This window comes from Theropithecus gelada, unplaced genomic scaffold, assembly GCF_003255815.1.
Source record: "Theropithecus gelada isolate Dixy unplaced genomic scaffold, Tgel_1.0 HiC_scaffold_15876, whole genome shotgun sequence".
Taxonomy (NCBI): domain Eukaryota; kingdom Metazoa; phylum Chordata; class Mammalia; order Primates; family Cercopithecidae; genus Theropithecus; species Theropithecus gelada.
The window spans coordinates 153,850-225,938 of NW_020257632.1; the positions used below are offsets into that span (position 1 = coordinate 153,850).

At 38.9% G+C, this 72,089-nt stretch overlaps 1 protein-coding gene across 1 annotated transcript; it reads right to left on the reverse strand.

Moving 5' to 3' along the window:
* Nucleotides 1-1,346: 1,346 nt before the first annotated feature.
* Nucleotides 1,347-55,773, reverse strand: LOC112617087 (polypeptide N-acetylgalactosaminyltransferase 5-like). Its single transcript, XM_025373812.1, has 10 exons — nucleotides 53,791-55,773; nucleotides 29,217-29,383; nucleotides 27,518-27,637; nucleotides 17,903-18,038; nucleotides 17,185-17,304; nucleotides 13,798-13,915; nucleotides 12,454-12,777; nucleotides 7,600-7,680; nucleotides 4,698-4,859; nucleotides 1,347-2,231 (listed from the first exon to the last, which is right to left on the reverse strand). Exons 1-10 carry the CDS (start codon nucleotides 55,242-55,244, stop codon nucleotides 2,091-2,093), a joined length of 2,823 nt encoding a protein of 940 aa, XP_025229597.1. The 5' UTR covers nucleotides 55,245-55,773; the 3' UTR covers nucleotides 1,347-2,090.
* Nucleotides 55,774-72,089: the final 16,316 nt, after the last annotated feature.

The window sequence follows — 72,089 nt, forward strand, 5'->3', positions numbered from 1 at the left end:
CACAAATACATTCTGAGAAATGTGTCATTAGGCAATTTCATCATTGTGTGAACATCAGAGTGTACTTACACAAACCTAGATGGTGTAGGTAGCCAACTACACACCTAGGCTATATGGAATCCCTGTTGCTTCTAGGCTACAAACTTGTACATGTTACTGTATTGAATACTGTAGGCTATCGTAACACCATGGTGAGTATTTGTGTATCTAAACATATCTAAACATAGAAAAAGTAAAGATACCATACTATTAATATAATCTTTTGGGACCAATGTCAAATATGTTGTTCATTGTTGACTAAAACATCATTATGTGTCATATAACTATCTCATTTTCTAGTTATTCTCTTACTCATCTATAATTTTCAATTATTTGAAGAAAACATCTTAAATATGTTACAAATGTGCAGAAATAGTTCTTTTTCCCATTCTTATAGTTTTGCTTTTACGTTAACTCACTAGAAGTTAAAATTAAATGTTAAACTAGAAGTCAGAACGAAATATATCTAGTTTCACCTTCATCTCAACTGAACCAAGGTTTAACTTTAAAAAAAAATAAAAAACATATTAACAAGAATATAGTATGGTTGTCCTCCAGGGACCCAATCCCAGCAAAGAAATTTGTGTACCTCTTTCTAAGGAATTCTGTGAAGCAGATTTGTTCAGGCCAGCCAGTGACCTGAGGCAGCAGAATGAGCCCTGTCTCTGGAAACCTGAATTCTAATCTTGATTCTTTGACTGACTTGCCTGAGTTTTAAGATTTTTAGGTAATTTGTCCTCTCAGCATCAGTTTTCTTAATGAAATAAATGCAAAGGCTATCCTGATTTCTAAGGCCTCTTCTGGTATGCCAATGTATTGGTATACTTAAGATTAGAGGCTTTATTTGGATGAAATCAGTATTTAACTTTTCCCAAATTTTCAGTGTTTTCACTGGGTTCACACTGAGGGCTTTACTCTTTTTTCCTTCATAGAGATACCAGATCCCCTTCCTTCTTTGGTTAAGTCCAGGGGAATTTTTTCTTAACTCTCTTCCTAAGACTTGTTTACTTCACTCCTTTCCCGTTTCATGGTGTTTCCTTCACTTTACTTTCCCTCTGAAATATTTTAGAGCCCATTTTTAGCATATTTCATTCCTGTGACTGCTACTATATCTAAAGTCGCATTTTATTATTTTTATATAAAAGAAACTTTCAGCAGCTCTATTTCTGCTTTACTCATTTCAACTCCTCTTACCTGGCCCTGCACTAGAGTGCATTCAATGCTTAAATGCATTTTTGGTTACTACAGTGTGTTATAATCCAGCCTTTTTTCATTGCCTTTAAAAAAATCCACATGAATCTAGGAAGTTATTGGTATCACAAATCTTTAAAATTGTAGTTTTAAAAGCACAAAATGAGCTGAAACAGTGTTCATACCTAGAATTAAATAAGCATTTGAAGCCCTCTTCTTCCTCACTTAAATTTTTTTCCACTGATTCAGATTGGGAAAAACCATTATGTAATTTAGATCAAAATGCTGCCATCAAGCAGGGTTACCGGCAGTAGATCAATCCCATTTCAAACTGTTAGGTAAATATGCATGTAGTCTGGAGGGATTTCACAAACATGATAGCTGTGGGCATCCGAGGTCTTCTAGCCATAAGAACTCAAGAAATTTTTGTTTGATGAAAAAATCTCCAAATAAAGGACTAAGTTAAGTTCTCGTTGATCATTCCTACTTGTGGGCCAGAAGAGCTGATTATTATCAAACACAGTCATTGGGAATACCCTCATGCTTTCTCAAGTCCTTCTGTCTTCATTTCCGGTTACTTGTTAGCTTCATAGGGAAATTTGCAGGACGAGTTCTAGCACAGGGTGGAAAGCAGGCAATTCAAAAGGCTACCCAGTTCTGAAGAAGGACTTCAGTCCAATGTTGGACTGTTTTCCTGAGTTATCTTTTGGTATTCCAAATATTGTGATTTATAAAAAATCTTCCATTCAAATTCTATTAAAATTGAAAATTTAAACTACCGCTGAGAAATATAGTTAACAAGTTCAGTGTTATTTTCACAGTATTTAATGCATTTACTATATAAAAACATCAGTTCCATTTCAGGCTTCATAATATTTTTCAAATTTCCACTTTTGATATGGCTTCACTGGGTCACAGACAGCTACTTTCAGGATCTTTTGAGAAAAATTTCCTTCCAAGCATAATAATTGCTGATTGTTTTCAAAAACAATGTGATTCACCTGGAGAGAAAGAGGATCTGGGAATGAGGTTGAATTTGATAACTGCAATATAAAGAAATGAAAACCAATTAAAAAAAAACCTGACAGGCAGTTATATTTTTGATTTTTAAGAACTCTTCTGAACTAAATTATTAACATAAACACAGACTTTGAAAAGTATTAAATTTGTCTCTGTCTCAGACTAAGTAATCATCCTCCTCCAAGCTATAAGACTTTTAAGTCCTCAGGAGGCAAAATAAAAATTTTTTGATGATGTGGCTGAGAACTATATACTCTTTAAAGAGAAAACATTACAGATGACATTTATTGGATTTGATAGATGATAACTACTTCATTGACGGTAAAGAAAAAATACATACCGCAACAAAAAGTTAATTAATTTTTAAAGTAGGTGTCTTTGTGAATTTGGATTACAAAATTCTGGAAGTGATGTATTTTATTTATGAGCTCTTTACCATAATCTCTGACAATTCATAACAACTGATGTCCAAATATTAAATAAAGTTCTATTATTGCTTAATATTTAGTGAATATCCTAGAAATGGTAGATAAATTACATAGAACTTACTCACGGCTTATATATTTTTTTATCTATAAATTCTCTCAATTACTTATGACTATGACAAAGACGATCTTAATTACACATGTTGTTTTTAAACCTTAATAAGTTATCAAAAAGGGGTGACTTTCATAATAATTTATTTTAAAGATCGTTCCTACAAAAGTATCATCACCCTTGCAGGATTTTGGAAATATGATGCTTGAATATTGTCAAGGATTTGTAAAGAAGTCTCATTTTATACTTCTCTTGTTGTTTAAGACTTACATGTACTGGGGGACCTAGGAGGTATAGCATGAAAACTACTGAAAAACTGAAAAAAGAAGAAAGCTGATCACCAAGCTACTAATCTCCAGGACATTTGGTAACATCAAAAAGGAAACCCAAGACAGAAGGCAGCTGTGTCAAATGTCACAAAGTCATAGGTACAAACAAGGTAGGGAAAAGGTTTTCTAATTTTTGCTATCTTAACTAAATTACCTCCTTTACCAAATCAGCTTACTGCTTAAAAGAAATTGCTATGCTTGAACTCTTTCCCAAGATTCAATTCTGGAGATGAAGAATGTGTTTTAGTTCTCGTTCTTATTCATATTCACTCTCTCTCTTACTCACTTTCTCTCTTTCTCTCCTTATCCCACTCCCCCTTTCTCCTTCCCTCCCTCCTGACTTTGGCACAGGGAGAAGGTAAGATGTAAGTTATTCACTACACTGCATATATATGGATTTCCTAACACTATGCAAAAATAAAATTAGCAGCATATATGCTAATAATTCTTAATATTTCTGAATAACTCAATAATAACCATTATTACTAAAGAGAAAAAAACTGTCCAGAAAGAATTGAAATACAACAGAGAGGATCTAATGGGAGAAAGGCTGGAGAACACATTACTTAGGCCCCAGTTTTGGCCCTGAGCAGGAAGAAAAATGTTGAGAAGAGAATAGTCATTGGCTGTGTTGTTAAAAGGAACGGAGGTACCTCGAGGAAGAAAAGGTGCTTACTTTAGGGATTGCCCTGGGCAAACTGAGAGTCTCCAAATACCCAGATATTTACTGTAGACAGTAGATTTGGTGGCTACCTGCTAGAGAGATGGTAGAAAATTTAAGAAGGCAGTTCTGAGACTATTCTCGCCAACCTTAAGCTCCTACACCAAGGCTTATGACTCCATATTCTGTTAAAATGTAATTGGGAAAAATGGAGAGGACTTTTGAGAATGAATACAGTAGACCAGGAATGTTCTGGTAAATAGAATAACTGGACCTTCAGAAAAGTATCCCTGATCCAGTAACATCTTCCAATTTCTGTGGTATAAATACTCCCAATATGGCCAGTTTCAAGCTACCAATGTGGTAGGATTGAATGCAAAGTTAGCAAGTGTACACACAAGCGGCTCCAGCAAGCTGGTGAAAGCTGGGTCCAGCAGACCGTTAGAAGCCCCGGTCTCTGGGTACCGTAGGGGATGAAAAAGTCTCCTTCTATGGAAAGGGGGCAGAATGAGGAACCAGATTCATTCTAAAGTGCAGGACTTGTAGGAGACATGCGGCTTCCTGTGCTGCCCATATCCTCTCCTTATAAGCATTTCTGATAACGAGTGGGAACCAGTTCTAGCCTTTAAGCCTAACTTTTGGTGTTGTCGATTGACTGAAGCAAATGATAGCAATGTAACTACAAGAACTTGGTGACTTCTATTTAAAATAACCCATTTGAAATAAATTTTGAAAAAGAAAAAAAGGACTTGCCAACTTTCAAAAGATACCCATGTATCTCTGTGAGTGAGCTTTTACATAATCCCATTGTCACAAACACACAAAACTTCTGACTGAGGAAGCTGATAATGAAAATTTTATGTCCTATTTGATCAAAAGTCATATTTGTGGTAAAGAAGAGGTACCGATCTTTTGCTTACCAGTTCTGGATGAAAGACTGATGTTGATTTATGCAGCCATTTTAGCTCTTTGTTTCTGTTATCACAAGGGTGCAGGCTTACGCCTCCTTTATCAGGGGTGGGGGCTATACACCATTCTCCACATTTAATAAGTCTTAACCAGGTGTAATTAAATTGTTGAAGCTGTGGGGAAAATGAATAAAGGGTCACTTTAGGCAGCAGACACAGGCAGGGGCTTTGTCAAACATTTTTGTTAGCAATAGTTAAGAATATAGGAACTATGATCTGACATTTTAGATTCAAGTCCTGGTATTATCATTTGTAATTCTGATAGTATGGGCATATTATTTACCCTGTCTAATCTTATTTTTCTAATTTTTAAGTTGGACAGCGATTGTATCTATCTCAGAGGGTTGGGGTAATGACTATCAAGTGTTTAGCACCCAATAAGCCTTCAATAAATGTTAGTTACAATAATAAAATTATTTAGTGAAATTAGTTCTGTCTGCATATGGATGTCATTTCAGTGTTCTGAATCCCAAACAAGCCTGGTGCTTAAAGAATTGGAATGTTCAGTCTACCACATGATTAAGGTTCTAAACCACGGGTGGCTATAGGGAGATAACAGTCACAGCCCTAAATTTCTTGGGTGGATTTTTTATGCTTCCTTGTATAAAACTATCATAAAGGCTTTGTCCAATTGTGGAAAAGGTGGAAGTCTTTCTTTGCTACTAGCACAAGGAATCATCAGGTTGCTACCAGGTTGGCATCCCCCAGTTCATAGAAACTGCTCTTGGAGAAGTTGCCGGTGTCTAAAATAAGCACCAATTCTGGTAATGAAACTACGTTTTTAATCCTTAAATATTTTTCTTCAGTTGTTTACAACCTAGTATTAACTGCCTGGTCAATTTACTCTAATGCTCTGGGTCTGTGGGAAATTTATTGTTTTGTACTAACATAAACATATTTGAAAAAATAGGCTTCTGGTAAAATCTATCTAAACCTTTACCTCATGAATCATTTGTATTGTAACTGAAGTTCAACTTTGATTATCAGGTCAGATCAAAGTGATTGTGTTGGAACTTGACATTGGAATGGTGGTCCTTGGACCAACATCCACATCACCTGGGAGCTAGTTAGAAGCGCTGAGTCTCAACCACATCACGGACCTACTGATTCAGAATCTGCAGTGTAGCAAACTCCCTAGGTGATTTGTGTGAACATTAACATGTAGGAAGCATGGAAGTATGGCATAATATAAGGAAGTTATGTGCTACTGAGAGAAGCTAGATGTTACCTTGGAAAAATATGTCTCAACTGCTTGATAGGTTAATAACCGAGGAGATATTTTAGGTAGAAGGTAAAGGGATAGAGCTGGATGATTCAATCTAAGGGTCTTATTTTTGTTGAGTCTTTTTGGATGAATGTTGTAGTCATTGGCTTGGTATTAAGCCTCATTAATTCTGCCGAAAATGAGTTAACTTCCTCCACATTTCTTTACTTTTTATTACCCAAGCAAACTATGAGAGGCAAAAGCTAAAAATGAGCAACGAGACTAAAAGATGTTGGGGCTTTGTGGAAGGTGAAGGCAGAATAATTTATACTTTTGCCTCCCAGCATCCAATTGAGAAAGACTCAATGGTCATCAAGAATAGAACTTGGGTTTTCAGATAAAATACTGGTTACTCCGGCACAAAAAGTCCCTGCAATGATCATTCCCCCCCTCCCCCCGCCAAAAAAATGCATTATTTAATACTTTTCCTTTTATATAATGTGAAATAACTGTGGTTTTGTTTTTACAATTTATGACTTTATTTCCTCTTTGTTAGTAACTGAAAGTTATTTCTTTTAATGGGTTTTAACACTTTTTCACTTCCCTTTGACTCCTTTCTTTCCTAATTAAAAAAGAGTGGCCTTGGCTTCAGGTTTACAATTCATAGCTAAATATAGCAACAGAGATACCTTTTCTTCTAGTAGCAGCTTTGAGTTAAGAGGTAGAGATGGGATGCACCAAAAAATATAAACAGTATCTTGAAGTCAAAGCAAAGATGTAAGACTTGACAAGCCTAGATTACCATTGCAAAATAATCTCTGTACCAAAGAACAATCTGCAATTTTGGGAACTGATTTCTACTCGTGAATCTATTTTCCTCTGAGTCCTACTTGCCACTCAAACCAATAACTGTTTCCACAAACACAGAACTGTTAGGGAATGTATGTTAGTGAGGGAAGTGTAATCACTCAGAGCTCACCTCCAGCACTGTGAAAGGAGTCTCTATTCCCTGCTTCCTGTCCCTACTCCCTCTACTAACCATTTCACTCTGAGTTTGTGGAGTTTTCCTATAGACGTTTCTACCATGGATCATGGATTTGGTTATTTCCATTATTCCCTTAAAATGCGGGAGAATGAGGGGAAAGGGGAATGGAATCAGAGAAGAAGACTGCTTCCTTAGAATGATTATTTAGAAATATGTTCTCTCTTTAGTATCTTTATCTATGTTACGCATTTTTTACATTTTTATCTTTATTATTATTACAGCAAACATTTACAGAGCACTAAGCATTAGGTATTGTTCTGCAGGCTTCATAGGTATTACCTAACTCCAGCCTCACACCAGTTCTAGAAGTAGGCATGATTATTACTACCATTTACCCAAAGGTTAATGAATCTGCAGAAGTTAATACGCTTTGGCAAGTGATGGTGGCAGGATTGTATTCTTTCTGGATCCAGTGAGTTGACTGCAGGACCCACACCTTTATTCCCTCAGTCACTGTCTTTGTGTTTAGTGGTGGATTCTCTAATTACAAAGAAATTTAGAAAATTATTTTTCTATTGGGGAAAGATGAATTTCTCAATTGAGCAATGAATGTGTCATACCCTGCACCTGTCAGCTACCATGAGATAGAAAACAGTTTAGCATACCTCTTTGCTCCCATCGCAATCTTCCAGAATGACTGTAGTGTTTTCAATGGAAATGCATTTACCCAAAGCCACATTAATAAGCTAAGAAGCAAAATATGAAACAGGAATTAAAAAACAATTTAAAGTAGAACAAGACATTCAGACACATTTAGAAAATACAGAATATAAAACTATAATAAGGTTAAAAGATAGTTAATAGCTTAACATTACTTAGCACTATCCAGTTTTATTGGTTGCTGTCTCTAGCAGAGACATAATGTAATCTTGTAATAGTACAGCTTCAATCTGTTAATTTTGGCCTGTGATCAGCCATAGAGCCAACACACAGAAACTTTTAATTAACCCTTGCCTGGAATGCTAAATAACAAATGAGCAAAGGTGGCAAGAAAAGTAGTTATTTTCTGGTCTTAAGTTTATCTAATGCAGATACTGAAAGTCAATGCACATATAAGAGTTATGAGCTATGTTCCCTGACTGACCCCTTCAAGCCTTTTGACTGCTTAAGCACTGAATCATAGATAAATTGAGTCCTTCAAAGAACAGCAGATTCCAGCTGATTCCCTGTCAGAATCTCCTTAATGACTCAAGCGAGCTACAATTCATTATAGGAAAGTCACGAAAGCTAATCTAGAGCCAAGCATAAAGGCACTTTCTGGCAGGCCCCCAGGTTTTTAATGGATTTACAGGGTCAAATATGGAGGTAGCTTTCTTTAAGTCACCATTTATTGCAGAAAAATGTTGATTTCCTTTCCTCCTTTGACATCCTGGGCAGGGCTAACAAGATGATGGGTTAACAGTGCAACTTAGGGTTTTCAGATTTCTAGAACAGCTGTGCAGAGCCGAATCTATATGACATGTCCCGGGAAAGCCTCCTGAGCTGGGAGGAGCTGAAGTCTTTGTTGCCAGGGGCACTATTTGTGCCTTTCCGGTTCTACGATGCCTAACAAAGAGCTCTAACTCAGGGTGCTGCACTGATGGCGGCTGGATGCTTACAGAGTTGCCAGACTTCATAAAAGGGGGCTCAGTACATTGGTCCTCACTTTTACATGCTTAGCTTAGTGGACAAGAAAGTAAAGGACATCTTCAGGGATCAGAATACGCAGAAAAAATTAAAGGCTACAGGGAACCATGCAAAGGTTGGCAAGAAAGACTCGCTCCTTCATATGGATGGAAGAAAAACAGAGGCGTGGGTAAGCCAAAAAGCTGGAATTCAGGTCTTCCACGTAACAGCGGAAAAACAGACCTTCAGTTGAATGCTGCACTAGGAAAAACAATTTGCCCGTTAGCACAGGGAGAAAACAAGGAAGCTGGATTCTCCCTGAGAATCTGAAACTTTACACCAGACTTCATTTGGGTTTGAGATGAATATTTACACCACCTGCTTTGGACAGGAACCATCACAGACTTTCAAGGCATAGAAACAAATGCTAAAAATAGTACCAGGTTGATAATGACTTCTGAGGTGCCTGGCACGGACAGAAACAAAGCAACTATGGAAGGATGGCATCTCTATCAAAAATCCTCAGAGAAAGCTCTATTCGCAATTTAAAATGACAAATATGGGAGGAGACAGCTCGCTGTTAGTAAATGTGGGCATCACAAGGCACAGAAGGATTTAGTGCCCCCCAGTCCCAGCCCTGAACTTCAGAGAGGAAGGTGAATAGAAAGACATGACGGTAGAATAATCTCGGGGCTTAAAAGAAGGAAAGCATGCTGCAGTTGCTCTCTGTACTTCAGCACAGATAAATATTATATAAGCTCCTATATTTGTGGATCATGCAGAAATATTCTATCTTCAAACAAATTTGGAAAATGCAGGTTTCCACAGAGCTGAACAGGTGGTTCTACTCCAGAACTTCTCAAAATCTTCAGGGTGTGTATGTTCAGCTTGCTGCTCAGAATGTTGTACGAATGTTTCTCAAATGTACTTGACCATGGAACTCTGAGACAGCACAAGTAACACTGGTCAGGACAGTGTTTGAGAACCCCCTGGTTAACTGATATTTGTGTTTATTTTGTATAATCCCTCCAAGAACCGAAAAGCATTGGAAGGAAAGATAAAATTTTCTGTCCCTTACATGCCCCTCTCTCACTTGACCTGAGGATGTTTTTTTTTCCCTTCTTCTTAGGAATTACCAAGGAAACTATTTAATTGCGGTTTTTGCCACTGAAGGAACTTTTACACCAACCTAATACTTTTCTTCATATAGACATCGTCTCTGAAGTGCTTTGGAATTGTTATTCTTCATTTCATTATTAACCGTTTTTAGAATTTTTCCTTTTTATTTAAAAATAATTGATCCATGTTTTTACTGTAAACCATTTTAATCTTTAAAAAAATCAGGCAGTGTATAAATGTCAAATTATCCATGTTGTATTATTTCACTTTCCAATTTAGGAAGTAGATATTCCCCACAATTTATGACAGAATTGTTAAACATTAGGCTATTTGCCAGCAGTTTAATCCAGTGTAAAAATACATTATTGGTGAGATTCTTTTATTAGCTTCGAATACTGTCGTTTCAATAAGAAAATATTTCTTCTTATTACAAAAAACACGAACTTTCACTGGATTTAAATTCCTACACATGGAGGTTGAAAAAAGGGAAACAGAGCTATAGACTGTTTGCCAGCAGTTTAATCCAGTGTAAAAATACATTATTGGTGAGATTATTAGCTTCAAATATTGTTGGTTCAATAAGAAAATATTTGTTCTTATTACAAAACACAAAACTTTCACTGGATTTAAGTATCTACGTGTGAAGGTTGAAAGAAGGGAAACGGAGCAAGATACAAAAAGAAGTTGTGGAGTTTATTTTCTTGGAAATTTCCAAGATTATCTATCTAAAATAATGATCTACTTAATTTGCTCCAAATTACCTGGAGAAAGGTCCTAATTTTTTAAAAACGGTAATAACGCTCCCTGCTGGTTGCTTCAGAAGGGACCAAACTACATCTTCACTGAAATTTGTTCAAGGAAACAACAAAGGAAAATAGAAGGAATTTGTTAAAATCAGTTTTTAAACTACTTGCTGCATTTTGATATGTTATAGCGGAGACATCAGCAGAAGGCTGTTTCATTAGGAGAACTCTTCAGAAATTTCGTAGGAACTCACACAAGTTAGCCTACCAGTGGAGCCAAAACGTAGTTTTCTAGTGCCCTCTGGTGGTTAAAGTTCAGTATTACTCTTACTGAGATTGTGCTGTTGGAATGGGAAAAACTACAATAGTGGGAATTCCTTCTTTCTTTCTTTCTTTTTTTTTTTTTTTTTCTGCTCAGGGGTTGAAATTAAAAATTGTAAATTTATTTTACAGTTATATTTGACATGTTGTCATTTGAACAGTGTGTATATAAATCCAAACTGTCTGATAAATTACCAGGTTGAGCCACCTAAATTAGCTGCCATTCTATTTGGACCTATAAAAATGGCAATTTTATAATACAGTGCATTACCTAAAAACAGGTCGCATATGCTTATTTATCAGTTGAATTTTGTAAAAAACAGAATCACTTTTTAAGACTAGTTTCTTGTCTTTCATAGCTTTCCTGGATTTCCCTAATACTTTCAAGGGGAGTATTATAATAAGTTTTTGCTATCAGGAGAATTTCCAGATAGAAAGCATGGTATAACCCACTCTCTAGAAGAACTGAAAAAAATTGGCCTAAAAGGGCAGGATAACTAATGGTCACATTTTAAAATAATTTCTTGGATGAAGAAAAAGGAAGCTGAAATAAAACAAAAACACTGGGGATAGTTATAAGTCAAATCAAATTGGAAATAAAAGATTAGAAACAAGCATGAAAGGCAAAGAACCCCAGCTGAAGGCTTGGCTAATCATATTTAAACCCACGTGTCTTACCATCCTCTTCAAATGCAGCTTCACTCCTAGAATGGGTTTGAAATGGCTTTTCCCCAGCTTTTCCTCTTCCTTGATGTTTTCTTAGTCTTGTACTCTGGCCACCTTATCTGGCTTAGCTTCTTCCCTTCGGATACTCTCTCTCATGTCCTGGAATGTTATCTGCTATTCTCTGATATTTCCTGTAATTTTAAGTCCCTCTTTGAAATCTTTACAAATCCTAATTAAATCTTATCACCCCCTTGCTTAACTCTGCTCAGTAACTTCCCACTACTTTCAGAAGAAAGAAGGAAGCAAGGAAGGAAAGATGGAAGGAAAGAAAGAAAGAAAATCCTTACTTTGGTTACAAGGACCTGTGTGATCTGGCTCCTTCCTTCCTCTTCACCTTCATCTGGCGCCGTTCTTCCCTCCTTCACACCCTGACAACAACATTTGCCTTCTTTCCAGTGCTTAGATGGAGAACACTCACCTGCCTGAGGGCTTTACATGACCTTCACCCTCTGCCTAGCACTCTTCTTTAGAGCTTGGCTGACTGACAGTGTTTTAGGCCTGAGTTACAAAGTCTCCTTCTCAGAGAGGATTTCTCTACCACTCTGAGAATTCATCAACTGTGGCCTGCTCCCTAAATGAGAGCTATTATATTTTGTATTTACACTTGACTTGCTTATTTGTTTATAATCTTTCTTCCCTACCCAAATTAAGCTCCACAAGGAAGGGATCAAGTCTGCTTCATTCATCGCCCTGTAATCCAAGTCTGAAATACTCCCAGATCTATGGATATTCAATAGATATCTGTCGAGTTAATCAATGAACATGACCACTTGGTAGCCCTCCTTAAGTTTACCTATATTTAATTCTCAGCTATGCTTTGTCCCATCTATGCTCATACTTGATGTTAATTTATGATGTAATTATTCATTCTTTCCACACATTTTTGAAAGAGATTTTGTGTTTTGTTTTTATGGAGTAAGATTTTAAATTGTCACTTGAACTTACCACACCACTGGCTCTCACAATGGGAGCCTTTAAGTCAGGAAAGACGTTCTCCAAGTACCATTTGAAACTTTTGCACTTCAGTTTCTTTCGCAGCTCCCTTTGCTGGGTGAGGTTGCCAACATCTAGCCCTTGGTCGATGAGGTGGTCTCCATGGCCATAGAACAGCTCCTTATACTCATCCAACCAGACCTCAGCAACCCGCACCAAGTTCCGCTCTACTGTCTTCATCCGGTCTTTGGGGAAAGAATACGGATTGTCATTTCTGAATATATGGCCCACTCGGGAGCAGGGAATGATCTCAATTTCACCACCACACATCCACACCTGGAAGAATTTGATGAGAAGCATCAATTATCAAATGATTATCCACAAATCATGGGCACTTAACAATGACAAGAAACCACCTGGCTGGCGACCTTGTTTCCCCCTACCTGAAGTAATACTCAACTTCAAAAACACTTTTGCAATAGAAAATCAAACTCAACAGGCTTATTTAATTTTGTGTATTGCTGTGGATCATTTTAGGATTAGTGAAATGTAGTTTTTTCATTTCCTAACCTGCAATATAAGTTTTTTATTTATTTGTAAATAAATCTTCACAGAATCCCATTTTGTAAAATATGAGTTCTTGTTTTGGTTGAATCAGGGAAAGAAGTGTAGATGTCCATTTGTTCACGTTCCCCTACTCTCATTTTGGGAACAACCAAAAGGCTTGTGGTACACAACTCAAAACCATTTTTCTTGATCAGCAGCTCCAAAATTATACCCTTTTACCTACATACAGAACACCCACCCAATAGGAAAGCAATTACTTTTTGGACACTCTCTACTACTGCTGTTGCCAAGGCTTTCTCAGAAGTTAACTGGTGATTGTATAATAGATGGTATAAAGTATCCAAAGGAGCTGTACTATGAGCACACCTGACCTGTCGGTGACCTGCTTTAGAGGTATTTTTATGTCCTTCTGTCATTTGTGTTCTCCAAGATGATCCAATACAGATTGAGTCTATTCCTTCCAACATACTAGACAGATGTCCCAGAAGAGTTATTCTGTATCACATATGACTCCCACAGCATTTACTCTGAGTGGCAGAAAGTCATTTCCCCCATATTTACAAGCAGAAATGGTGTTGTGAAAGACTAGGGAATGCTAATAAATTTCACGACAGCAATGGATTCCTCCAAATTCATCTGAGATATGAAAAAATTAATCCAGAGACCCTAAAATTTCTGTGAAATTTCCTCTTAGTGGCAGTCACATATCTGATTATAGTAGTAAAATCAAACCATTTAAATTGATTAACTCATTATTGTAAAGAAGATTTGGGAAACACCTGGTAATACCTTGAATGAGAGCTCCATATTTTCTCCACCCCAAACATCAAGGCCAGGGTCGTATGTTCCAAGTTCGAAAAAGTAACTTTTGTCAATAGAAAATAATCCACCAGCCATGACAGGGCACCTACAAAAAGAAAAGTTTGTTTTTTAAACTTACATTTCATGAAAGTTCGACTTTTAGAGTTGGTCCTCTGTACATTTGTACTGGAGGTAGAAGGTTTTTCAGAATAGCTATCCGATGCAGGGAAGCCCTAGGACAGAGTCACAAATAGGGCTTAAGTGATGCCATCCCTGGATCATGGTGGCAGAGCTTGATTAGGTTCAGCAAAGATGCATCCTGGAACTAGTATTATTTGCCCTTTATACTGTGACACAAACTGTCCAGGAATGTTATTTTTAACACTTATTCAGGGCAAAGGGAGTATCAGGCACTATTGTAAGTATTATATACATACCAGCCCAGACTTCACAAAAAATCTTGTGAGTGTGTATGATTATTAAGAATCTGCAACACTGGGCCAGGCGCGGTGGCTCAAGCCTGTAATCCCAGCACTTTGGGAAGCTGAGACGGGCGGATCACGAGGTCAGGAGATCCAGACCATCCTGGCTAACCCGGGGAAACCCCGTCTCTACTAAAAAATACAAAAAAACTAGCCGGGCGAGGTGGCGGGCGCCTGTAGTCCCAGCTACTCGGGAGGCTGAGGCAGGAGAATGGCGTAAACCCGGGAGGCGGAGCTTGCAGTGAGCTGAGATCCGGCCACTGCACTCCAGCCTGGGAGACAGAGCGAGACTCCGTCTCAAAAAAAAAAAAAAAAAAAAATCTGCAACACTGGATGTGAGGGCGATCTGGCTGCGACATCTGTCACCCCATGGATTGCCAGGGTTGATTCGGCTGATCCGGCTGGCTAGGCGGGTGTCCCCTTCCTCCCTCACTTCTCCATGTGCGTCCCTCCCGGAAGCTGCGCTCTCTGTGGAAGAGGACGACCATCCCGGACACAGGAGGGCCGGTCTTCCCTCAAGGGTATAGGAGCAGCTGCGCTCCCTGCTAGAACCTCCAGGCAAGCTCTCAGGAATCGGCAACACAGAGAAGGTAAGAAACTTTCCCAAGGACAGTTGACACCTTGGGTTTGCTCTGGGCAGTCTGAGGGGACGCTGTGCCACTCACTCCACTCACTCGCCTCTCGCGGTTACCGGAAGGAAGGCCGTGAGTGTGAGTTATCCAGGTTCTAGGTAGTTTGAACAAAGAATTGAACAAAACACACTAACAAAGGAACGAAACACATGAACGAAGCAGCACAAGCAGGGATTTATTAAAGCGAGAAAGCGCTCCACAGGGTGGGAGTGGGCCGGAGCAAACGGGTTACAAAGTTTTCTGAGTTGCGAGTACTCCTTTCGAGGTCCCCATCGGCTGCCCCTGATCTGGATGAAGGATTTGGTTGGCTAATGAAAGGCTGAGGTGAATTGGCGCCCTATGCAGATGAACGGAAGGTCCCTGCTTGGCCAGTCCAAGGCACCCTCCCTTTCCGTCTGAGAGGTGGTGGAAGGGGAGGGCTGTAGGGAGAGTAGCCTTTGATCCTTTTTTACTCGGATGTGGGGAAATGGAATTTTCCTTCTGGTTTAGCTTTAGGAAGTGGGTGTTATTCGGCCTTCGATCCCCTGCCCCTAGACCCAGGTGTTTTCCTTTTGATCCAGCTTTGGGAAGTCAGCAGGAATTGGTCTTAGATTCCCTGCCCCCCAGACCTTGGTGTTTTTCCTTGATTCGACTTCAGGAAGTCGGCATGAATTGGCCTCAAGGTTCTTGCCTCCAGACCCTATTCTCCTGCCTCACAAGCACACACAAACTTTACCGACAGCATGTTATATGGCAAGCACCTTTCAAAGCACTTTATGTATTATCTGATTCAGTTCTTAAAACAATCTATGAGTCTTCATGTAAAAATGAGGAAATAGAGGCTGAAGATGATAAGTAGTCTTTTCAAGCTCATACCACTTCTCAGTAGCAGAGTGGAGATTCAAACTGTCTCCAGAGCCTCCACTAATAATATTGATTATGGAGAATAGAAACTATATTTTAGTCAGCAGTTAGCGAAGACTGGAATCACTTCCTATGGTGGTCACCACTCAGCCAGCTGAAGTAGTTTCTGTGGAGAGTCTGCTTTGTGCTTAGTGTATACAGTGATCTCAAGGGGGACGTAATTCCTGTCCCATACCTCTCTCCCCTCTGCCACCATTTATGTTCGTGTTCTTTCTGCACTCCAATTTTCCTACTAGTCTATCCAGAATGCATTCTCTTCCTAACATTATGTTGAATGTAGTCTGAATTCAACCACTGTATTGGCCCTCAACATGAGAGTTTGGAAAAAGCAGAGGTTCTTTAGGTGTAGGTGCAGAATAAGAGTGTTAAATCCAGGTAGTTCTGGGTTTGAGTCTCAAATTCTTCTTTCATTAACTGTGGATCTCTGGGAAAATTACTTAATGCTTTTAAGTCTCAATTTCCTCACCTCTTTAAGGTGAATACTTCCACCTGCCTCCTAGAGTTAGGAAGAGAGTTAGGTGCCTGGCACAGAGTGCTTAATAAATGGTAGAACCTTCACTTCTTTGCTTGGTGGAACAATTCTGAAGGCATCGCACCTGGCAAGGAAGGTGGTATGATTGATTGAGGGGTAAGTTTGGGGAAAACATGCTTCAATGCAGTCTGGGCTTGGCTTTCTCTTGGGGCTGGCTTGCTTGTGTCTGCTTAAGTGGTCACTACAACAGGGAAAATTTAAGCTCCCTGCTGCTCTTTCTGTGGCTGGCTGAATGCTTGTCCTGCAGGCCTAGATTCTGAAGAAGTAATGGGAAGCCTCCACTTCAGCTTCAGGTCTAAGCTGTGTTCTTTAATGCAGTTTCTTGGGAATAAAAGCCCAAACTTGAATTCATATCCAGCTTCTGAATCGATTTTTAAATTTATTCATAGAATTTGGCACTTCTCTCATGGAGGGGGTAGGATTAGGCTGTAAAAGAAAATCCTAACCATTGCTATCATTAGAATGATATTTCTATTACTATTATTTACTTTTAATTTGCACTTATGTTTACTTCAATATTACGTGTGTTTATATAGTATGTAGGCAGCACATTTTGCTAGTTTGTGTTTCTTAGGTTGCAAATCCTAGGGGACAGGATAGCATTAGTGAATTTTTGTGTGTTCAGCCCTGAGTAAGGTACAAATGACCAGTGAAGAATTAGTTTTGGGAACAAATTTCTCAGGAATATTGTGTTTGCTTTGGTAATCTATTGGCTAGAACTGTGATTCTTAATGTTCTATAGAATAATAAGCTGTTTTGTAGAATTTTTTATGCTTTCACAAAAAGATATATGACTGCTTTCTAGTCTTAAATTTCACACACTTACTTTATTGCATCAGTTTCTTTAATTCTGTTTTTTGCAATGACATCTGGAGGAATTGTTCTCCAACCAAAGTTCATGGGCCACACAAAGATGCCTCTTTGAAAGTTGTCCACTGTCATGTAACTAATCCAGGAAGAAAAAACCAAAGTGTTATCTGGGATTATATAAATCTTTATGTACTTTATCAATTTGGTTTCACAAAGTAGTCAAATGAATGAAACAAGTGCTTATGATGATTTTAGAGCACCACCTTTTAATAATAGTTCAAGAACATTTACAAGTACGATTTGCTTTAGTAACTAATTGGCTTGATTATTTGTGCTTAACTTATACTTTTATTTTAATACTGTTCTGGCCAGTTTTGAAGAAAAAAAAAGTACAAGGGCAACTTAGAAGCACATACGTGTTTCCCACAGAAATAAGAACTAAACTTGAGGTAAATAAATATTTGTGGGTTCAGCTAAATATAAAGGGGAAAAAACAGATAATTACTATTAGGATTTATTGGTATTTAGAGTTAAGAATTTGTAGTGACCAGATAGATTATTGCATCAGCAGACTCTGATCCCAAGATATCGACCATGCTTTTCCATTTATTTAAGTAAGCCGTATATGTTTTGGATTTTCAAAAAATGCACATATTGGGTATATACTCAGCACTTTCTGCTGCTTGTGTTTACATATGTGCTTAGAAGTATCTTGTGGAATGTGTCAATATTACCTCATATCCTTATCATTGATGACTTCGATTACTGGACAGGCCACTTTCTTTCTACTTAAATACACTCTTTCCAGAAGAGGTTCCAACCAACCAACGTTACATTCCACGTGAGAATCTAAAAATGTCAACACATCACCTAGAGAGCCAAAAACACAAAAATCTTTGAAAATACAGTATACTGAATGTGTGTACTTCATGTTCAAAAGTATTGATGATTGCTCCAGAAATGTAGCTGTAAATGCAGTAATCTTTTTTTTTTTTCTTCTGAATTCGTGGTCAGCATAATTTCATTTCATACTGAAATGAGAGGAACTTTGCTCCTAGGAGTCCTGTGGTACAAACATAATTTAGGTTTGGAAAAAATTGGTAAGCCATTTAGAATGGGTAAAAGAATCTGAAAAGAATACTTGGTATTAAAGGTAGTTGCTGAAGTCCCCTCTAAGAGAGTGTGCCCATTAACGCTGGGGGTGCAGGATTTGGGACTTTGTTTTTAAGAAGCAGAGAGACTGAGATGACAAGTTTGTCCTTAGGAATGATGAAGAGGAAAAATTACTTCACACAATAGGGATGAAAGAAATTAAAGTGGAGGAACCGGCAAGGCTAGGAGGTACTGGAAAAGAGTTATAGGAGACGGGAGTAGGGAATGGGAGGTTGCTGATTAATGAGTATGGAGTTTTATTTTTGCAAGGTAAAAAGAGTCATGTAGACTGCACATCAATGTGAACGTATGTAACACTATGGGCCTGTACACTTAAAAATGGTTAAGATGGTCCATTTTTATATTCTATGTATTTTACACAATTTTTAAAAAGACTTAAGAGGAAGAAAAAGAAAATAAAAGGAAAAGAAACTTGGAGACCAGAAGTAGTATTAAGAACTCTTTTTTTCCCTGTTAGTTGTGTGAAGTAACACTCTTTCCCTCCCCAGTGAAACCTCAGTAGCATCTACATTGCTCCAGAGGATCTTATACAAGTGAAGTATGTGTATGTGTGTGTGTGGTGTGATGTGTGTGTGAGAGAGTGTAACAACCTAGGAAATAAGCTCCTGGTCCAGATCCTATGTGTGATCTTTCAGGCCCAACCACAGGTAAAACAAAGGCTCTACCTAGTGGGGCGCTCATGGGGGAAACCTGCTTTCTCACTCAGACTTGGTGCCCAGCCAGTGTGTTGAAGTCTCTAAAGGGAGTTGTGGTCCAGGACTCAGACCCTCCACTCGGCTGCAGGACTTGCTCTTCTGCCTGTCTGCATTCCTAACCCAGGTGCCTCCATTCAGGCCAAAGCCTCTGCCAGGACCACTTTATTGGAGAGGGAATGGGTCTCGAAGACACTTTGCTCAACTCGGACTCACTCTTCAGTGCTTTCCCACTCCTAGCCTTTCCCTTTCTTACTCTGGATCCCAGGGCCACATAACAGAAGAACCCTTTTGTGCTGCGTTCCTTGGGCAGGCAGTGAGCTGCCCCTCTTGTCTGCTCTGCTCTGCTCTGATCCACTACTCAGCAACATTCCAGGGGGAAAAATGGAACACAGGAGGAGCCAATGCCTTCTCCTCTTCAGTCTCCTGCTGATACTGTTGCAGTAAGGGATTAAGGCTTGACTACTGCTTTCATTTTGGTTTATCATTTTAATTGACTGTGTTGATACCTGGATGCTCAGCTCAGCTCTTGACACACCTGTAAGAGCAACCATCATCTAAGTGCTTGTTCTATGCCAGCCTCTGTTCTAAACATTCTTCATGGATGTTTTGTGTCGTCCTTACAACAACCCTGCAGTATAGAACTAATTTTTATTCCCACTTAAGAGACAAGGAAACTAAAGAACAAAGACCTTAGGTAACTTTTCTACGGTTGCACAGTTAACAAACAGCAATGTGATATTAGAAAACAAGTAGCTCATTCCATAGATTACGTTCCTTAAAAATTGCTAGAAGGAGGCAGAGCTTTGGGTATGGGAAGGCTTAGAAAACAAAATGAGGACAGTTATCTAGATGATAGATCATTATCACCGAAATCTGCAAACTACCTCTCAATTAATGGAATTTAGCATCATATTAATTACTTGGTTAACAATGGCATTTTTGCATCAGGGTAAGGTATTGGTGTGGAGTGTTCTTGAAGAGTCTGTTTAGTGAAACCATCTGTGAGAGGCAACTCCCCCACCATGTAGTCTTCTGTTCTTGGAGACAGCAGTTTCATTTCCTGACCAGGCTGGAAGGGTCCTATTTTCAGGGCATTAATGCTTGTTTGACAATGACAGGGTATTGTCCCCTGCATGGTCTGAATGTATGTGTCAATCCAAAATTCATATTTTGAAACCTAACCCTAAGGTGATAGTATTAGGAGGTGGGGCCTTTGTGATAAGATCATGAGGGTGGAGCCTTCTTAAGTAGGATTAGTACCCATATGAAAGAGGCTGGAGAGTGTTTGTGAGCCCCTTTTGCCCTTCCACCAGGTAAGGTCACAGCAACAAGGTGCCACCTTTGAAGCAGACAATGAGCTGTCACTAGACACCGAATCTGCTACTGCCTTGATCTTGGACTTCCCAGCCTCCAAAACTGTGATCAATAAATATATGCTATTTATAAATTATCTAGTGTAAGGCATTTTGTTATAGCAGCCCAAAAGGACTAAGCCATCTCCTAAGGGTGTCCTTTGGGGATGGCACCTTTGGGACAACCCTCTCCCCGGTCATGGGAAGACTCACAGGGTCATGTAGGTATATGAAGCATGGCCTGCTAAAGTCCACTTGGCTAGTGGTATACAATGTGGTAAAAAAAAAGATTCCTGGCCGAGCGTGGTGGCTCATGCCTGTAATCTTAGCACTTTGGGAGGCCGAGGTGGTAGGATCATGAGGCTGAGAGATCAAGGCCATCCTGGCCAACATGGTGAAACCCCATCTCTACTAAAAATACAAAAATTAGCTGGGCCTGTGTGTGTGCCTGTAGCCCTAGCTATTCAGGAGGCTGGGGCAGGAAAAGCACTTGAACCCGGGAGGTGGAGGTTGCAGTGAGCAGAGATCGAGGCACTGCACTCCAGCCTGGTGACACAGCGAGACTCCGTCTCAAAAACAAAAAACAAAAAACACAAAAACAAAAACAAAAAATAAGATTTCTACTTGTGGTCCATTCAGACCTAGAGTTTAAAGAGCAGTGTTTACTATACCACCTGTCCCTATCCCCATAGCAACCTTACGAAGTCAAAGGGGCCTGGATTATCTTTCTCAGTCCCTAGTGGCAGCAGGATGGGTTCCCAAACCTACATTCACTTCCCACCTGGCCCAGATCCCTATGAAAATTCTCATTCATTTGCTGCCAGGACCTAAGGGAAGCAGCATCTGCTCAAAACATAGTCTGGAATTTTATATTGTTTTATTTTGGGGAAGAGGAGAATCCTCCCATGCATGCATGCTATTGCTCTACTTTCAGACATTTTGTTTTAAAATAAGATCTTAGGACTATGTTAGGTGAGAAAACAGGGAGCTTTCTGTGTAGCTGACTCTTGGTGGGATTTCTGATTGGTGTGATTATTGTCTATGGACATTGTACACACTGCTCCTGATTTGGAGAGGCTGAGAAGCACAGCGAAATAAGCATAGCATTAAAGTTACATACAATAGCCTTCAATCCGAGCTCTGCTTTTCCTAGCCAGTTTAGATAAGTTACTTAACCTTTTTGAGCTTTGCCTTGTAAAGATATTTCTAAGATCTACCTCATACCTAAATTCTTTAAAAATGGCTAGTATAATTTACTGTCAGAATAATCAACCCAATCACTTAAAATTTTTAAATTGACACATAATAATTTATATATATTTATAGGGTACATAGTGATATTTGATACATAAAATGTGTAGTGATCAAATCAGGGTAATTAGCATGTCAATCACCTCAAACATTTATCATTTATGTGTATTGGGAACATTCAAAATCCTCTCTGATAGCTGCTTGAAAACATATAATAAACTATTGTTAACTATAGTGACCCTATAGTGCTATAGAGCACTAGATTTGGAAAGGGTAGGGGAGAGGGGATATAGGGAGAGGTTGGTTAAAGAATATAAAATTTTAGTCCAATCTTGATTGCTACCTGGTAGGATTTTCTGTTTCTAAGGATAGGTCACAATAATACTGGATTGTTTACAGATGGGTTTCATTTGTAACTTAAAAATTTGGAGGGTGGGGGGCAACATAAAACTGTTCAATGTGCCAAACAATTTTGGGTCCTTGTTGAGCATGGACCCCCACTTATATCCAGTGTACCAACCTGGAATATTGCTGCAGAACCAGTTAATGCTGGATGGTTATGTCAAGGGTTCCTCGAGGGATGTTGGCTTGGCATGCCATTTAATTTTACATAATGCCTCCTAAGTAACGCTAAGGAAATAATTTTTACCTGCAGCAGATACAAGTTATAAAAGTTTGCAGAAAGATGTCTACTGTTGCTTTTTAGGAGACCTTGGAGTTTGCTAGGAGTTAGATGTCACCTGTCCAGTTACTTAAAGTTAGCCAAGTGATTATTTAGAATGCTCATAGAAATGTCAGGCATTTTGCTAAACGCCATGTCATGAAGGAAATGAAAACCTAATATTTACTCTGACTCTCTACTGCCTGACTGTAACTCCTCTTGGCAGGGCAGTAAATCATTTGGTCTGTTCCATACTAGGAAGGAATGTGGGTGATCTACTTGTTCCCTGATATTTCATTTACTGCATCTTTTAAATTCTGTTGGCTTCATAGAGTGAGCAATTCTTAGAGATCCATTGCCCCTGGCCTACCTGTCAAATTTTGAAATCCTACTTGGGACTCTCAACCTCCTCATTCACAGCAAGCAACTGATTGGACCTAATCTTTTTGCCTGAAATAGATTCAGATGAAGAACTAACATGCCCTGGAAACGGAATGCATAGTAGACATCGCTAACGGTAAGGCAGATCAGTGCTTGGCCCCTTATTATTTTGCAGATGATTGCAGACTTTCAGAGAGCCTGCTGCAGACCTTCAGAGAGCCTCATAATACCATGGGACCAAAATAGGCCATCTGACTTCTATTTTTGCATGTCTTTGGATCTCTGGATCTCACCCTTGCCTGTTAATTCCCTTTTGAGTCCTAAAGGGCAAATCTGTAGGGAACAGTTGCGCCAAGGCCTGTCAGGTTCTGGACTCAGATTCTTATCTTTAAACTCTTTGTTTGGTGAGGCATCCTAGAGAAAATTTTTGTCTGCTGTCTTTGCTGACCTCTAATTTACAGGAACTCTTCAGGAGGCCCTTAGTCTCTTACTTATCTCTACTCTTGAGAGCTGTGGCACACCTAGGAGAGTTTGAGAGGACCCACCCCGCCTGCCATCTCTGCTCAATGCCAGTCTCTGAATTACATTCTCTGCTAAAACTGATCCTGCATTGCCTTGAATTCCCCACAGGGGACAGGTGTACTTCCTGGCATTGGATGTATCCCTGGGCAAGGATACATCGAGACACACCTTTCTTCTTTCCAAACTCTCAAGTACCTAAGCTCCACTAATGCTGCTCAAAGTGTAGGTCACAGACCCTGCTGTCTACAGGGAGATAGCAATAGAAATTGAGAACAAATATTTTAAAACTTTATAGCAATTTGCCAAATTTATAAATTTATATATATATATATATATATATATATATATTTTTTTTTTTTGAGACACTGTTTTGCTCTTGTTGCCCAAGCTAGAGTGCAGTGGTGTGATATCACCTCACTGCAACCTCCGCCTCCCGGGTTCAAGAGATTCTCTGCCTTAGCCTCCTGAGTAGCTGGGATTACAGGCACCCACCACCACTCCTGGCTAATTTTTTGTATTTTTAGTAGAGACAGGGTTTTGCCATGTTGGGTAGGCTGGTCTCGAACTCCTGACTTCAGGTGATCTGCCTGCCTCAGCCTCCCAAAGTGCTGGGATTACTGGCGTGAGCCACTGCACCCAGCCATATATAATTTATATATAATAAAAATGGGTTTGTGTTTTATATATCTACTTTCCTTTTTGAGTACTTAATATTTGTTATAATTTACAAAGGGGTAGGTCAATAAAAAAATGGAAATTAGGGGAAAAAAGTCCTTTTTAGATAGTTTGGGAAGCATCACTCTACTAGGCAGTGGCAAGCAATTAAGATACACCTAGCTGGGGTCTTTCAAACTGAGAGCTGTAGATCCTCTTAGTGAATCAATCACTAAATCAATTTATTGAGATTGGCCAGGATCTAAAAAATAAATAACATAGAAAAGAAGATATTAGAATCTATTCCACATGTTATTTGATAAACTGTCTACTGTAGTTATATGTGTGATTACACATGTAGTGAATTGTGATGAAAAATTTATTTCTACACAAGTCATCATCAAAATGGTTTGAAAGTTACTGAGCTAATATTCTCAAGGGTGTTAATGAATCTGAATTTACATTCAGATTTGCTAAATTCAAAGAAATTACTTTATGAATGTAACTGCAAACACTTGAGCAAGCAGTTGCAACTGCTTTAATCAAGCTCATAACACCCCTTCTAAGACACGCCACCCATGTCGTCTAATAGTTTGGACTGTGTCGGAGGCCATTACTAGCATACTCTGTGCTCCATGCAGGCAGAGAGAATATTTTTAAATAAGTAATCCATATTTGGTTCTGTATTCTACTTTCTGCACATGAATATCTAATTTTCATCTCAAATTTATATGGACAAAATCAAAACTCAACTGCAATTCCAAACCTGCTCCTCCAATTTTGAGCCTACCACCCACCAAGCTGTTCAGATACCAGTCCTAGGGTTTGTTTCTGATTGCTCTCATTCTCTTCACATCCTATCTGATGGCAAGTCCTATACGTTCCATGTGCACAATCTATGATGAAGCTGACCATTTCTCCCATTTACCCTGGCACCTCCCTGGTACTTGGACAACTAAAATAGCCTCCTAACTGGCCTCCCTACTTCGTTTTTCATCTTCCTAATATCCATTATCTACACAGTGGCCAAAATGAACTTTCAAAATGTACATCAGACAGTTTTGTTCCCATTTAACATTCTTCACTGGCTTCACCTTATACTGAGAATAATGCCTACAATCTTTAAGTGATGCACAAAACTTTAGAAAAACTTGCTTTTTTCTTTCCCCCCAAATGAATCTTTTATGACTCTCCCCATGGTCAGCACCCATGAGTCAAAATGAACTTATTTCTTTACCTTGAATATGCCAAGCTCATTTCTTCATTAGGACATTTGTACTTCTTGTTCCATTTGCTTGGGAATAGTCTTCACCCAGACCTCAGCTCAAAAGTTACCTACTAAAACTAGTTCTTGAGTATCCTATTTGTACATCATTTATAGATAATTATTTTCCAAAGGAAATTAAGCATGGAATGCCATTAGATTTTTCTGAATGCAGTCTCTCATCGAGAATCTTAACTGTCACTGCAATGCCAATTTTGGTGTGATGTATTTGTTGTTCACTTAAAATTTCCTCTACAAAGAGAAGACATTTGTTAGCAAACCAATGAAATGAGAAGAGCTTCAAATATGGGGTCCAGTTACGAGAAAATTAAACTCACGTAAGCAGATAATTTCCCATCAGAACATGCTTGAATTTAAGCTGGTGAAGAACTGTAAAAGCAGGGCGTACAGGACCGGAGTAGTGACTAAGTGTCTAGAGGCCTCAAGGTGTAGTAGATAAGAGGATGGCCTCTGGAGTCAGGGCATTCAGGTGCCAGCTTTGGATTTACCACTGACTAGATGGGTGAGCTTGCATAAGGCACAGCCTCACTGCACCTCTATATTCTCATATGTAGAATGAGGATGTGATTGAACCCATCTCATAGAGTTATTGTGAGGATTCAATCAGTTAATATATGAAGTATTCAGAATGGCACCTAGCATATAAGTCAGCTAGTATCACAGGGCACAGATCCTTCCTTAGAAACTTATGAGCGTGAACCCAAATGTTTGATGTTGTTTGTAGAATACTCATAAAATAGACTCATTTCTCATTCACTCACCAACACCTGCACACTAAAAAAAGGAGGGGAAAAGAAGGCATATGGCCTTTGGGGAAGGCAGAAAAAACCTAGGAAGAACAGACATGGGTCAGAGAAGAGAGGGGTGAGGATTGTAGAATTAAAACTTTATGAAATCTTGAAATACTGATTGGTCAGGTCAAAAAGGCACAGGCTTGAAGAAGCTCCTAGTGACCAAATTTGGGACAATTTGAACACCAACAAGAATAATGGTGATATAATATACATTTAACTTCTAAGCCATAAATCCATATTGGTGAGGGGATGAGAGGGAGGGGAGAGGGAGGTTGAGGGGGAAGGGAGGAAGAGTTAGAAAACAGGAGAGGGAGAGATAGAGATTTTTTTCCTTACACATGAGTGCCAGCTAAATAAAAAAGAATGAATTATAGAAAAGCAACTTATCAGTCCTCAATGTAATAATTGATTTAAGCAAGGATCATCAATGGATACTAAAAACCATTGGGTAAAACATTGTAAGAAAAACAGAATATTCTCATGGGTTAATGTATCATTCCACAAATTACTTCTTACTTCCAAAGTAAAGATCTAGCTGTCAACATCTTAACTAACTTCTCAAAGTTAGTATCAACAATACTGGTGATATTATGTTATATTATATGCCTCTTGATGAGATGTTTACCGTTTCTATCACCTATGTAGTAGCATTCTATATAATATTTTCACTCCAAAAACATTTATCCTGCAGGTAACAAGAGGAACTCGAAAATTTCAGAACATGGTCAGTTGTACCAAACAAATGGCATGAACTTAAAATACACACACACAAACACACACACACACACACACACACACACAAATGTTTAAGCAAAGTGTGAGGAGTTGAGTATTCTAGACTAAGAAGACCAAACTATCAAATGCAGGGTATGAAACTTAATTAGTTTCTGAATTTAAAAAAAACGTTTTGCGGCCTGTAATCCCAGCATTTTGGGAGGCTGAGGCAGGCAGATCACGATGTCAGGAGATCAAGACCATCCTGGCTAATGTGGTGAAACCCCATCTCCATTAAAAATACAAAAAATTAGCCAGGCATGGTGGCGGGTGCCTGTAGTCCCAGCTACTCGGGATGCTGAGGCAGGAGAATGGCCTGAACCTGGGAGGCGGAGCTTGCAGTGAGCGGAGATGGCGCCACTGCACTCCAGCCTGCACTCCAGCCTGGGCGTCAGAGCAAGACTCCGTCAAAAAAACAAAAAAACAAAAAAAAATCCAAAACCAAAAAAATTTTGGGAACAATGACAAAACTTGAAAATAGCATATAGTAGGTATTATATTTAGTTATGAAAGCTGTGCTTATTTAAGAGAATGCTCCTGTTCTTCAGAGACGCCTACTGAGGTCCTTAGGGGTGCAGTATGATGATGTCTGTAACTTCTTTTTCAAAGGTTCAGGAAAAAAGTATCTACAATAGGTGTCTATGTGTGTTTATGATAGAGCACATATTATAAAAACTTTAAAACGGATGGAACTAAGTGATGCATATATAGGCATCATTGTGCTAGTCTTTCACATTTTCTGTATGTTTGAGAAACATTTTAAATTAAAACAAAATGTAACACACAAAAAAATGAGTAGCTTCTTACCTGTTGCATTCTGTGCTCCTGCCAGCCTGGCCCTTATTAAGCCATGTCTCTCTTTGAGATGAAGAATCCGAACTTTTGGAAACTGGGACATGTATTTATCCAAATTATCTTTTAGGTAGTCTACATCAGAGTAAAGATAAACCAGGAACACTTGAATTAGCTAAGTCTAGATAGTATCAGAAGTGCCTTCCCGAAGTCAAATGCCAAAAACTATGACATTACCATCATCACTGAATTTTATTCCTTGGGTCATAATTTTATTTTCTGATGTCATTTTCTTGGAAGGATTCTGTCTCATTTCAATATTCAAAGCTGTCTGATTTTTCAAACCCCAAATCTTTGTTTTCAGTGTTGCAAGGTGATACAGTGGAGGGCACACCTTTCTGAGTATTTGTCAAGGTAGGGGAATATTTGCCTTAAAATAAATGTAGCTCAGGCTTCTGCACAATTCTGCTTCTACTCTCAACCCCACCTCTTGCAAAAGCCCTTTCCATGACCCAAGGAAGAGGCTAAACAATGTGTGCAAATAAGACCCTTTCATTTCCTACTCTGACATCCCCTTCCATTACACCTTTTCTCTCTTATTAGATGGCTATGGAGGGATCCAGCTAAAGGAACAGTTTTCTGGGGGCTTTATGAGCCATGTTTATGTGACTTATAGTCACTTCTGTGTGTAATTAAGCTATTGACAGCTATCCTAGGTCGGAATGGCTTCCAGAAAACTTTCTAAGAAAGTTTTTCTTAGGACCCTGAAAACTGAATAAGCTTCAGGTCCCACAGAATCTGGACCTACCCCTCATGGAGGGACTCTTATCTACTTTCTAATTGGGTGCTATTTTTGTTTATGCTTTCAAGGCCACGTTTTATGTTTTCAGCCAGTTTTTCTCTGTCATCCCACAGTTTCTTGAGCTCAATGTGATTATGGTAGAAACTGTGAAGCTAAAGAAACTTCCCATGTTGCTGTGGTCACAGCTCAAGGCTAAGACTTAGCTTAAGGCTAAGTATATTAGCATTGCCAAGTCTTTGCTATTTTCTAAACTTTTCTGAAAAATGGGTTCCATTTTGGGAATTTGTAATGTGGCTGTCAGACCACCTACATACACAAGTTATTTGACAACCTAAAGAGTGAGATTCTTCACTGTAATAAACAAAAATGAATGTAAAGGCTGTGGTGGATTCTTCTTTTGAACTTTATTGGAATCACCTCATCTCTCTTGTCCTATTGGCAATTTGTCTTCTTAACACTTAACTGAACACATCATATGCCTTGCTCTCAAGGAAGAAGCCATAAGACCTCAATTTCTTTGCCTTCCATAAAGTCCAACTGTAACTCTAGTTATTACCAGTAGGCAAGGCCTCCCTTTAATTGTGATTCCATTAAAAGGGATTTATGCAATTGTAGAGGACATCTAAACTCCAGTACTTCAAAGTACCCATCTCCAAGGAGCCATAGTTAGAAGATCATTCTAACATGGTAGGAGAGTTACAACTGAGACAACTAACTGATTAGAGCTCCAGATGACTTTTAATGTCCACAGATGCTTAGACTTATGTCTCTGAGGCTCCACGTAAAACAATGCATTTGTACAATGTTTATGCTTCATCAAATTATCTTGTAATTTTGCCATCCAAACTGCTACCAAACTTTGCTTCCACCAAACTTTGAAATTTCAAGAGATAGCCCGAGTGGTTTTCTTACCTTTGGTGCTGAAGTCATCTACCAGCAGAATCTCCTTGATGAGGTACGGAGGAGAGCGATTGAGGACACTGTGAACAGATCTCAGGAGAGTGGACCACACTTCATCCACAAAGCACATGATGACACTGGTGGTTGGGAGGTTATTGTGAACTAGATGCTCTGTACATCTGGGCCGGAATATAAGCAGAGCACAAGAGATGTGCTAAGGAGATCCACAAGATAGTTTTAAAAGTCACAGAGTGTGATGGTGTGCATATACATACACAGTCTGTCATCGATCTGTCTGGTCTATCAATCATCTATTTATATATACCAATGATGATTTTATTATTTATCATGTACCTTTTCTTGAGGAGGGGTACATGCAAAATAAAAAAGCAGAAGGATTACCTGTAACAGTGGTTGTTGTAAAAGGACAAGAGATGCAAGACATGAGAATGTTCCATGGAGACATCACACTGCGGTGGAAAGGACATGGGCTTTACAGATAGTTAGACTCTATTTTAAATCTCATGGCCAATATTTCTCAGGTCTTTAACCATTAATGCCTTCTTTAACTTCTCTGTGCCTCAATTTCCTCGTCTGTAGAATGAGGTAATAAATGGTTCTTATTCAATAGAGTTTTGTAGCCTAGTGATAATGTACATACAAAGCCTAGCAGGGTTCCTGGCACAGGAATTTATGAAATGGTAGTTACTGCTATCATTACTAGTTTATATGTTAGAAGATAGCATTCTGACTTATTTAATGTTCCCAAGTAGTTTATGATTGCCTTTCCAACTGGTCATCTGCCAAGTGCCACGGCATCTATTCTTTTCTCCCATTTTGCTTGTGTATGTACTTATGGCATAATATATATGTGCTAAATAATTAAACTCTTTTCAGCTTCCCTGTCTGGGGCTCCCTTGCTGACACTCTGCTACAGAATAGCCACAGTTGAAAAACCATTTTGCTGGAATGCAATCCAGGCTACAGTGGGAGTTAGTATTCACGCGGGTTGCAACTGGCCTGGGTTTTTTCCCATGCCCTGCGGAATACACTGCCTCACTGCTGGCATTCTTTCACCCCCTGCCTGTGCCACTCTTCATAGGCAGTGTCTAGTGGAACCTCACAAAATGTATTTGCCATCTTACTAACACAGCTACTGTCAGTAATGTGATCATTAATGATGATGATCATAAACATTATAAGCATTCCATATTATTTCAATGTCGACCTCAAATTACCAGCATCTCTTTCTCTTTCTATTGGTGAATAATCAAAATCATGGAAAGACTAGTCCATGATTCTACTGTTAGTAAATGGCAGAGCGGGGATATGAACACTGATCCAGTCTGGCTCCAAAAGTAACCATTGAGGAAGCCTTAGATCCACAAGAATAGAAGCAGCTGGCAGTAGATGTAGCATTTTGTGAGAGCTGGCACTTCTGCCAAATAACATGGTTACACTTTACTTATTCCATAAATAAAAATAGGTAAGAGCAAAAACCATAGTAAAGCAAATCACATTTGCATGGCACTCTAGTGTTGCCAGAGTGCTATTCTGTACATAATTGAATTCGGTCTTCATGACAACTGCTTGAGATACATATTATTATACACTTCTTCAAATAGAGCAAACTAAATCTTGGGAAGTTAAATGACTTACGCACATCATCCACCTAGAAAGGATATATAAGGAAATGTGAACAAATAATGTTTTCACTTTACTGCTGGTTTTTCTGTAGGAGAATGGGTTTTGGAAATAGATATGTGCTCAAATATCAGTTTTTCTAATTACGGATTTGGAACAGCTTTACTACTTCTTTGAACCTCAATTTGCCAACTACAAAGCTGAAATTAAACATGTACCTGTAAGATTACATATAAATATTATGTAAAGCTCATCTAATATATATCTGACACATAGGGAGTACTTAAGAAATGGTAGACAAATCCAGCTATGCTTCATAATATCAATGGTTTCCTAAATGGTTGTTTATCATAACAATTGACAAAGCCTTAGAAAAATATAAATATCCAATCCTCAGCACCAGAAAATCAATGTACAAGGTTTGCAGAGGGCCCAAGAATCCATGTCTTAAAATACAAACAAATAAAACAAAATGCAAAGAAACCAACCAACCAACAAACAAAAGAACGACTCACAAATCATTGATTGGTGAGTTTAAGAACTTGAGCTCGCCGGGCGCGGTGGCTCAAGCCTGTAATCCCAGCACTTTGGGAGGCCGAGACGGGCGGATCACGAGGTCAGGAGATCGAGACCATCCTGGCTAACACGGTGAAACCCCGTCTCTACTAAAAAATACAAAAAACTAGCCAGGCGAGGTGGCGGGCCCCTGTAGTCCCAGCTACTCGGGAGGCTGAGGCAGGAGAATGGCGTAAACCCGGGAGGCGGAGCTTGCAGTGAGCAGAGATCCGGCCACTGCACTCCAGCCTGGGCGACAGAGCTAGACTCTGTCCCCAAAAAAAAACAAAAAAAAACAAAACAAAAAAAAAAAACTTGAGCTCAAAATAAAGTTAATTTATTCTTATTATTTGAGGCTAATATTAAAAAAAATAAATTGAGGGCTGATAGAAGCATGTCCTAAATGTTCAAGTGACATAGAATTAAAATAACACATTTTGATTCAGTATCTTGATGTAGTGATCAGGTATCTAATGCTAACTTAAAATAGCAGACTGTCTAAACTAATACTAGTCTACACAAAGGATCCATGCATTGGCATTTCTGAATAATATGAGAAGATATTCCTCTCTTCACTTAAGAGCTTTATCAGTTTACTTTGGTTACCATAACAAATTACTGAAAATTCTGCTTAACAGTTCCTTCCTGAATGTATCTATTTTCTCTCACATTTTTACTCTGAACAGAAAGAAGATAACAGTCCGCATCCTCAACATTTTGCTTGGTACTCTCCTCAGCTAAATATCCGAGTTAATCATTGACAAGTTCTGCTAATTTTCACATGACTATAGGACACAATTAAGCCAAGCTCACTGCCACTATGTAACACGGATCATTTTTCCTCCATTTCTCAATCATGTGCTCTGTATTTCCTTCTAAGCCTGTACCAGAAGTACTTACAGTGCTCATATTTTTGCCAACATTCTGCTCAAGATAGCATACATATTTTCAAAGACGACTGATAGAAGCTTGCTTTCTATTTTTTTCTGAAACAGAGTCTTGCTCTGTTGCCCAGGCAGGAGTGCAATGGCACAATCTTGATAGAAGCTTTCTCTACTGTGCCACTCACTTCCTTCTGAGCCCTCACCAACAGCATACTTGATATCCATATTTCTACCACCAGTGACTTCAGGGCATTCTAGGTTTTTTCTGTGATGCTTCACAGAATTCTTCCAGCCTCTACCTATTACCTAATTCCTTGGTGTATTAGGCCATTTTTGTGTTGCTCTAAAGAAATCCACCTGGCCAGGTACCTGTAATCCCAGCAATTTGGGAGGCCGAGGCAGGCAGATCACTTGAGGTCAGGAGTTCGAGACCAGCGTGGCCAACATGGTGAAATCCAGTATCTACTAAAAATACAAATATTAGCCGGGCATGGTAGCAGGTGCCTGTAATCCCAGCTATTTGGGAGGCTGAGGCAGGGAGAATTATTTGAACGCTGGAGGTGGAGGTTGTAGTGTGTAGTGAGCTGAGATCACACCACTGCACTCTAGCCTGGGTGACAGAGTGAGACTCCATCTATAAAAAAAAAAAAAAAAGAAATACCTGAGACTAGCTAATTTACAAAGAAAAGAGGTTTAATTGGCTCACAGTTCTGCAGGCTGTACAGGAAGCATGGCTCTGGCATGTGCTCAGCTCCCAGTGAAGCCTCAGGGAGCTTTTACCCATGGCAGAAGACAAAGCGGGAGCAGGCATGTCACATGACAGAGCAAGCAAGAGACAGCAAGGTGAGGTCTCCCACCCTTTTAAACAACCAAATCTTGTGTGAACTGAAGGAGAACTCACATATCACCAAGAGGATGGCACTAAGTCATTCATTACAGATCTGCCTCTGTGATCCAATACCTCCCACCAAGTCTCACCTCCAACACTGGAGGTCACATTTCAACATGAGATTTGAAGGGGACAAACATCCAAACCATATAACTTGGACATTCCTTGGATGATACTTCTGTATTTTGGGGTATTTGTTATAGCAGCACCTCACTCCTTGATACCAAATTTATATTAGTTTCTTCTGACTACCATGACAAATTACCACAAACTTGGTAACATATTCTGTCACATTTCTGGGGGCCAGAATTCTAAAACCAAGATGTCAATGGGGCCTCACTCCCTCCACAAGCTGTAGGGGAGATTTAGTTCCTTGCCTCTTTCAGTTTCTGCTGGCAATCCTTGACTTGTTACATCACTCAAATCTCTCTCTCTGTCTTCACATCACTTTCTCCTCTGTCTCTCTCTGGGTGAAACCTCTGGCTGGCTCTCTTTTTTATAAAAGTGTTTATACATGTGATTTAGGGCATTTGGGGCCTATCTGGGTAATTCAGGGTAAATGTCTCCTCTCAAGATCCTTCATCACATCTCTTGCTTCAGAAGGTAATATTTACTCTTTTTCCAGGTGAGGTAACAATCACAGGTTCTGACAATTAGGAAGTAAATATAGTTTTGGAGAACCATGTCTTTTAGCCTGACACAAGGGCTTATTGAGTTAAGGCAAGAAATAGGCTGGGTGAGGTAGCTCATGCCTGTAATCCCAGCACTTTGGGAGGCCAAGGCAGGTGGATCACTTGAGGTCAGGAGTTCGAGACCAGCCCAACCAACATGGAGAAACTCCGTCTCTACTAAAAAATACAAAAAATTGAGGTCTGCTCCAAGATGGCCAAGTAGGAAGAGCTCTGGTCTGCAGCTCCCAGAGTGATTGACACAGAAGACGGGTGATTCCTGCATTTCCAACTGAGGTACCTGGTTCATCTCACTGGGGCTGGTTGGACAGTGGGTGCAGCCCACGGAGGGTGAGCTGAAGCAGGGTGGAGCATTGCCTTACCCGGGAAGCACAAGGAGTCTGGGGATTTCCCTTTCTTAGCCAAGGGAAGCTGTGACAGATTGTACCTGAAAAAATGGGACACTTTCGCCCAAATACTGTGCTTTTCCCACTGTCTTAGCAACAGGCAGACCAGGAGATTCTCTCCTGTGTCTGGCTCGGTGGGTCCCACACCCACGGAGCCTTGCTCACTGCTAGTGCAGCAGTATGAGATCAAACTGGGAGGCAGCAGCCTAGCTAGGGGAGGGACGTCCACCATTGCTGAGGCTTGCGTAGGTAAACAAAGCAGTCGGGAAACTCAAACTGGGCGGAGCCCACTGCAGCTCAGCAAGGCCTACTGCCTCTGTAGACTCCACCTTTGTGAGCAGGGCATAGGTGAACAAAAGGCAGCAGACAACTTCTGCACACTTAAACATCCCTATCTGACAGCTCTGAAAAGAGCAGTGATTCTCCCAGCACAACATTTGAGCTCTGAAAATGGACAGACTGCCTCCGCAAGTGGGTCCCTGATCCCTGTATAGCCTAACTGGGAGACACCTCATATAGGTGGGTGTCCCTCTGGGACGAAGCTTCCAGCGGAAGGACCAAGCAGCAATATTTGCTGTTCTGTAGCCTCCACTGGTGATACCCAGTCAAACAGGGTCTGGAGTGGACCTCCAGCAAACTCTAACAGATCTGCAGCTGAGGGACCTGACTGTTAGAAGGAAAACTAACAAACAGAAAGGAATACCATCAACATCAACAAAAAGGACATCTACACTAAAACCCCATCTGTAGGTCATCAACATCAAAGACCAAAGGTAGATAAAACCACAAAGATGGGGAGAAAGCAGGGCAGAAAAGCTGAAAACTGTAAAAATCAGAGTACCTCTTCTCCAAAGGATTGCAGTTCCTTGCCAGCAATGGAACAAAGCTGGATGGAGAATGACTTGGACAAGTTGATAGAAGTAGGCTTCAGAAGGTCAGTAATAACAAACTTCACTGAGCTAAAGGAGCATGTTCAAACCCATCACAAGGAAGTAAAAACCTTGAAGAAAGGCTAGATGAATCGCTAACTAGAACAGTGTAGAGAAGACATTAAATGACCCGATGGAGCTGAAAACCTGATGGGCAAGAGAACTTTGTGATGCATGCACAAGCTTCAATAGCCGATTCAATCAAGTGGAAGAAAGAGTATCAGTGATTGAATATCAAATGAATGAAATGAAGTGAGAAGAGAAGTTTAGAGAAAAAAGAGTAAAAAGAAATGAACAAATCCTACAAGAAATATGGGACTATGTGAAAAGACCAAATCTACATCTGACTGGTGTACCTGAAAGTGATGGGGAGAATGGAACCAAGTTGGAAAACACCCTTCAAGATATTATCCAGGAGAACGTCCCCAACCTAGCAAGGCAGGCCAACATTCAAATTCAGGAAATACAGAGAACACCACAAAGATACTCCTTGAGAAGAGCAACCCCAAGATAAATAATTGTCAGATTCACCAAGGTTGAAGTGAAGGAAAAATGTTAAGGGCAGCCAGAGAGAAAGGTCGTGTTACCCACAAAGGGAAACTCATAGGACTAACAGCAGATTTTTTGGCAGAAACTCTACAAGCCAGAAGAGAGTGGGGTCCAATATTCAACATTCTGAAAGAAAAGAATTTTCAACCCAGAATTTCATATACAGCCAAACTAAGCTTCATGAGTGAAGGAGAAATGAAATCCTTTACAGACAAGCAAATGCTGAGAGATTTTGTCAACACCAGGCCTGCCTTACAAGAGCTCTTGAAGGAAGCAATCAACATGGAAAGAAACAACCCATACCAGCCACTGCAAAAACAGGCCAAATTGTAAAGACCATTGATGCTATGAAGAAACTGCATCAATTAATGGGCAAAATAACCAGCTAACATCATGACAGGATCAAATTCAAACATAACAATATTAACCTTAAGTGTAAATGGGCTAAATGCCCCAGTGAAAATACACAGACTGGCAAATTGGATAGAATCAATACCCATCAGTGTGCTGTATTCAGGAGACCCATCTCATGTGCAGAGACACACATAGGCTCAAAATAAAGGGATAGAGGCAGATCTACCAAGCAAATGGAAAGCAAAAAAAAGCAGGGGTTGCAATCCTAGTCTCTGATAAAGCAGACTTTAAACCAACAAAGATCAAAAGAGACAAAGAAGGCCATTACATAATGGTAAAGGAATCAATTCAAGAAGAAGAGCTAACTATCCTAAATATATGTGCACCCAATAGAGGAGTACCCAGATTCATAAAGCAAGTCCTTAGAGACCTACAAAGAGACTTAGACTCCCACACAATAATAATGGGAGACTTTGACACCCCACTGTCAATATTAGACAGATCAACGAGACAGAAGGTTAAAAGGGATATCCAGGACTTGAACTCAGCTCTGCACCAAGCAGACCAAATAGACATCTACAGAATTCTCCACCCCAAATCAACAGAATATTCATTCTTCATAGCACAGCATCACACTTATTCTAAAATTGACCACATAATTGAAAGTAAAGCACTCCTCAACAAATGTAAAATAACAGAAATCACAACAAACTGTCTCTCAGAACACAGTGCAATCAAATTAGAACTCAGGATTAAGGAATTTACTAAAAACCACACAACTACGTGGAAACTGAACAACCTGCTCCTGAATGACTACTGAGTAAATAACGAAATGAAGGCAGAAATAAAGATGTTCTTTGAAACCAGTGAGAGCAAAGACACAACATACCAGAATCTCTGGGACACATTTAAAGCAGTGTGTAGAGGGAAATTTGTAACACTAAATGCCCACAAGAGAAAGCAGGAAAGATCTAAAATCAACACCCTAACATCACAATTAAAAGAACTAGAGAAGCAAGAGCAAACACATTCAAAAGCTAGCAGAAGGCAAGAAATTACTAAGATCAGAGGAGAGCTAAAAGAGCTAGAGACACAAAAAACCCTTCAAAAAATCAATGAGTCCAGGAGCGGGTTTTTTGAAAAGATCAACAAACTTGATAGACTGCTAGCAAGACTAATAAAGAATAAAAGAGAGAAGAATCAAATAGACACAATAAAAAATGATGTCACCACTGATACCACAGAAATACAAACTACTGTCAGAGAACACTATAAACACCTCTACTCAAATAAACTAGAAAATCTAGAAGAAATGGATAAATTCCTAGACACATACACCCTCCCAAGACTAAACCAGGAAGAAGTTGAATCTCTGAATAGATCAATAACAGGCTCTGAAATTGAGGCAATAATTAATAGCCTACCAAACAAAAAAATCCAGGACCAGACAGATTCACAGTCAAATTCTACCAGAGGTACAAAGAGGAGGTGGTACCATTCCTTCTCAAACTGTTCCAATCAATACAAAAAGCGGGAATCTTCCCTAACTCATTTTATGGGGCCAGCATCATCCTGATATCAAAGCCTGGCAGAGACACAACAAAAAAAGAGAATGTTAGACCAATATCCCTGATGAACATCGATGCAAAAATCCTCAATAAAATACTGGCAAACCAGAATCCAGCAGCACATCAAAAAGCTTATCCACGATGATCAGGTCAGCTTCACCCCTGGGATGCAAGGCTAGTTCAACATACACAAATAAATAAATGTAATCCATCATATAAACAGAACCAAAGACAAAAACCACCTGATTATCTCAATAGATGCAGAAAAGGCCTTCAACAAAATTCAGCAGCCCTTCATGCTAAAATCTCTTAATAAACTAGGTATTGATGGAATGTATCTCAAAATAATAAGAGTTATTTATGACAATCCCACAGCCAATATCATACTGAATTGGTAAAAACTGGAATCATTCCCTTTGAAAACTGGCACAAGACAAGGATGCTCTCTCTCACCATTCCTATTCAACATAGTGTTGGAAATTCTGGCCATGGCAATCAGGCAAGAGAAAGAAATAAAGGGTATTCAATTAGGAAAAGAGGAAGTCAAATTGTCCCTGTTTGCAGATGACATGATTGTATATTTAAAAAACCCCCTCACCTCAGCCCAAAATCTCCTTAAGCTTATCAGCAACTTTAGCAAAGTCTCAGGATACAAAATCAATGTGTAGAAATCACAAGCATTCTTATACACGAATAACAGAGAATCAAATTCCTATACAGGAATAACAGAGAGCCAAATCATGAGTGAACTCCCATTCACAATTGCTACAAAGAGAATAAAATACCTAGGAATCCAACTTACAAGGGATGTGGAGAACCTCTTCAAGGAGAAATACAAACCACTGCTCAATGAAATAAAAGAGGACACAAACAAATGCAAGAACATTCCATACTCATGGATAGGAAGAATCAAAATAGTGAAAATGGCCATACTGTCCAAGGTAATTTATAGATTCAATGCCGTCCCCATCAAGCAACCTATGACTTTCTTCACAGAATTGGAAAAAACTCCTTTAAAGTCCATATGGAACCAAAAAAGAGCCCACATTGCCAAGACACTCCTAAGCAAAAAGAACAAAGCTGGAGGCATCATGCTACCTGACTTCAAACTATACTACAAGGCCACAGTAACCAAAACAGCATGGAACTGGCACCAAAACAGATACATAGACCAATGGAAAAGAACAGAGGCCTCAGAAATAACATCACACATCTACAACCATCTGATCTTCAACAAACCTGACAAAAACAAGAAATGGGGAAAGAATTCCCTATTTAATAAATGGTGCTGGGAAAACTGGCGAGCCATATGTAGAAAGCTGAAACTGGATCCCTTCCTTACACCTTATACAAAAATTAATTCAAGATGGATTAAAGACTTAAATGTTAGACCTAAAACCATAAAAATCCTAGAAGAAAACCTAGGCAATACCATTCAGGACATAGGCATGGACAAGGACTTAATGACTAAAACACAAAAGCAATGGCAACAAAAGTCAAAATAGACAAATGGGATCTAATTAAACTAAAGAGCTTCTGCCTGGCAAAAGAAACTACCATCAGAGTGAACATGCAACTTACAGAATGGGAGAAAATTTTTGCAATCTACCCATCTGACAAAGGACTCATATCCAGAATCTTCAAATAGCTCAAACAAACTTACAAGAAAAAAAACAACCCCATCAAAAAGTGGGCAAAGGATATGAACAGACACTTCTCCAAAGAAGATGTTTATGCAGCCAACAGACACATGAAAAAATATTCATCAGCACTGGTCATCAGAGAAATGCAAATCAAAACCACAAGAGATACCATCTCACGCCAGTTAGAATGATGATCATTAAAAAGTCAGGAAATAACAGATGCTGGAGAGGATGTGGACAAATAGGAACGCTTTTACATTGTTGGTGGGAGTGTAAATTAGTTCAACCAGTGTGGAAGACAGTGTGGCAAGTCCTCAAGGATCTAGAACTAGAAATACCATTTGACCCAGTGATCCCATTACCAGCTATATACCCAAAGGATTATAAATCATGCTACTATAAAGACACATGCACACGTATGTTTATTGTGGCACTATTAACGATAGTAAAGACTTGGAACCAACCCAAATGTCCATCAATGATAGACTGGATTAAGAAAATGTGGCACATATACACCATGGAATACTATGCAGCCTTAAAAAAAGGATGAGTTCATGTCCTTTGCAGGGACATGGATGAAGCTGGAAACCATCATTCTCAGCAAACTATCGCAAGGACAAAAATCCAAACACCACATATTCTCATTCATAGGTAGGAATTGAACAATGAGAACACTTGGACACAGGGCAGGGAACATCACACACTGCGCTCTGTTGTGGGGTGGGGGGCTGGAGTAGGGATAGCATTAGGAGAAACACCTAATGTAAATGACGAGTTGAGGGGTGCAGCAAACCAACATAAACCTGCACATTGGACACATGTACCCTACAACTTAAAGTACAAAAAAAAAAAAAAAATACAAAAAATTACCCAGGAATCGTGGCAGGCACCTGTAATCCCAGCTACCCGGGAGGCTAAGGCAGGAGAATTGCTTGAAGCCAGCGGGGCAGAGGGTACAGTGAGCTGAGATCGTGCCATTGCACTCCAGCCTTGGCAACAAGAGTGAAATTCTGTCTCAAAAACAAAAACAAAACAAACAAACAAAAAGCAAGAAATGTGCTGTTTTCAAATAAAAATTTAAAATGGTTTCTCTACCCCTCAACAAAAGGTAGGTTTATTTTGAATTTACAGAATTGTTAGTCATGCTGTTTTTTTTTCTCTAAATTTGAAGCTTCTTTGTAGTTTTAGGAGTTTGCACATTGAAGTCCATGAAAGTGTTAATTGGTGATACCAAATTATGAACTATTGTATTGAAACTCAATTTTAGAAAAGAAAGATAATTAGAAAAAAAAAGAAGAAAGAATATAAATTGAGGAGCTTCCAAGAAGTACATAAAAAATTGGTCTATTTGGTTGCATGATTACCAACAATTCCAACAATTAAGGGACAATTTTGGAACTGGACAGACTTTAAACTCTGAAATGTTTTTCATAAGGCAAAAGAGGAAACATCTCCAAAATAAGATTCTAATTCTCAGAATCTCTTGTGGTGAACATTAAAGACCAGAGTGATGAGACTAAAGTTTCCCAACGAGAGATTGGTGGGGCGAGAGCACAATGAACTACAAAGTAAAAGGTAAATGAACAATGAAACACCATCTCATACCACTTAGAATGGCAGTTGTTAAAAAGTCAGAAAACAACTGTTGCTGGCAAGGCTGTGAAGAAAAGAGAATGCTTATACACTTCCATACTGTTGGTAGGAATGTAGTTCCTACCAATTACTTTATGCACTGTACAAGGCAGTTTGGAGATACCTCAAAGAACTTAACATAGAACTACCATTTGAGCAAGCATTCTAATTACTAGGTATATATCCAAATGAAAATAAGTTGTTCTACCAAAACAATTCAGCACTATTCACAATAGCAAAGACATGTAATCAACCTAGGTGCCCCTCAATGGTGGATTGGATAAAGAAAATATGATACATATATACCATGGAATCCTATGAAGCCATAAAAAAGAATAAAATCATTTCCTTAGCAGCAATATGAATGCAGCTGGAGGACATTATCCTTAGCAAATTAACAGAGGACTAGAAAACCAAATATCACATGTTCTCACTTATAAGTGGGAGCTAAGCACTGGGTACTCATAGACATAAAGATGGCAACGATAGGCACTGGGGTCTACTAGAGAGGGTAAGGAAGGAGGGGCAAAGGTTGAATAACTGATTGTTGGGTACTATGCTCAGTACCTGGGTGACAGAATCATTTGTAATCCTAAACCTCAGCAGAACGCATTATACCCCTGTAACAAACCTGCACATGCACTTCCTGAATCTAAAATGTTGAAATTATTTAAAAAAGGAGTAAAACGTGAATGTGGGAAAGGATAGTATTTTGCAGACAATTTTGGGAGAAAACCTAGAAAAGAAAGACATAGGAGGGTAGATAGGTGGGATACAAGGAAAATTTGTCATCCCTGTTCTCCCTTCCTCTCTTGAGTAGAAATGGACAGAATCATTTTTATGAGCATCAGAGAAGGTACAGATAGAACTAAGAGTTGAAAAAAAATCAGTAATTGATAGGATTATCAATAAAGCAAGGTCTCCTTATGTTAACCCACCTTACAGTGGCAGTTGATGCAATTAACAAGTCTAGTTTCTTTTGGCCACTGTCCATTTTTAAATTTTTTGTCCCATGAGACACTACACTCTCCTAGTTTTCACCCATCACTCACTGGCTTTTCACCTTCAGTTTCCTTCTCAGCTTTCCTTTCCTCTTAACAAACACAAGATTCTCAGAGCTGGGTCTGGGGCTTTGTTTTCTTCTATGTATGATATGACTGTATGAGCCCATCATGCCCACAGTTTTAAGTGTGATAATATCTTCCTAGTTTATATCCAGGTCAGCTTTCCCATCTGAATTGCAGATTTACCTTACATCTAAACAACTTTTGAACATCTCCTCTGCATGTCTCACAGGCATCTCACTCATAATGTGTCTGAAACAGAAACCTTGACTTCACCCCACTCAATCCAACCAGCTCCTTTGCATTTCCCTCATAATGGCATCACCATCCTCCTTGCTGCAGAAATATGGATTCTCGTCTAGAATTCACGCTCTTCCTGACTGTAAATATAATCAATCCATCAACTTCTATTCTGTATATTGCCAACAAATATCTCAACTCTAACATCTTTATACCTCCACAGTTGCCTCCCCTGGCTCTTGAGCATCCATTCCCTTTCTCCAGGATTATTGCTGGAGTCCCATAATGGGACACTACTTCCACAGTTTTTCAGATCAACACCACTCTCCTGTCTAAAATCCTCAGTCAATTTCTATGGGACAAAGTGAAAAGGAAAAAAAAAAAAAATCCACATTCTTTAGTTTATAGGACCCCTGCCCACCTTTCCAACTGCCTGTCATTCCACTCTCCCCTCACACACTCCACCTTGGCCTTCTTTCAGTTCCTTGAAGAATGCTGCAGCTTTTGTTATTTGCTTAACTTCTAGCATTTTTGCTACCCTTCCCATATCTTCGTGGCTGGCTGCTTCTGTTCATTTAGTTCCTATCTTAAATATTCCCTTCACAGAGATGCCGTCTCTGACTACCCTCTCAAAATTTAGGTATTCTTTTATTATTCCCTATTTCAGTCACCTGTGTTTCTGTCATAGCATTCATTTATCAATCTTATTTCCTTATCTTCTGCATCCAAAATTTTCTGAGGGCAGGACAAATCTGCCTTGCCTACTGCAGTACCACAAGCTTCCAGCACAATTACACAATAAATATTTGATAAATATGTATTGAATGCATGAATGGATGGATGGAGATGAGATGGAGCTTAAATTTAAAGCCAAAATAGTGGAAGAAATATTTCCCTTTGAGATAGAAAGTACAAAATGGTGGTAATGTATACAAATATATTTATGCACATGGGATAAGAAGTTGAAAATAGCCGTAGCTCATACTGGAGGAAAGGTTATCTGTTAATGTAATAAGCTAGGGGCTTGAGGAGAATGGAGAATATTTTAGACATATACTATGGGCAATGGGAGAGAATACTAGCCAGCTAGCTAGGATTTCAGATGGGCAGTGAGCGCTTTTCTGAAACTGGAGATGCCAAAATTTTATGAAATTTCAATATATGATTTGCTCCACCAGTGCCTGCCAGCCTGAGTGTAAGAAGAGATAAAGCAAATTGCTGGATTAATATGAGTCTAAGGGACATCAAAGCACATGAAGTAGAAAGAGAATGGGCAGTGAGGTTTGAGGGGACTGGTGTAAGGTGGTTGAATATTCTGGGATGAGCTCTGGGTCAGGGAAAGAGGAAGTAAAGCTAAGAGAAGTATAATAGCTGAGTGAAAGGGAGGGTACAGAAGAAAACAGCTACGGCCTATGACTTCCTCATCTCTAATTTTAGAATATAAATTAATGAGAAATTATTTCACACATTTCACACTTAAATTTTTTTTAACGGTATTTGGTGCTGAAAAAAAATCTAATCAATTCTAAAAAGAAAGGGTCAATTACACAAATTCTGCATAAACCAACAAGCCCCTCTGTGAAGTCCTGAGAGTTGCTTTGTGGTTAAAATTTGGTTGATCTTAGAAACATCCAGTGACAAAAGGAATTGTATGAGAAGGAGTTAACTAAGCAGGCTCATGCAAATGACTCTTCCTATATTTTAAATTAGTAGAGTTTTTGTCTTTTTTAGAAGGAAGTTCTAAAAATTGCTAGACAGTCTGAAATTGGAGGTAAGAAAAACTCTCAGAAATTTGAGAGATTTGGGGAAGACACCTCTAATCACCAAATATCTAATCCTCCATTCCCCCAATGTGTCATGGTGCCTTAATTTCACCATTAGTACTCTACATGGGTAGATCATGAGGGATTGCACTAGGTGCTAATATCCCAACAAATAAGTAGCACCTCTGCCAATTGTTGACAAATATATATCTTAGATGTGTTTAAAGAATTACAATGAAGAAAATTCTGTGGAAGATTATATGGTACAGATCATATTAGTGCCTGGTAAAAGCAATATTATAGGATGACAGAAAGAGATGCCAGATATTTCCAATACAAAGTTTCAGGGTGTGCCTTGCTTTGGGGTCACTGACATGTCAAGGCACTCTAACATTTGCAGAGGCCTGTTCTCCTGCATTACTAAACAGATTAAACATGTTTCCGGGTATCTAGAAAAACTAGTGTGCTTGTTTCATTCAAAGGAACGGTGGGAAACCCCAGCAAAGTTTTCCGCATTTTAAACTCTTACTCCAGTCTTTCATACTGGAAGGAAGGTTACTTGCTATTGTAATAGGGTAGGGGCTTGAGGAGAATGGAGAATATTCTGGACAGACACTATGTCATCTAGTTGGCAGAGGTTGTAAAAACCATTTCAAGTTATCCTACACCAACTTAATTCAAGCAAGTTTCCTTTATTCCAATTTTCCCTTAATTTCTGCTATATTGTGGGAGGAGGAATTGCTGCTAAAGTCTAATTTGAATGCCAGATATTTCTAGGTTTGTAACCTTTTTGAGGCTAGGAAATCACATTTATATTCTATATGCCTATTTATTAAACAGATTAGGTATTTAGAGTCTACTGGTCCCATGCTATACTTAAAAATTAATCTAATCTGTTTTGTGTGGGGGGAATCTATGCTTAGATTACTGTAGCCAATCCAAGTTCTAAAAACAAATGGGGCCTCTAATGTGGGGAGTTTCACTATCCTACACTTAGCTGACATACTACTGTGGTGGACAGAAAGACCCTGGACTTGAGAAAGATGATGAGGGACTAAGTTTTCTGTTCATTCTAGCATTTATTGGCCCTATGGCCATGGGCAAGTGAGTTAGGCTCCTAGAACCTTAGTTTCCTCACTTTTAGGATGAAGATTACAATGCCTTCATCACAGAACGGTGATGAAGATTTGATGAGATAATGGATGTAAAAATATTTTGTAAGCTTCATGCTGAAAAACTCATGTGAGAACCTATGATTACCCATAATGCAAATACACACATTTTGACGGAGCACACTGCCCTTTTCTGAGGCAGTCCTCTAATCTGAATCTGTCAAGTGCTCAATCATTTATCGAGAGACCCAGAAAGTGATGCGTCCCACCCTCCTGGCTTCTGTGTGCTGAATGCTGAGCCACTAACCTGATTTGAATGTAGCCTATCAAATAGAGAAGGTTTTAAATCCTAAGATTGAGAGAATGATAACATTCTCTCATTTCTATGAATTTTTCATTTTATTCCGAGACAGTCAAGATGTACTATGTGGGTCAAGTCTCAGGCTTCACAGGTTTGAACAGAAGGTCAAGGAGAATATTTTCTTAACTTCTATTTGCAATTCAACTACTGCCTTGATGTGAGCCTTCAGGGGCCTTCACTCCCCAAGCGCTGGTATCTCAGGAACATCAGGAGGAGAATTGAGCACACAGCTGAAGAGCTCTGCCTGGAATTGTATTCTTTTCTCCCAGACCTTAGAATTGTTTGGGGCCGCTTTCCCTCTCACTGATAAGACGGTACAGCGATATAAAAATTGTACTTTCATGTTTTGTTCTTTCTAGGGTAGACTATCCGTGACATTCAGTCAAAATCACCTGGCTACTGACTCAGAAAATTTAAGTCACACTCATCACTTCTACTCCAAAGTTCTTAGCCAACTGCGGCCGTGGTTGCCGTGGTAAATGTAGAGTCATCAAAGTGACAGGACTCAGGCTTAGAAATATAAGCCACCAGCATCAACATTCACCACTTCAACAATAGTCTATTTTGAGCAGGAAGCTGTCACAGTGAAATTGGGATGGCAGGGAGAAGAGGAGGAGGTGGTGTGATGTGACAGAAATAGTACTAGGTGGGGATGTTCTGTCTTTCCTGCTGTGTATGACCTTGGGCAAGTCATTTTTCTCCTGGAGCCTTCTCTGTAACATAAAGGACTAGATTAGATAACTTTCAAATCTTCACCTAGTATTAACATTCTGTGGTTTTCTATGCAACTTTAGCATTTACCTGTAAGTGCTTTCCTTTGGGTCATAAGTCCCCTGAGAAAAGGCAAATTAAATTGTTATTTCTATGGTTTTAAATCCCTTAATGATTTCCCACTGGCCCTTAGAAGAACTTGATCAAGGTCCTGAGTGATCTGGACTCTACTTACTTCTATGGCCTCATTTACATCCTCATTGCTCTCCTGCAACCCATGTCAGATTTCCTCAGTTTCTCAATGGATCATCCTTTTTACTGTTTTCTCCATTTCTCTGACTCTCTACTCTTTCAGGTTGCAGCTCAAACATTTCTGTCTCTCCCAGTTCAGGTTTAGCCTTTTATCTCCTTTTCCCCAATAGTCCCCTGTGTTTCTGCACCACATTTTGCTGTACATGCCTTGAAGTCTATGACCATGCTCTGATGCCATACTGCGCAGTAGCAGTCCTGAGAGCTTTGTTCACTGCAGGGCTGTGTTATGGCCCAGTTTTAAAGAATCACCTTTGCTTAGTGCTGTATAGGAAATGGTTTTCTATATTTTTTTCTCTGATGAGGTACATGTCATGCAAACTTAACTCCCCTCATGCATCTCTTACCCATGTATAAGGAAGAGAGGTGTTTTAATTTCTGCCAAAGTCATATGACTATAAGGAAACAAAGGAAGGAGGAGCTGTCACCTGTGGAAAGAATTAAAAATTGGGAAATTTTCTTTTGAATCCCAAATTTGCTATTAGCTTGCTGGGACAGTGGATAAATCATTTATTCTTTTACAGTCTCACCCTTCTCAACTGTAAAACATATGAAAGTTAATATCTCATAGTGTTACTATGAGGATTGCTTAGAATACACACACACATGCAAACGTAAGTCTACATGCATACATATATGCATACACACACATCACTGACTGAAACAAAACTAAGCACTTCTTTTGTGTGTGAAGCTGAGCAGTGGAGGGATTCCCCTTTATGCATAGGGCCTTGGCAAGTCGAGGAGAGGTGCAGGTGATGATGGTCACTACATGGGGAGAGTTGCTGGGGGTGGAGAGGGAACCAGACTGGTGCAGTGGAATTATTACTGAGTGAGGAAGAATCAGAAAACTAGAGGTTGGGTCCCAACTTTGGCACTTGTGAGCTGTGAGGCCTTGGGCAAGTTACATTACCATTTGCTCTCTTTCCCTCTCTCATCTGTTAATAAAGAGATGTAACACTTTGCTAATCTGGCATGGCCAGAAGGATCAGATGAAATAATATGCCTGAAGGATAAAGGCCTCAACTGCCCGGCATAGTGCACCGCTCCTGATTGATAGGCAATGAGCAAATATCATGTGCAATGAAATGAACTGCCACTGTCTGAAATATCTGCTGTTACCTGAAACCTCAGCTTCCTCTGTAAGTCTCAGTTTTTCTATAGGTAAAGCCGGGATGATGATAGTATCTACCTTGAGGAATTGTTTTAAGGATTAAACGAGAAGGCAAGTTGTGAAGACCTTTGTAAACAGTTTCCTCACATTGCTGCTTCTCACACTTGTCCATATTATCAACATTTTAGAAGCAAGGCCAACTGAGAAGGTACGTGAGTTTGGTATGATATAGCTGTTTTTCCAGGAGACTCTAAAAAGCTCCTTTCATTTCGAAAGCAAACAGCAAAATACAGCTTCTAAACATTGCTATTTTCTCTGAATTTTCTGAACCTTGAGCAAAAAAGTTGTTTCTCTCTTGAGAAGCTCCGTTCTGATTGGATCAGCCAGAAAAGCCCAATAGGAAGTTATTTTCAGGGCCAAGAGTACCAGGGCAATATTACAGCAAGAGTTTGATATATTATGCTGATGGTTAAATTGGGCCCTGTGTTCAGTATATGAAAAAGTATACTTCTTTCAAATTCCTGCATTTATTAACTACTCTCTCCCAGGAGTGTTTCTAGGGCTTTCACAGTATTTAGGAGGAAAAGTCAGGAATTCGCTTTAACATTTCTCAGTTTTATATTCATTAGGCACCGTTTAGCTGTTTTCTTGTCTTTGAACTAGAGGCAGAATTGTGCTTTCCATTCTTTTCCTCTGATCTTTGTTGTCTTTGTTACTCCCTTTGTTATAAGGAGAGTGGGATAAAGAAAAGTATTCAAAGGCCCAGTTCATTGTCCCTTGGCCATATTTCACCTTCATTATGTTACAGTCTAGTCTGAACTTTTTAACAAGTTTTCCTTTTTATTTCCTGATCTCCTACATGACTTTTGAGTGAAATAGAGCACTGTGCCCTAACACACAAACACATGCATATGTTCACAAATGCACGCACGTGCCCACAAAAATGAACACGTACACACTATTCAAAAGGCACCACTGCGTTGCTTTTACCCATAGAGGTGAAAGCAGGAAGTAAATCCTTTTGAATTCATCTTGTGAGGTTTTTTTTCCCTGCCTCCAATTAGTTTCTCAAGGAGATCTCATAGCTTCTCCAATGAATTTTAATTAATATTCTCCAATCGCTATTAGTCACAAAAGCATGTTCATTTCATCAATTAAGATTTGTATCCCATGTAAAAATTAAAAATTTAAATTTAATTTAACTTTAAAGTTTCTTTTTTTCTCTCAGTCTGATAAACTTTTAGAAGCTCAAAGTTTGGGAGGATACCTGATCACTTTATTTTCTTTCTTCTGTATCCTCCTGCTCCTCCCCTTCCTCCTCCAGTAACTCATCAGTTATAGTTTCTAACCCTACTAGGATCAAAATTAAGGTTCCAGAAAGTTTTTCTTTCCCCTCAGTAATTTAGATTGGTTTGTGGCAAATGCATGGTGCTATCTTTTGCTTTTCAAATGTGCCAAAAAAAACTTTCTTTAGCTGTGTAGGAAGGAATCAAATTATTGGTTGACAGTCCTGGCTCTGGGCTAAGAGAATAAAGACCCATTTTAATTGCTTTATTGAGGGGCTTGCCAGAGTTTTGTAGGGAAAGCAAAGCATTAAATTAAGCAATTGAGTAACATTATGAGGACACAGCAGTGGCAGACAAGCACGCCAGAATTCTTATTGTACTTTAAAAACTGAATGCTGGCAGCAAAAATTCCTTTGAGTCATTTTTCTCTAAATTCAGATTCAGGAAGTGCACTCTTAAAATAAGTTCATTTTTGGAGTTCCATCTTAACTATAGCTTCAGGCCAGAAGACAGACTTCTCCAAGTAGAATTGCCCTGCACAGGATCACATTTTAGCAAAACCTGTGTTTACATATGTGTGTGCATGTGTGTGTGTGTGTATGTGTATGTGTATGTGCGTTGATTGTTGCTGACAGAAACAAACTTCAATCATTAGGAGCAAGAACTGAAAAGATTAGCTTTTAATTAAAAAAAGATTAAATATGGAACTTTAACTGTCAAAAAAGCATTTTATTTCAAGCAAATTTTATAGGCAAAATTTCTAGGCAACAATGAAGTTGTATTTTACATGCTGACATAAAACATTCTTGTAAATAAAATAGGCTTTCCTCTCTTGAAAGCCAAAATATTAAAATTAAGAACGAAAACAATAACAAAAATATAAAATAAGGAATAAACATGAATTAATGAATAGATCATAGCGTTAAACAGAATGTGTTTGCCTTAAATCAGATTTTAATATATTCCATATATTCATAATGAAAAATTAAGAAGTCATTAATAATTTATAAATAGACTTGTTGCAGGTTTCATTTGAATTGCTACCTTTTGATTATTTTCAAGGTAGTATCAATGTTCAAAAATCGTTTCAGAGAAACAAATTCAGAGAAACAAATTTTAAATTCATACTGTGTAAACCTGTTGCTTCTGAATGCAACGCACTGTGATCAGTGCTAAAGGAGTACAAAATAAAGTTAAAGACAGAGTTTCCTTCAGAAGCTTATAATTTCACTAAGGAGACAAAACAGACGCAGTAAAGAGTGTTTCAGTAACTAGGATGCCTGTGTACACTAAGAGTAATTGCAATTTAGAGGTCACAGCGACCTCATGGTCCAGGTGGAGGGAAGTTGAATTTTGAGTAATGTTGGATTAGAATGTGTGCAAGAGAATGGTGAGGATGGAGGGAGGCGGTGGGAAGGGACCAGTGAATGTAAACCTCAGTGGATGGTTACAACCATAATGGGTGGAGAAGAGCAAAGAGATTAGCTTTTCTCATGCTGAGGGCCCAGCTTGGAGAAAATGTCATGTGCAGGGTGCTATTGCTATACCACAAGGGGGAGAAACATGGGCAGACAGAAAAGGACAGTGTGAGTAACCCTGAGAACAGAAAGGAATTCTTGTGCTTTAGAAAAGAGGTATGAAATTGCATCTTAACATTTTAGCAATGGTCCTTTGGGACTTAAGAGAAAAAGGAGGAAAGAGTAGGTTTGGAAAAGAGAATCTGATTTTAGAACTAGAGTAAGAGAAGTTTGTCCTGGAAATCCCTGCCTGTCTCCTCTGCTTTTGTTGTTGTTGTTGTTTTCTGCGACAAGGTCTTATTCTGTCACGTAGGCTATTGTGCAGTGGCACAATCTTGGTTCACTGCAACCTCGACCTCTCAGGCTCAAGTGATCCTCCCACCTCAGCCTCCTGAGTGGCTGAGACTACAGGCATGCACCACCACCCATGGGTAATTTTTAAACTTTTTGTAGTGATGAGGTCTCACTATATTGCCCAGGCTGATCTCAAACTCCTGGGCTCAAGGGATTCTCCAACCGTGCCTCCCAAAGTGCTGAGATTACAGGTGTGAGCCACCATGCCTGTCCTCTACTTCTTAATGGTAACCTCACCCTAGCACATCAGCTAATTCATCTTTAAATGATGTTAACTACTGACTAGTTATTATCTTCACTGGGGGAAGTTGAATTTAAATGATTATACCAAATCTGTGTGTGTGGTTTTTGTTGTTGTTGTTGTTTTTTACATTTTTTGGTGCATTCTGTATTCAATGAGCAGTAGTGATATGCCAGTTATGTGTTAATTCATCTATAACAGTGGATTTTGGGGAAATGAATAGGTCAAAAAGAATAGGTCTCCAAAACTCTCAAAATTTAAAGGTTGCAGTAGGATGCTACTTCAGCTAATTTTAAGCTAGCCCTCTTGTGTTCTTATAGTTGTTTCTCTCTCTCTTTCACACACACATACTCATTTTCTTATTCTGTTTTGTAACAATTTCCCCTTATGCTGACTTTGAAAACTTATCATCTTAAAAAATCTTATTGCGTGTGTTCCTGTAAGCAGCTACCTCAAACACATTTTGAGCAAGGCTGAAAATAAATAAATCCAAAGTAAAAAAAGAAAAAAAAAACACTCCAAATCTTGCCAACCTGATGAATCAAATGTTTTTTGATCGTATTTTCTTTAACCTTTATCTGCATGAATACATAATTTACACATATTTATAGTCAAGGTGTTTGGATAAAAGAACAAAAAATGATTTATCCTCTTTCAAAGAAGAGGGCTACAAAAGGACTGAAAAATACTTTGGGAGGCCCCAGGTCCAGGATCCCTGGTGGTAGACTCCTGAGTGGAGCGTAGCATCCGCCAGGCAGCTTGAGAACACGCCTATATTTAGCCAAGGTGGGTTATGTGATAAGAGGGAGGAGGCCTGGCCACATGCTCTCTGACTCATCCTCTCAAGCACACGTGTCAGTTTTTCCTACAGTTGGGACAACCTCCTTCAGAAGACAGAGGACAGAGACTGACTATAACTTTCCTGGGCCGCAATGCTCACCTTCTACAGACCAAAGTATAGAAACTAGAAAGCACTGGGAGCCACTGAGCCTTCAGTGAGCCCCACTGGTGATAACATTGTTATTACTTGCTTTGGGCACCCTCACCCCGCCACACATGTGCCTTTTCTCTGGTTTGGAACTGGAGCTTGTGCTTCTGTGCAGTGTCTAATTCCTCCCCAGACTCCCTAGCAGCCTGCTGGGTCAATAAGGGCATGTTAAAATGAAACTGCTTTAACAGCTACTTCATTTCCCTGAACTTTCTGTTCAAAGCTGGCATGTGTAATCCTGTGATACACAGGACTTTAGATTAGAGCTGGGCCAACATAATTTTTAGGATCCTTTTTGAGGGGAGATTGGCAAGAGATGGAGAAGAATGCAGCATAATTTTGAGCATGAATTTTAATCATTTATCTACAATGACTTGCTTTGTGACCACAGGCAATCTAGCATCCCAGGGCCTCAGTTTCCTCATCTTTGAGTATGTCTGTGTTCTCCTCAAGGCTGTGATTATCACCAGGGTGAGAAGCGTGAATGGCACAGTGCTTGACCTAAGCAGTGCATGGCTGATAGCCATTTGCTGACGGCTAAGAGATGGAAAATGACCTGGTTGTAGCGACGTCACAATGTGGAGACTCTTCTTTCTAATATGGATAAAGCTTCCCCTGTATCTGCCTTCCTCCTAGTAACACTGACTAAAATGTAATGCTGACTACCTAGATCACAAAGAAGAATTTTCTACAGAAGTCACAAGGCCATTATTTACATGCCACGTGTGCTAAGTCTCAATCTTGACATTCCCCAGTCCAACTTCCTGGCAAATATTGTTTGACTCAGGGAACTGAGTTAACAGATATTGAAATACGGCTATTGAGTACTTTCACTTATCAGTGGGCCAAGAAAAAAAAATGCCAGGAACATAATTATATTTGAATCAGATTAAATATCTATATGCTTTGATCCACATCTGGTGATACAGGAATTTAACTTTTTGAAGGACTGGTTCCTGAAGGTCCACTGGGCAGCTTTAGAACTGCATTACTTTGAGAAAGTGTTGTAACTTCTGAGCGCCCTCGCCAGCTTGTTAATTTGAACCATAATGCCAGCCTCGTCCTTTCCAGGGCTCATATGGAGTTCATCTATATGTATGCAGGTTCTTTGTAAATAGTGAATGTCTACAAATGAAGTGATTATTATTATGCTTTTTATACCTCCTGTAGGTGTTTGCTGGTATGGACTGATTGACTTTTTCCAACACTATTATTCCTATGTAACTGATCTCCTGAAATGTCTACCATCTCCATCTATAAAAGACATTAAATTTTAGGGAGTAAAGTCACTTCTTCTCTTGCTCTCCTCGTTATCATTACTCATGATTAGGCAGAATTCTGCTGGCTGAGATATGATTCCAGGGAGGCCTAGAAGAGTCCTTCTGTGTGCTTCTTTCCCAAATATATTCCTGACAAACTTGCTAATAATGAAAAGCTCCAAAATTGGGAATTCACTTCATTGTCACTATTCTAATGGAATTACACTTTAAGCTCTACCATTTATATATACGTTATTATGAACTGAGTTCATCTAATCATTTTAACAGATTTTCAGCAGAGAGAAGGAAATTGAACATGAGCTAATGGTGGGGACCAAAGTCTCAGAGAATGAGAACTCTGCAACTGCTGATATGAGAATTTTTCTCTGTGTAGTTGGTGAAATATTTGAATGATATCCAATGATTAATGTTTCTTTAATTCTCTAGGTGACCAAAAACCACACGGAATTATCTAGCAATAAATTCTCCCTATATAAGAACCAAAGCACTTGGGGTTGAGGAAAGAGAAGAGAAATAGGTCTTACCCAGCAGGTCTGGTGTCTTCAATGGCTCTATCCACTGGGATCAAATCGCTAAGGTAGACATTAAAGTTCCCTTCTTTCCATCTTCTTTCTGCCTCCTTCTCCTTTCCATGGGGGACAACTACAGGACGCCCAAACTGCCCTGGAGCTTTGGGGTCCCTTGGAGAAAGCGTCACATCAATTCTTAACACCTGGTGCATTCCACTGTCTTCAGGTAAAAGGGCTTTTGTATGACTCTGGTTGTATTCTGTAAAGGGGGCTTTGGCAGTTATGTTGATTTTTGCTGGCTTTAGCCCTCCAGCTAAAGCATGGTTAGTTTGGGACAGTGGTACTCTATGTGGAGCAAGTGAAGAGAAAGACATTTCACTTCTATTCCTGGAAATGTGTTTACCTTGGCTTTTACCCAATACTTTAGGAAATACAGTTTTGGTTTTAGAATTGGAGACCTCCTTGGGGTCTGCCTTTTGCTCTTCTTCTTTGGTTATAATCACAACATGGCTTTCAGAGAAATTGAGTTTCTTCCCATGAGCCCCTCTAGCTCCATCATCCTTTGACAGACTTCCCAAATGTGTCTCATTAATAGATTGCTTCCTTAAGCGATTTGAATTGACAATGAACTTAAGAAAAGGAAGACTCGTATTGGCCTTGTGTTTATTTGCATTGACTTCTTTGCTCTGAGACTTAGTTTTGTTTAAGGCCATGACTTCCCCAGACTTCGGCTCTGCTGTGCTGGCAGGGTGTGCCCTCTCTTTTGCTACTGCCTGTGATCGCTTCTTTGGTCTGTCAGTACTAAGACTGATGGTCACATTCAAGTCCCTTTCAGCTGCTAGTTTTGATGTGTCACTGCTGGGACTATGACTCTTCAGGGGCTCCTGTTTTAAACTGACACGTCCCATGTGTGCTGATATTTTGACTAATGGAGTTCCTTTTGCTGCTATGAATGAGGTTTTTGGAGCCCCCTGAGCTGTCATTTGCTTTGGTGTCCCCTGGTGAGAGGAGGCTTCAGGGTTGGTGCCTCTCCCTTCTGTCTTCTGCTTGTTAGGAGGCACAGGGAGGGTCTGCAGATGTGCAGGATGCCACAACGGTACAACTTTGCCCCTTCCCAGGGCATTCTGCATTTTTCTTTCCCTCTGGGTTTGGTCCAAGTCCACCTCAACCTTGAGCACACTCTCCTCAGTTTTTCTAAAGTTCTCTTTGCCCCGTGCCCCTTTCCCATGTCCCCTTAGGGGAGGTTTCATCTCTTTTATGCTGCTGTAAAAAATTTTCACTTGGTCTGGCTGAACTCTGAATCCTATCCGCTCCCTCCTCACAATGTCTTCCTTGATGACCCGAGTGTTGATCTCATTGAATGAGAGGCGGAGAGCTGCCATGTCAAAGAGCAGCCAGATGACAGAAGCTACAAAGATAAATGCCAAGACTCGCCCACTTCCTCGGAAAAACTTTCGGATCCTGTTCATGGTACAAAGCTTTCCCTAGCAGCCTGCCCTCCCTTAGCCTGCTTACCTTGAGTGGAGAGGGAGTTGAAGTAGCAGCAGCAGCAGCAACAGCAGCAGAGTTGCCAGAAAGTGACCCCCTCCCCTGAACACAGCAGGAAGCAGCAGTCCAAGGGGAAAGCTCAGCTCCTACTGCTTGTCAGTCTCTGCCTGCGTGGCATTTCATAGCAGAGCATCTGTGCCTGCTTGGCTGGCCCTAGCTAAGTTCTGGTAAACACTGGCCTTAGGTTACTCCAGGAAAAGTTGATTCCAGCCACCGAATAGTTCAACGTATTACTTGTGTTGTCTCCGGGAGCCCATGTCCACCTTCCTACAAGCCCAAGAAAAGGTGGGGGCCAGATTGAGGCTGCTGTTTCTCTCCTCCCCGTTCTCCGTCTGCACGCTGTAACTCAACACCACTTCTCATAAGGAAAACATTTCATGCCATTACCCAGAAAACTTCATTCAGCTCTCACCTTCTGTGTTATGTGAGAGCGTGTGTGTTTTAAGGGCAATTAAAGAGAAAAAAAAGCTATCTAACTTGGAGGGCATGTGTTCCTGGTTTGTAACCCCACCTACCCCACTCCTGCTCTTTAACCCTGTTGTACCCAGGTGCCAATGCTCTGCCTGAGGAATTTATCACTGAAGTTAATATTTCAGCTTTAAGACACAACAGCTTAAAGAAGGGGCCCAGTATATCCTCACTTCCAGAGATGCATATGTTTAGTGATTTAGACCATTCCTTCAGGGGGTTTCAATGTATTTCTTTATAAGCCAACTATTGTTTTTTCACTAATCCATCTGTTTTTATTATTCCATTCAATTAAGAATAAACTTAATTTGTCATATTGCTATAAAAGTTTCTGAACACTTTGTTATGGTCTGAATGTTTATGTCCACCCCAAATTCATACGTTGAAACCTAGTCATAAATGTGATAGGGCTTCTGAAGATGATGTGATTATAAGGATAGAGTCCTCATGAATGGGATCAGCACCCTTACAAAAGAGGCCCTATGGCCTTGCCATTCCACAATGTGAGGACATAATGAGAAGGTGCCATCTATGAACCAGGAAATGGGCCTTCACTACTCAACAAATCTGCTGGTGGCTTGATTTCTGACTGCCCAGTCTCCAGAATGTGAGAAATGAATTTCTGTTGTTTATGAGTCACTTAATCTGTGTTATTTTTCTAGAGTAGCCTGAACAGATTAAGACACACTTACTCTCAGTTTCAGTACTTATCTCGTCATGAACCAGCTAGAAACAGTTTGAGCCACACCAGGACTTGGACTAGATTTTGAGTGATGCTGGTTGACTGGTAGGGTAGTGGCTCCCCCACAGGCTTTTCATTAGAACCACTTGAAAGAAGATTCCCCCAAACTAAGATCAATTGATGAGAGAGGAGGCAGAGATGATAGTTGGGTTGATATTTTTTATATATATATATATATATGTGTGTGTGTATATATATATATGTGTGTGTGTGTGTGTGTGTGTGTGTGTATATATATATATATTTTTTTTTTTTTTTGTACAGAGCTTCCCAGGTCTTTCAAATGTGCAGCTAAAGTTGAGAAACACTGGTCTAGAAAAAAAGTCTCTTTTTTTTTTTTTTTTTTTTGGTTTTTGAACATTGCCCATGAGACATTTAATTTTAGGTGTCTACTTGACTGGGCTAAGGAATACCCAGAGAACCAGTAAAGCATTATTTTTAGGTATATCTGTGAGGGTGTTTCCAGAAGAGATTGGCATTTGACTCAGTGCACTGAGCAGAGAGGAGATGCCCTCACCCAATGTGGGCAGGCACCACTAATTGGTTGAGGGCCCGGATAGAATAAAAGGCAGGGGAAAGGTGGGTTCTTTCTCTCTTAGTGAGCTGGGACATCTTTCTTCTTCTACTTTTGGACAAGAACTGCCCCCACAACTCCTACATCCTCCACCAGGTTCTCAGGCCTTTGGCTTCAGACTGAGAGTGATGTCATTGGCTTCCTTGGTTCACAGGCCTTTGAACTCGGAATCTGCCATGTTACTGGCTTTCTTGGTTCTCCAGCTTGCAGGTGGCCTGGCCTGAGGTTTCTCAGCCTCCATAACTATGTGAGTCAATTCCTCTAATAAGCTGCTGCTCATTTATCCATCTCTATGAATCCTATTGGTTCTGTTTCTCCAAAAAAATCCTGGCCAGTACAGTCTACAACTTGTGTAACATTCCTTCCCTGACAAATAAAGTGCAGTCTAATAAAAACTGTGCATTTCCATAACAACCAAATCAGCATGTACATTTTGACATTGCCAAATAGAGTCCGTTTGACTCTATGGACATTGTCCATAGAGTTTGAGAAGCACTGCTCAGGACCACTGTCCATCTCTCTGAGGAACTCTGAGTGATTTGTAGACAATACTGCCATTCATTACTCTAGTGTGGGGCGGGTCTAGCTTCCATGCTTTGAGGTAAACTTAGGTTTCCAATGACTTGAGAGAGGAAGGAGAGACTCCAAATTCTTTATACATATGCATTGCTTTCTACAGCTTTTGGCCTTTGCCCCATGGGAAGGAATGCAGATAAATGCAGCTACCATAACATGTTTGTTGAGTGTCTCTTTTCTGTTCAGTGCCTGCTCACTTCAACTTGGAATATCCACATGGATGGCAGCATCAATGGCTCAACTATTTCCTGTGTGCATCCCTGTCTCAATTTGTCCATCCTTCCAATATATATTGCTTATATTCCACAGCTCAGGCCATGTGTTGGGTGTTGAGGGACACTAAGTAAAAGGATATAGTTCTTGTGCTTGAGGACCTCACAGTTTATTGATTGACACAGACAAGTAGGAACATGTTATATGTTACAATATGCAATAAGTAATTTGGGAGAAATAATATCCTGGATTCTATGGGACAGAGCTTAGTTTTGGGAGGCAAGGATGATTTTGAATAAGCTATTCTTAGACTTGAAAAATGAATAAGAGAATAGTTATCTTTGCCCATATTGTAGTCTGAGAAAAGAAATATTAGATGGTGAAAGGCACATAAATTAGCAAAAGCATAGATATGAAGAGAGAGCATAGTACCTTAGGAGAATCACAAGTTTTTGAGATCTAGCATGACTGGAAACACAGGCCTTAGTGTTTTTCTACATACATGTATGTGCATGTGTGTATGTATATACATATGTGTATTTATTATATATATATATATATAACTATATATATACCTTAAAACTCCCCTCAGTAGAATGCCACCAGCAAAAAACAGCACACATCTGTAGCATCCATGATCTAAAATAAAGTGAGAATTTTTTTAGCATCATGGATAAATGGTTTGCATCGCAATATTGTTTTAAGCGTTTTATAGATATATCTCAATCACTTTGCTAAGTTCTTTTCATTGACTGTCTCACTCAATCCTCACAAGAATCTAATGGGAAAGAGAAAATTACAATATGCATTTTGTAGTCAGTAAATGAAACCTTAGAGAGGTAAAGCAACTTCCAGTAGAAATTGGAGGAGTTGGGTCTTGAATACACGACTGTAGTCCCTGTGCTTCAATATCACACAGTACTGCTTCTCTAGCTGTGTGACCTTGCAGGATAGTTAATTTTATGTGGTTGCTGAGCAATAAAAAAATATTCTGCTTTGCAGGTTAATGTGAGAATATTTACAAATGGTTTAAGTTATCGTTACATTTGAAGGTACTCTGTAAATGTTAGCCACTGCCATTCATATTGTTGCTAATACTTTGCTGTAATAGGAGTGTTGGGTGCACGTAGGAGGCAATGTACCCAGCTCTTCCCAGAAAACAAGTAAAAAACTAGTGACTAACATGATTCTGGCAATGGGGAAGAAACATATCTGAGTATTTTATTTTATTCTTGCCATTCTTATTTCCTCTAATTATAGATTTAACGAGACCATTGTTCACTGAGAACTCCCTACAGGCCCCAAACATGAAGTAGGTGACATTGTCTCTGCCCCTAACAACCTTAAAACTCCCCTCAGTAGAACGCCACCAGCAAAAAACAGAGCACACATCTTTAGCATCCACATTCCAGAATAAAGTGAGAATTATTTTTAGCATCATGGAAAAATGGTTTGCATTATAATATTGTTTTAAACATGAAAATAGAATGCTTTAAAATTATTTTACTCTGCGTGATTCAATCTTGTCCAGCCACCATCCCACCCCAAATGGCAGTTGGAATTACTCAAATGTCTTTTAGGAAAGTCAACACTTGTTACATTCTATGCCTGATAGTTTAAAACACTCCTTGAAATATATTCTTGTTTCCATATAACTGTTATCAAAGAGTACTGATTTCTTTTTATCCCTCTCTAGTTTGTCCTTACAACCAAAACACAAATTACTTGCAACAGGAGAGCAACATGTTAAGAAAATTAAAAGGGAATCTTGGCTTATCTATTATGGGTAAAGCAACATATTAACTCTGGCTTAGTCTTCAGTCTATCTGACATATAATTCAGAATGAGATGTGAAGAGTAGGTAAGAGAGTAAGTAAACGTTGATTAAATATCCTAGAAATAGAGGAGTAGATTGGTTGTCAGACCTGGTCTCAAGTACTGACTTGGCCACTAATAGCCATATGACCTTGGATGTGTCACACATGGAAAAGCTTGTGTAAGGTTCTCTTCCCAGCCTCTTCTTGGTCTTTTCCCTTGTGAGTTAATGATAATCTGTGATGATGGCAGAAGTTGGTTATAAGCCATACCACTGATTCAACACTATGGGTCTTCAGGGACTCAGTAACAATTTCTATGGCCCCCATAGCTATACAGCTCTCTCCTTTTTCTCCTCTTTTCTGACACACATGCTGTTTCACATCTCAGATCAATGAATTTTATAGGTAAAAGAAATAAAAAAAGAAAAGGATATTAGGAAATTCTACCTTTTCATCAACACACATATTGCCCAACACATAACCTTTATATATTGGTAAATGATGGTGCTTCTAAAATTTTAGTTGTATTAATTTCCATGTTATCAGCAGGAAACTAAATATGCAAGTTGGTTGGTTATTTGAGGTACCCCACAGTTAGGAAGCCTGGCTTGTCATCCTAAGTGGTAGAATGCAAATACCATTGGCTGGTCAAATTTTTCAAGAATCTGCACGTATTTAGTTGGAGATGATATCCGTCTGAAAATCTGGAGTTATGAATTATCTTTGGGAGACGTTTGGAGGGGTTATTCCAATTATCAGTCTCACTCCAGTTGGTACTATAAATTTAAAAACAGATTTTAGTTTCTTCTTCTGTAAAACAGGTATAACAGTAGGAGGACTTGCCCTCTACTCTATTTGGTTGTTCTCAGGATAATCATATTAATAGCAACCATTCATTGGGAATTTACTGAGGGCCTGCCACTAGTCACTTGACATTATCTCATTTAATCCTCAACATTTATTTTCACAGACTAGATCATAAACTGTTCAGTAAAACTGATCTGCATAAAGTTAGCATGAAAAGTATATTTCTGTAATATTCTCATGGCAAATATCTTGAATTGTCCTCATTGTTAATCAAGTAGGAGCTCAGTAAACACTGTTTTATATCTAGCCTTAAATCTCCCAGATGGGAATACAGAATCTTAGAAACATCGGTTACAGCTCTCTGGCTGTGCATCTAGCATTACTTTCTCTGGGTATTTGAAAGTTTCTTGACTATGTGAGTATATCCTGAGTAAACAATATTTGTTTTATTTTATGATATTCACTCAACTACTCACCCCTAAAAAGAAAGATGTAAAAGGAAAATTAACTTAAATGTATATTTTACAGAGAATAATGATTATCCATAGATGCATCACTTAATTTCTTTTCCCTAGATTTATTGAGCTATAATTGACTAATAAAATTATATATATTAAATATTTAAGGTGTACAACATGACTTTTGATAACCTTATACATTGTGATATGATTGCCTCAATGCAGCAGATCTCCATTATCTCACATAATTATCTTTTTTTGTGTGTGGTGAGAACATTTAAGATCTACTCTCTTCACATGTTTCAAGTATACAATATATTATTATCAACTATGGTCATCATGCTGTACATTAGCTCTCCAGAACTTACTAATCCTGTATAACTGAAACTTTGTAGTCTTTGACCAATATCTTCCAACTTTCTCCATCCCCCAACCCGCAGTAACCACCATCCACCATTATACCCTCTACTTCTATGAGTTCAATTTTTTAGCTTCTGCATGTGAGTGAGATCATGAAGTATTTGTCTTTCTATGCCTGGCTTAGTTCACTTAGTGTAATGTCCTCCAGGTTCATCTCTAGTGTTGCAAATGATAGGATTTTCTTCTTTCTTTGAGGTGAAATAACATTCCTCTCTGTGTGTGTGTATGTGTGTGTGTGTGTGTGAGTGTGTGATGTATATATGTTTGTATGTTGCACTTTCTTTATTCATTCATCTGTTGATGGACACTTAGGTCAATTCCATATCTAGGCTATTGTGCATAATGCTGCAATGAACATGAGACTGCAGCTGTCTCTTCAAGGTACTGATTTAATTTCCTCTGGATATATAGCCAGAAGTGTGATTGCTGGGTCATATGGTAATTCTATTTTTTAGTTTTTTTGAGGAAACTCCACACTGTTTTTCATAATGGTTGTACTAATTTACATTCCCACCCTCAGTGTACAAGTGTTCCTCTTTCTCCACATCCTTACAAAACTTATCTTTTATCTTTTTCATCATAGCCATTGTAAAATGTATGAGGTGATATCTTATAGTGGTTTTGATTTGCACTTCCTTGCTGATTAGCGATGTTAAGCATTTTAAAGGTATACCTGTTGGCCATTTGTATGTCTTCTTTTGAAAAAGGTCTACTTATTTTTTTGCCTATTTTTAAATCCAGTTGCTTTCTTGATACTGAGTTGAGCTCTTTGTCAATCAGTAGGAGTGCAATAAACATGGTTATATATTTGAGATATTAACTCCTTATCAGATGTATGGTTTACAAATATAGTCTGTCATCCATAGGTTGTCTTTTCACTCTGTTGATTGTTTTCTTGGCTGTCCAGAAACTTTTTAGTTTCCTGCAGTCTCATTTGTCTATTTTTGTTTTAGTTATCCGTGCTTTCGGAGTTGCAGATAATCACCACTCACACTAATGTCAAGAAGATTTTTCCCTATGTTTACTTTTAGTAGTTTTACACTTTTAGGTCTTCTGTTTAGGTCTTTAATCAATGTTGAGTTGATTTTATACCACAAAGAAATTAAGCAAACAAGCCTATTTATAATAGCATAAAAATACTTAGGAATAAGTTGTTTTTTAACTAAGGAGATGAAAGCATTTTTAATCAAGAAGGTGAAATATTTGTGTACTGAAAACTATAAAGTATTGATGAAAGAAATTGAAGACATAAACAAACGGAAAGGTACACTGTGTTCACAGATTGAAATAATTAATATTGTTAAAATGTTCATACAAACCAAAGTCATCTATAAATTCAATAAAATGTCTATCAAAATTATACTGGCATTTTTCACAGACATAGAAAAAAAATCCTAAAATTTGTGTGGAACCATAAAAGATATTGATTAGTCAAAAAAATCTTGAGAAAGAAAAAGCTAGAGGCATCATAGTATCTGACTTCAAAAGTATACTACCAAGTTACAGCAATCAAAATACTATAATACTGTCTTGAGACAAGCCTGGGCAACATTATGAGACCCCCATCTCTACAAAAAATTAGCAGGGCATGATGGTGCACTTCTATGGTCCTAGCTGCTCAGGAGGCAGAGGTAGGAGGATCACTTGAACTCAAGAGGTCGAGGTTTCAGTGAACTGTGTTTGTACTGCTGTACTCCAGCTTGGGTGACAGAACAAGACTCTGTGTCAAATATGTATATATAGATGATGCTGTCATAAAATCAGACACATAGACCAATGGCACAGAACAGAGAGCCCAGAAATACATCCACAAGTTTACAATCAGTTGTTCTTTGACAAAACAGCCAAGAATGCATAAAATGGAAAAGGTAGTTTCTTCAATAAATGGTGTTGAAAAAATTGGATATCCACATGGAAAGTTAATTTCAACTTATTGGGACTTTGAAAATGCAAAATCCTGTGAAACAAATCCATAAAAGGAAAGAAAAGTTTTAAAATCATATACTAAAAGGCAGGCATTATTGCAATATCAACAGGTAGAGTAAAAATACAAATGGAAACATTATTCCATTTTAACTAATTCTTCCAATGAAGATGAAGTGTTACAACTTCTGGCAGTCATTAAACATTGGTGTATGTCTCTATTTAAATAAAATTTGGAAGCTGATGACCTTATTTCCTAAGACCAAGAGAATCAGGATACTCTTTAGACATTTGTTATTGAAAAGGGTTGCCTATATTAGTCATAAACCAGAACTGATTAAGCCTAAGTTTAAAAAAAAACAAGAACCCTATCATTCAAAGACAATGTATTGTGTTTAGACCTCAGTTTTCATTGATTTTTGAGTAGTGAGGCTAAGCCAACATTTGTGCTATACTACTTTATAGGTTCCTAGCCAATTTTTACTTAAAAAATACTTTAGTTTAATTAGGAAAAATTTTATAAATTTAAAAGAAAAACATTAATTGAGTATCTTCCTTTGCCAAAGAACTGTGCTAGTTATTAAAATGAAGAAAGCGTGTGGGTTCCTGAAGGACAAATTGTCAGTGAGCCCAAAACTGGCAACTCATAATCTTAGTTAACTGAGTGATTAGTATTGGTTAATTATAGATTTGGGGATAAAAAGAGAAAATAGCTCAGGGTGGCTCTGTAAGGACTTCAATAACTTAAACAGCAGGGAACAATGATAGTTTGAGAGACAAGAAAAGTTCAAATTTAAATATGTTGTATTTGAAATATATGAAGATTTTGTAACTAGGTGTATATTTAAAAAATATTTATGGAGTACTGACCACATACTAGACTAGGCCCTGTGCTAAGCTTTGGGAAAATAAAGAAGTCAAAGCCCATAATTGAGTGCAGTTGTTTTCATTTGTGTGTGTGTCCATCAAACATTTCATGAGGAAGGGTTACTAAAATATAGATTGCGACGTTCTCCCCTCAGAGATTTTGAGGTTGGGTTAGGGCCTAGCAATCTGGATTTTAAGTAGAGTAGATAATGATTCTGATAGAGTTGGACCACCAACCAACCATGCATTGAGGCTCACAGGTTCAGCGGCAGAAGCATATTAATATCAAAATAAGAAAACTGGAATAGCTTATTTATAGGGGTGTTTGGAAAGGTGTCCTGGGGGTAATGACTGAGTGTTAATTCCTCTTATGGAGAGGGAGAGGATAATTTAGGAAGAGTAGTCTATGCAGAGGTAAAAGCAGGCTCAAAACATTGAGGGAGGAAGGCATGAGAATAACATGAATGGATAATTAAGATTTGTTTGATAGTACTAGATTTTACAGTAGATTGGCAAGCAATGAGGTAAAGATTGTTGGCTGAGCTTCGGTTGTGTTTGTTCAAGATTTTGGATTTTTACTGTTCAAAGGATAGAAGCTTTTTAAAGTTGGAGTGTTATACTCGCAGGGTTTTGGATAGAGAGCGGGTGGGTGTATGAAGAATAAACTGGTAGTAAGCAAGCTGCAGGATGGGAGACCAATTAACATAAGTGCTACATATTTACTGCCCTTCTTTCAAGCAGTCTAATCACACATGGAATAAAATCTGAGCTTTAATTGTACGTGTTAATCTATTTAAGAGATATTTTTCTAGATCAAGTGGGAAGACTGGAAGCAGTTCCATTTCTACCAATAGAGTGGGTCTTCATTAAAAACACAGTCTCTTAGAGTACACATAAGGCACAAATATACAAAGCTATGCCCTCTGTTTCTAAACCTAAGGTGTGTTTAACTTTTAAGAAACTGCCAAAATGTCCCCAAAGTGCTTGTATCATTTCATATTCCCACTGACACTTCCCCACATTTTCATTAACACTTAACTTTTTAATTGTAGTCATTTTTGTGGGTATATAGTGGTATCCATTTGTGTTTTAATTTACATTTCCCTAATGACTAATAATTTTGAACAGCTTTTTCTGTGCTTATTTGCCATCTGTCTACATTCTTTGGTGAATTATCTCTTCAAATTTTTGATCCATTTGTTAATGGATTGGTTTTCTTATCATTTAGGGACACAAAGAAACCTTTAAGGATGATAGATATGTCTACTATCTTCATCCTGGTGATGGTTTCAAAGGTATGAACACAGTATCAAAATGTATTCAATTGCACACCCTAGAAATGTGCACTTTATTGTGTATATATTATACCTAAATAAAGCTGTGTTTTAAAAAAAAATCTAAGGAAAGAATAAGGACAATTCCTGGACCAAAGAAAGAGTTCCGTGTTTTAGTTTCTTACCATTCCAGGCAGGAAAAAAGTGGGCGATGCCATTATTACAGATTGTAGATTCTCAAGAAATGAGGTCCCTACTTCTTTGGTCCTAAGGAGGAGCTTCAGTTCTGGTCTCCACAAGGTCAGTATGAGTCTCTGGTTTGTGCAGCGCTGCCTTAGGCTGTTAAAGAGAGCAGGTCATTGTGTGCTCCCTGGATGGGCCCAGCCAGATGCCCTTCTCACTCTGTACCCCGGGCACAAAGTACCCACCAATTCTTTTAAAATATTTACAGAGAAGGCGGTCTCAAACCTAGACTTCATCCCATTGCCTCTACATTCAAATTGTTATGTTATCATCGAGTTGTATAACATTTAAAATGAAGGCCTATAGGCTTCAATTACAGTATTGTTTGAAGAAAATCTTTATAAAATATGATATTTGCGGAGCAGAGTTGGGCAGGAGCTCCAGACTCCAGGTCCAGAGTCAAGATTGTGCCAGGGGCTCTTTCTAAGAATGATGGTGAGGGCTTTGGTAGTATAAAGAGAGTGGATACGGCCTAATCAGATAAAAGCGTGTCCCCAGAGGAGACAGGAAATGAGTTTACAAACACAGGCTGATAATTTAAGTGTAAAAAAAGATTAGAGACACCTTTTGTTTTGAAATTGTACCAGTTCCAGGACAGATAAAAATGAGTGGAAGAAAGCGAAGTTCAGAGTTCGGACCTGGTGACTTCTGATTTTCTCAGAGAAGTACAAGATAGACCAGTGGTGAACAGTGAAGAGTTGATGAGGGTGAGTGGTGTCAAAAGGCAACACTGTAACAAATTTAGTTTAAAGATTTAACAGGAATTGGGGCAGCATCTCCTCCACAAATTTAGAAAAGGTGCTCTGATTGGCATGGTAGAACAGTTGGTTTTTATAAGACAGTCTAAGCAGGACCAAATATATAGCATAATACAAAAAGCAGATGGGTGAGCATCAGGTTACTTTCCTTGCGGGGTTAAAAGATAGGATGTTTCCTGACTCTACCAGCTAAAACTGGCCTGTTTGGGTACTCGGCAATGGTCTTTTTCTCCTGATTTCTTGAAAGGCGAAATAAACAACTTTTTTAGTTTGGTACCAAGGAACTTTAGCACGAATGACTCCATTTTGATGTGGTCTGTTGGGGCCTAGTTCAGGAGCTCCGTCCAAATCAATGGCCTCATGTAGATTTTATTTAACGGTGGGTAGGGGGTGGATGTATTTGGTAAAGTTTGGAATCAGCTGTTATGAGGAGAGAGAAATGTGCTACCTCAGAACAAGAGTAAGGATTTCTCAGAGAGCTTCGAGAGTCCTGCTGGCATTTTAACCAATGCCTCCAAGCAAGGAGAAAACACAATGAGTGACAGTAGAACAAAGAAGGCATGTGGACACTCCCACAGCATTCCTGAGACAGAGTGACAAAAGGTGACAGGGAAGCAGATATGGAGTAACGATTTCTGACAAATGTGGAAAGAAGGGGATATCATGAAAGGATTTTAGAAAGCGGAATTGCCATATCTAAAAGCATTAGGAGAAATTCTACAGGCTAGAATAAAAAGAAGGCACTAGAGATTTTTGTTGTTTGTTTTATTTGTAGAAAGACATTCTTTAATGACTGCAGGCATGTTAGGACTTTGCCCTTTGAAAATCTATTAGTAATGATATAAAAATCTTTCCTTTGTCTCTTTTGGCAGAAGCTGAATTAAATCTTCAGCCGCTCTCTGAATCACTCATTTGAAAGTTTCAATGATTCATATGCAAAGCTTGAGTTAAGAGAACAAAGACCTGGGCGAGTTTCTGTAGGGCTTGGCCTGAGCAAAGTGGTCCTGCAGAACAACATGAGTGCTGGGTCCCCGACCTTTGGCCCTAACAATCTCCTTCTGAGCAGCGACCGCTATCCAACTTACTGCTGCCCTGCAGCCTCCCAGGTGCTGCCCTGGGAATGCCCTCAGAATGGGTCATGTCATCTGATCCTGACTCTCCTTCCTCTTCTCATCCATCCCCCTGAAATGATCCTATCCTCTTTATGGCCTCCATTATAGCAAAGAAAAGAGAAGGAAGAAGAGAGGAGTAGAAAAAGAAGTCTCATGGGAGGAGCAGACAGCAGACAGCAGGTGCTATGGAGGGCATTTGAGGGCTCTTTTCATGTGCTGTGAAGAAGTGGGATGAAATGAAAATCTTTTTGAAAAAGCTGGAAGCTGTTTCAGATCTCCCCCTACCCTGCTCCCCACCAACTCAATTCCTGCTCCAGGGGAAAGTGCAAAATACCTTTCTGTGGGATGATATGATGACAATGACTTTGGGATCCAATAACATTATAATAACCTGGAAATCACCCTTCCATCTGAGGCTTGCAAAGGCACTGAACTGTGAAACTCAGACTACGGTCAGAGAAATGAAAGAGACTTGAACTCAGGGCCCTTTGGACATTTCCTTCAATATCAAAGAAAAGTTTTTATTTCTCTCCTCTGAAAATAGGGTAGGAAATGGGTAAGTGATAAACAGAGAAAAACGCAGAAGCAATACCTAATTAGAAATCAAACTACGAGAGGAAAAGAAAAATGGGTTCAGATTCATGTCAGGTGGGGTTATTCCAGGTTCTCAACTTCTTTGCTGTTATCACATACTTTCAGAGGCATTCAGGTCTTGTGATGCCAAGTGCTTGAGTGTTTTTCTTACTCTTGGAAGCTGAGGATTAATACTCAGGGCTGGACGCACAGGAAAAAAGGGTGTGTTAAGCATCCACTCCTGGTTAAGCTAAAAAATGTACATAGAACTTGAAAGCACCCGACTCATTTCCAGAGGGATGAAATAAGCCTGAAAATAGGTGAGCTCTGATTGTATTGGGGCTGGCCTGGAAGCACACAAGAAAGGAGCACTTTAAAGAGAAGGAGAGAGAAGCAATGTGCATATTTTACATGGATGTACCCATTTGTGTCTATATATTTATATACAAATGTACAAACTCCATGTGTGCTTCATGTTTGTGTGTGCATATTCATATTTATACACCTGTGTATATGCAGAGTTCGCATAGCATACCTACACAAATACACACCAGAGGTGCTGACTTTGAGGTCTGTAAGAAAAAATTTGCTACTCAGGAAGAAATGAAACAGGCCTTTTGAGGACATTGGCCATATACTACCAGGTATTCTACTTTTTGGAGGGCAGATCATATGTTTTGCATATGTTTATTTTGGGTAGGAGGAGACTCAGGAGCAACATAATAACTGCTTCAAAATTTTAGAGGAATATCATGAGGAAGAAGGGTTTAACTCATTCCATATGGTTCCAGAAGAGAGAACTGAGACTGAAGCATAGCAGATTTCTGTTCTAAATGAGAATGACTTTCTAACAATTAGTACTAAACAAAAGACACGTGGATTTCTTCTAAAAGTGGTTAATGATATGCCTGCTCTTGTAAATGACATGTGACAGAGGATGAATGGCCATCTGTCATAGAAACTGTAGGGGGTATTCTTCCATTGGGGGGGGGGGTTGGGGTTTGGACTACAGCATTAGCTGGACCAACTCCATTCTGAAATTCAATGGTTCTCTGAAACACGTAAACAAGTTTTGAGGCAAGGTAAGTCTGATAATGGTTTTGGTTTACTGATTGCTTTTTCTTCATTCAGTGACTTAGGAGCAGATAACTCCTAACTCAATAGCTCCTAAAGATATCTATTTTTTTGCCTTTTGTTTGATTTCTATTCTTCCCCCTTTTCTCTTTACCTTTAATTTTTGTGTTTCTATTATCTTTTCCTTTTCTTTTCTTCTTCCTCCCCATGCCCTCTAGATATAAGGGATGGAGTAAAGGCAATGTTTGTCAAGAAAGCAATGAGAAAGAAAAAAGAATAGAGAAAGGAACTTTGAACTCAGTTAACTTTTGTAGTTTCACTTTGAATCTTGGCTGTGTGTATGTGAATACATATATGTATACTGGATTTTGTGTGTGTGTGTGTGTGTGTGTGTGAGAAAGAGAGAGAGAGAGAGAGAGAGACAAAGAGAGAGAAAGAGAATGTGTGAGTAGACCCTCAGATGTTTGGAAATACTGGAGGTTAGGTACCACTTCTTGTTGTCACGATGCCTAGGGGGTGCTAGTCGTAATTAATGGCAGAAGGGGAGGAATGCTCTATGTCCAGCAATATGCATGTCAGTGCCATCCAATAATGTATTATACTACCTTACATAACAGGGTCCCATTGAGGAACACTAGGCAAAGGCTGTGGAGACAGATTGTCTGGGTTTGAATCCTGGTTCTGCCATTTTTAGCTTTAGGATTTTGGACAAATACTTTAAGCTTCTTGGGTGTTTGTTTTCTCATCTGTAATATCAAGGGTAACAAGAGCACTGACCTCACATTATTGTCAGAATTAAATGAATTAATATGAGTCAAATGCTTAGAAAAGCACAGACACATAAAACACATTCAACAGTGTCATTTGTGATTTTAATTTTTCTGAAATGGCTGGAAATGGACTACCTGGATTCATCTTATGTGCTGAGTATATGAAAGTTTCTATATGTGTTAACCGATTTTTAGGGAACTAGATCATAATGAACCAGTACTTATGAAAGTGTGGCTTATGGACCCCTTGATATTGTGAAATTTTGTGATATCACATGAACACACCTGTGTGCTAAACTTAGGCAAAATGAAATTAATTTGCCTTGTTCTTTTTCTCTTCCTCACACATATGCAAACATATAGTCACATACCACATAACTACATTTTGGTGAGGAGGAGACATCATATATGACAAAGGTCCCGTAAAATTATAATGAAGCTGAAAAATTCCTATTGCCTAGTGATATTGCAGCCATCTTAACTTCATAGCTCAATGAATTACTCATGTCTTTGTGGGATGCTGGTGTAAACAAACCTACTGCGCTGCCAGTCATATAAAATTGTAGCACATGTAATTACATATAGTACATAATACTTGATAATAATAGTAAATGATTATGTTTCTGGTTTATGTATCCACTGTAGTAAATTTATATTTACTAAAATTTATTATTGTATTTACTATACCATACATTTTATCATCCTTTTAGAGTGTACTTCTACTCATTAAAAAAAGTTAACTATAAAACAGTCTCAGGTGGGTCCTTCAGGAGGCGTTCCAGAAGCATTGTTATCACAGGAATAAAAGCTTCATGTGTGTTCTTGCCCCTGAAAACCTTCCTCTGGGTTAAGACATGGTTGTGGAGGATGGTGATATGGGTGACCTGACTCTGTGTAAGCCTAGGCTAATGTGTGTGTTGTGTCTTAGTTTTTAACAAAAAGGTTTGCAAAGTAAGCCATAAAAAATTTTGAAAATAGAAAGAAGCCTGTAGAATGAGCATATAAAGAAAGAAAATATTTTTGTACAGTTGTACAATGTGTTTATGTTTTAAGCTAAGTGTTATTACAAGAAGATCAAAAAGTTAAAAAATTAATAAAGTTAAAAAGTTACAGTAAGCTAAGGTTAATTTATTATTGAAGAAATTTTAAAATAAATTTGGTGTAGCCTAAGTGTACAGTGTCTATGAAGTCTATAGTAGTGTACAGCAACAGCCTAGGTCTTCATATTCACTCATAATTCAGTCACCAACTCACACAGAACAACTTCCAGTCCTGCAAGCTCCATTCCTGGCAAGCGCCCCATGCAGGTGTACCATTTGTTTTTTATCTTTTATACAGTATTTTTACGGTACCGTTTCTATCTTAGATGTATTTAGATACACAAATACTTATCATTGTGTTACAATTGCCTACAATATTCAGTATAGTCACATACCATATAGGATTGTAGCCAAAAGCAATAGCCTAGGTGTGTAGTAGGCTATACCATCTTAGTTCATGTAAATACACTGTATGATATTTACACGATGACAAAATCACCTAAAGGTGCATTTCTCAGGACGTATCTCTGTTGTTAAATGACACACGACTTTATACCCAACCATTCCCCTAATCCACATACACACGGACAGATGCATTTGTAATAATAAAATGTAAGTCCTAGGATATTTGTCACATGTATTTGCTTAATAAGTGGGCACAACAAATGCATTTACAATATGTGGGAGGCTATGGAATTTTGAAAAAGTTTTTTCTTTAATTCCTTGTGCTTGATAAGGTTCAAGCTTCATACAACAGACCATTCTTAATCCTACATTAATACTGAATATTGTTTTATCTTTTAAAAGATTGATTTAGTAAGCAATTCAAGATTTTGCCACAATCCAAGTACATAATCACAGACTGTAATGATCATTCTGTCATAAGTCAGTTCTAAAAGGCACATCTGATTAAATGGAATCTGTTAAAACATTGTAATTCCATAGAAATTGCTTTTAGAAAAAAATCACCAACATTAGCTTGTTTACTTTTCATTTTTAATTTATTTTATGAAAACAGAGTCAAGATTCTTCATAATAGTGTGTGCTTTGGTATGAT

Bases quoted from the DNA above. Each gene is read 5' to 3' on its own strand.
- LOC112617087 (XM_025373812.1), bottom strand. From the start codon at position 55,244: ATGAACAGGATCCGAAAGTTTTTCCGAGGAAGTGGGCGAGTCTTGGCA. The intron at 18,039-27,517 runs GTAAGAAGCTAC...TTGGCTCTCTAG, and splicing joins AGGAGCACAGAATGCAACAG to GTGATGTGTTGACATTTTTA. The intron at 2,232-4,697 runs GTAAGCAAAAGA...CTTTCTCTCCAG, and splicing joins CAGTCTTTCATCCAGAACTG to GTGAATCACATTGTTTTTGA.